The sequence below is a fragment of the Gopherus evgoodei genome, chromosome 1, assembly GCF_007399415.2.
Source record: "Gopherus evgoodei ecotype Sinaloan lineage chromosome 1, rGopEvg1_v1.p, whole genome shotgun sequence".
Classification (NCBI taxonomy): Eukaryota; Metazoa; Chordata; order Testudines; family Testudinidae; genus Gopherus; species Gopherus evgoodei.
This window is the reverse complement of record NC_044322.1, coordinates 5,751,727-5,823,815: the sequence shown is the minus strand read 5'-3', so window position 1 is coordinate 5,823,815 and position 72,089 is coordinate 5,751,727.

Sequence of the window (72,089 nt, the reverse complement as noted above, 5' to 3'; positions counted from 1 at the left end):
GAGCCCTCTCAGGGCATGGCCCTATCCTTGCTTGTTACAGGGGAACATCTTCCCAAGAGCACATTAGGGCTTCTGGATCTGTTGAGCACTGGAGAGAACTGCGTGTGCAGGGATTGCTCTATGAAGCCCTAAATGGCCTGGTATCTACTTATCTAACAGCCTAATAGATAGCCACTGTCCCCTGCTACCCTGCCCAATCAGGAGAGGTGCTGGGTAGGAGCCCTGCAATAGGAGAATAAACGCATTAAAGGGCAAGAGGCGCTCGGTGGATTGGACCCATTGGAGTACCAGGGACAGTGAGTTCAGAGCCTGTCTGGGTGCCATTCTGTAACGCATAATGCATACAAACTGTGGCTGCACTGGAGGGGTTTGGGGACAACACCCCCAAGCTCCTACCAGTTCTATTGTCAACAACAACAGCCAGAGCCTGGATGCAGCTCAAACATGTCCACCTGCCAGCACTTTTAACCAGCCCTGTGCCGAGCAGGGTTTGAGAACACGGTGTGAATGTCCCAGATGGGGAAACTGAGGCACGGAGCAGGCAAGTGACTCACTCACTGTCAGTGGCAGAGCCGGCACTAGAGCCACTAAGTGTGGTAGCTCAGCTCCCTCCCTTAGCCACAAGATGACATTCTCCCCCGCCCTTTCAAAGCCATCTGGCTGCCGGCCGTCACTGCTGGGAACTTGTCGAGAACTTGGGGAAGCAGCAGCTGGAGCATGGCTGCTGCTCAGGCAGCATCCAAATCTTCCCCCACCTGCGCTCAGAGTGGTCTCAGGGTGGCCGTCTCTCTCTCTCTCTCCCTCTCTCTCTTTCTCTTCTTTGGACTCAACAACACCGGTTGCTCCCAGGCGCCTCACTGTCCTTCAAGCCAAACATCCGGTACGTTTCTCTCCCCTCTATTCCGTGGTGCAGTAAGACCCTTGGAGGAGCCCCAGAGCCACGAGTAGCAGAGATTAACCACATCACATCAATATGATCAGTTTAGATGATGCAGGGGATGAGATCCACACCCTGCTCCATCACAGACTTCCTGTGTGACCCTGGGGAAACCACTCAGCCCCAACCTTCCAAGGTAATTCAGTACCTAACTCCCATTCATTTCACCTAATACTTTTCTCACAGGCACTTAAAAGGGCTAATTACATCCGTGAAGGGCTCTGATCTTTTGCTAGACTATCCTGTAGCAGTGCAAGGTGCTCTCTCGGACGTACAATCACCCAAACATATGGCATCATTTCCCAGCGTAAACCTAGCACAAATGAAGCAGCCGTTTGAGATCTGACCTCCACTCCGCCTCGTTCAGGAGAGAATTCTTGAGCTGTTCCCAAGAGCCCATTTTATAAACAATAGTGGCTCCAGAGGGAATTGTAGGTGGGGCATTGTTCGGGGGTATTGGGATCTGGAGCTGAAGTTTGGGGTCATGGCCAATGTGCCCATCGCAGCCTCCATCTCCAGAGAAAACTCTTGAATGTAGGCCTGGCTCATGTCCAAGTCGGACAGGGTGTCAGCAAGGATCATGCTGAGGCTACTCCAGCGGCTCTGCCTGGGCTCAGGCACAGGGAGAAGGCGCAGATGACAGGTGTGTTCCCTGCTATGGCTGACTGGACGCGGAGTTCATCTTTGGGCTTGTCTATGCAGCAAGTCAGGGTGTGACTCTGCAGCCGTGACGTAACATTCAGCATGGTGACTGCTACAGGCCGTGAAAGCCCGGAGTGCGGCTTGGCTGACTGTCACGTTCTGGGGTGCAGTGCAGACCAGTGAGAGGCTGCGTCACTGCTTGTCCTGTAACTCTGAGTGCCTTAAAATGGTCTGCTTTGCTAGCTGTCCGTGTGGACGCTCCAGCCAGCAGACAAGCATTGCACTGAAGGTCCGTGATATGCCGACATGGTTCAGCAGCTCTGACTCCAGCCCCCTGCGTGTTACACCACAGCGATGCTCTGGTCTCCACCAACCTTGGTTACTACTAGCCAAGTGATCCCAATGAACCAATGGTTCCAAATCTCCCGCGACTGTGCCCTGAAATGGCTGCCTGCCCCTGGACCATTCAGAGGAGTACTAAGGTCTGTCGCTCCTTTCAAGAGACAAAAGCACAGCAGCTGGTTCCTTCAAGTGCAGTTACCAACCCCTTCAGGTGAAACCCTGCACTGGGCTGACTTAATTAAAACCAGTTTATTTAATCAGAAAGAGAGAGGCAGGTTTTCAGTGTGTTCACGTGGAAGGGATGAAGTCAGAAATGGTTACAAGCCAATCAATGTGGAAAACGCTTCCTAGTGACTAAGTCTTAACACAGCTACAGTCTTGTCTCCAGGTAAGATTCTCACCACTGCCTTCCAGCAAGATGGCTGACCACCCCCTGGTGGGAGCTCCCACAAACCCCAAAGTGCTCGATTCCTTTGTCTTCTTAGACAAAATAGCTCCCTGCTCCCCCTTATATCTCTCTGAGTTCATTGCCCCTGTGTAAAGGGGCAGGATGACCTAATGTTGGTCTTTCCTTCCTGTGGTCTTCCCATCCCTCTGCTGATTTGTATACCACTGGGGCTTCCAGTGTTTTGTTTCCACCATGCTGCCTTCCCTCCTGTCTGGGGAAAACCTGTTTCTCCCTTTGTTTGGTGGCAGACTTTAAAGCATAATATTAGTAAGTATCCATCATCCCTCAGATAGTGTAATAGGTACATTTTACAATGATATTGATCACCAGTGTGCCATTAGCTTTCACAAAAGACCGTACATGATACACATTTATAATATGGTAATATTGTATACAGTCAGTTGATTCAATTACTTATTTGAGGTTCACACTCTGTCTTTGTATCAGAGGGGTAGCCGGGTTAGTCTAGATCTGTAAAAGCAGCAAAGATTCCTGTGGCACCTTTTAGACTAACGGACATATTGGAGCATGAGCTTTCGTGGGTGAATACCCACTTTGTTGGATGCATGTAGTGGAAATTTCCCGGGGCAGGTATATATATGCAAGCAAGAAGCAGGTTAGAGCTAATGAGGTTAGTTCAGTCAGGGAGGATGAGGTCTTCTTCTAGCAGTTGAGGTGTGAAAACAAGGGATATCTGTTTGTACTTGTGCCTGCTTCTTGCATCTGACGAATTGGGTATTCACCCATGAAAGCTCATGCTCCAATACGTCCATTAGTCTATAAGGTGCCACAGGACTCTTTGCTACCCTGTCTTTATAATCCATTGAAATGAATTTGTAAAGTTCCTTTTCTCCTGCTGGGAAGAGATGAGAAGTGGCCTGGTGAAGTTGAGGTGGTTGTAGTTGATTCGTTACCTTCTCCCTTGTCAGCTTGAGGGCTTTGTTTACCTTTTATGTAAATGTACCTTTGTTGTCCCTCCCTGACAGCCAGGCTGGTCAACCAAGCAAATACATATTCCTTTGTCTAGGGCAGACTAGGCTTATGCACCACTTGCCAAACACATTGAAAGAACATAACTCTTTGTATATACCTTGTACATACATCACACAAGAATATTAATGATCAGTGAGTTATTAGTTTTCCAGTGATCTATTACATGCCACCTTTTGGATCTATATCAGAACAGCAGTGTCTTAGGTGTAATGCAGTGGTGGGCAACCTGCAGCCTGCGTCAGGGTAATCCTCTGGCGGGCCACGAGACAGTGTTTACATCGACTGTTTGCAGGCATGGCTGTCCGCGGCTCCCAGTGGCCGAGAATGGTGAACTGCAGCCACTGGGAGCTGTGGGCCACTGTGCCTGTGAATGGTCAATGTAAACACTAGCTTGCAGCCCGCGAGTGGATTACCCTGACAGGCGGAGTGTGGCCCACAGGCTGCAGTTGCCCACCATTGGTGTAGTGAGTCTGTCAGGCCTGAGGAGTTGCTGATGCAGAGTAGTGAACCACCAGTGGGCCTGTTTGTCACACTGACTACTGCTTCTAACTGCACTCTGGGACTTTTCCACACTGTAGCTGTGTCCACGTAGGCTGTCAATGCATGGCAGGCTGGTGTGCTGTAGATTCACACCTTGGCTTGCCCCTCAGCAACTTGCCTCATAGAAAAGCCCTTTTGCTCGGGACTGGCTGTAAGCTTCTGCGAATTGTGATGCTGAAAAGGTTGCTGGACAAGGTCCAGGAGGCAGGGGATGGGAGTCAAGGGCAGGAGACCTGTGTATTCATCCGCTGATTTAGCGTGAGGCCTGGCAAGGTCCCATGGAGATGTTTTTCCAGAAATGGCTGCTGATTTTGTGCCTTGGTCTCTGAGCATCCAACTCAAGGCACTTGGGCCTGATTTTCAAGGATGCTGAGGACCCCCAGAGATCCCTTCGCAACCAACTGGGAAAATCAGGCACAAGGGCCCAGATCCACCAAGGTATTTAGATACCTTTGAGGATCTCAGCCAAGGAGCCTCAAGTTGGATGTCCAAAGATTGAGGCCCTGCAAGTTAGCAGACACCTCTACAAATGGGATCGCCTCTGTGCTTCAGTTTCTCCTGCAGGGGATAACCTGGGGGCCAGGGGCTGCTAATCAGCTGATGTCTCATGGGCAAGCGGGGCTGCCCTCAGGAGAGCCAGCGCAGTGGGGAATGTTCCCTTTGGAGTGAGCGATTAACCCTCCGCAGACTGAGGTGGGCGGCAGGGCCATCCTCTCAGTTTTGTTTGGATCCAGCTCTCTGTTTTCTGAACCCGCGGGGTTGGCAGCAGTGGACGAAAAGGCTCAAAAAAAAAAGAGAAAACTCAGCAGCCCAGAAGCAAAGGGAGAAGGAGCGAGTCCAAGCGTCAGGGAGACAAGCCTGCGTTTGTGTTCGTTCGAGGAGGGTAGCTGTCTGGGTCGGAGTGGGCAGCATCCTTGGCTCCATGCGTCGCTGGGCTGTGAAGCAGAGGGAGCAGGAAGCCAAACCCCACCAGTCTGTGTGGGTCTCATTAAACATGACAGCAGCCATTCGATCACCCCTAGCAGTTTCAGGTCAAGGCTGAGCTGCCCGGGCAGACAGGTGGGGGAGCCTAGGACAGGCTCCAATCAGAGATACATTGACACAGCTGTGTGTGGGCTCCAAGGATTCACCGGGGGCTTCCCCTGAGGGTGCCCTAGCAGATCAGTCTGGGAGCCCAAGACTGCAGTAGCGCGGGGCTAAGAACAGGTCATAAGTGAGGTGCATTAGCAGGTGTGTGTGTCTGTGCGTGTGTGTATGTGTGTGTGCGCTCAGCACTGGAATGGGGGGGGGCTACAGGTCACTAGCACAGCAGGCTGAGCGTCCAACGCACGAATCTAGTGGCTCGGGGCCTCAGGACTGACAGGCTTTAGGGGCTCAGGACCAGAGCAGCAGGGATTAGTACAGGTCACATCTGAGGGACATTAGCTGTGTGCATGGGAATGGAGCTCTGTGGGGGCACACTCAGGACCGGCATAGCAGAGCCATTGTAAACCAGGGCGAGGGGTTCACCAGCAGAGCTGTAGGGGAGCCCCACAGTCGCTCAGCAGGGGGTGCTGTAGCTCAGGAGCGAGATGCATTAGCAGAGCTGTGGGGGAGCCCCGCACCCTCCCAGCAAGGGGCGCTGTAGCTCAGAAGCGAGGCGCATTAGCGGAGCTATGGGGGATAGACTAGATGACCCTTGCAGTCCCTTCTAACCCTACGGTTCTATCCTTTCCCCCTCCCCTCCCCAAGATCCACATACTGGGGGGAGGGAACTGTGGCCACAATTACCTTGGGGGTGCTAATTACCTTTCCTTAGGCCTATGATCTTGTCAGCAGAACTGTTTGTTTGGGGGGAGTCGATTGGTTTGGAGCCAGGCGTCTGGGGAGGGACCCACGCTCTCCCGTCCCTCCAGGGATCTCTGTCTGTTTTACAGGCCCAGGCAGCTCAGCTGCAAGGGGCAGTAACTCACCCAAGGTCTCCTGTGAGTTAGCGGCAGGAGTAGATGCCACTCTCCTACAGGGCCATACTTGCCCTTCTGAGTGGCCCCAGCCCCCCAGGAGTCCAGCCCCTCGTTCTCCTAGTAACCTGCCTGGGGAGCCTGGAGCAGCTCCCCACATGCCCCTCATGATGGTGCTGAGAATAGCTGGGGCAGAGCTCCCAGCCCCAGCGATGGACACGGAGAGGAAGGGGCCCTCACCAGGCTGGGAGGTTTGGTTGGAGGGATGAGGTTAGGGGTGGGATCTGGGTTTTGAAGGGGGGATGGGAAGAGGCTCAGGTTGCCTCATAGCTCATGCCAATCGGTTCTCCTCCATCCTTCAGCTGGGCGATGTGCCTGTTTCAGACTGTCCCTAAATGTGAGTGTCTCGGAATGTGCTAGACAGCAGGTTGGGGCAGCATGCTCTGTGGGCGCGCAGTCATGGACAATCCAGGAAGGAAGCAGAGGCTCTCAGCATGGCTGTGATGTTACCCACCAAGAGAGACGCTTGACAGAGCTGAAGGCACCATCGATTCATGGGTCACTTGCCAGTAGACCAGACAGCCTGGCCATGCTGCCCTTCCATCAGCTGGTACCGGGGTGGTCCTCCCCATGCGTAGCATTGCCATGGCTTGGGGGCGTGAGGAGCTCGGCTCAATGAGACTTGATTGGCATGGCAGCAGAAGAACACAGGTGCTTCCAGACCGGATCAGAGCCAGGGTCCAGCTGTGGGGGTCAGCACTTGCAGAAGAAGATGTCCAACTTCTACAAGAGGCTGATGTGCCACACAAACTATTCTAGTGTTGCCTTCCTCCAAGGCATCTGTTGACTGCAGCCAGAGGCAGGCTAGCTGGTTTGATGGCCCACTGGTCAGATCCTGCGTGGTGAATCCTACATTCCACCAGCCAGAGCCTCCTTCTACCCAAAGCACCACTGCCCAGGTGGAATAAACACTGCCCTCCCTGGTACCCTACAAAGCCAACAGCACAGGGCCGGCCCATAGGCTACAGCTATTTTTCATCCTGGCTGCCCTGTATGGGAACGCCAGGAAATCCAATAAAATTAAAACTTATTAAGCGCTTAGAAGGGGTTTGTATTTAAGGGGTTGGGGGACAGGGGCAATGGAGGAAAGGGGTGGGGTGGGGTGGGGGCAGGGAAGTAGCCTAGTTCAATACTGTGCTATTTAGAAGAGCAGAATTCAATAACAGGGGGTTTGATTTTTATGGCAATAGATTTATTCCACCTGGGCTAAGAAATACATTCCACATCTGCTGAGCCGTGTAACCAGACGCTAATTAAAATCGCATGCCGAGTGAGCTCCCCGTTGTAAAATACAAAGCTGGCTTTTAGAGAGGGCTGGGAACAGCGGCCCGAGCTGAGCCGTGGCTCTGGGCCAAGCTGCGGAGGAGGGGGGTAACCAGATCTCAGGAGATGATGACAGGGATAAATGAGAGATTAGGGGGAAACAGGAAGGGTTTGTTGGGTGTAGTTATTTGTTTCTTTATTCAGAGGAGAGGCGCTCATAAAAGAAGGATGGCGGCGGGGGGGAGACAGGCACTGCTGCCCATCCCAGGTGCTTTCCTGAAACAACGTCTCCCTCCTCAGCCCATTGTTGCCCCTCCACGGGCTGGGAATGGGGCACATCTGCTGAGTGATTGCAGCACCAAACAAGGGAGCTGCCCGTGAGCTGCAGGGCAGTTCCCTTGGGAGCTGGGAGCCCTGTGGCAATATGGAGGGGAGCTATTCTGATCCAGTGGGGCACTGGTCCTGTTCCTACTGCACCACTGCAACTTCGGGCTGCTGCAGAAGTCAAGACAGTGTGGTCTGTCTGGGCAGGGAGTCAGCCGACTTGGGATCTGACCTGGTTCTGCTGTGGGCTCTGTGGCCTAATCTACACTTAAAAGTTAGGTCAACATAGTTACAGTGCTCGAGAGGGTGGGGTGAAGAAGTCAAGCCCCTGAGCTCCATAGTTAAGCCAATCTATCGTAGACAAGGGAGGTGGATTAACCACATTAATGGAAAAATCCCTTCTGTCAATCCAGGGAGCATCTACTCTATAGCATGTTAGCGGCACAGCTGCAGCGCCGTAGCTGTGCTGATGTAGGGCCTGTAGCATTGATGTGGCCTTAAATGCCTCTGTGTCCCCCGCCATCTTTTGTATGTTTTGTCTGTAAGCGCTTTGAGATAGGGATCATCTCTTCTTATGTATCTATGTAGCACCAAGTGCAATAAGGCCGTGATCTCAGTGGGAACCTTCCTTCGCTACTGGAACCTACATCATAATTACGCTGCAGGGTTGGAAGCCAAGCAGGTGCATCTCAGTGACCTATGAAGGCAGACCAAAGACTGGGTCCATGCTTCCAGCCTGCTGGGCAGGTACTAAGTGGACAGTGAGAATAATCAACCCTTTGCACAATTTACCAAGGGTAGCAGTGGATTCTCCATCACTGGCCATTTTAAAATCAAGATTGGAGGTTTTTCTAAAAGATCTGTGCTAGGAATTATACAGGGGATCAGACTAGATATCACAGTGGTCTCTTCTGGCCTTGGGATCTATGAATGGAGAGATGAAGGGAGGGAGAGAATTCTAGGAGGTATAGCCTAGATGGAGCTACTATAAGGTGGGTGCAAAACTAGTTGGAAAACCATTCCCAGAGAGTAGTTATCAGTGGTTCACAGTCAAGCTGGAAGGGCTAATTGAGTGGGGTCCTGCAGGGATCTGTCCTAGGTTCAGTTCAGTTCAATATCTTCATCAATAATTTAGATAATGGCAGAGAGAACACCCTTATAAAGTTTGCAGATGATACCAAGTTGGGAGAGTTTGCAAGTGCTTTGGAGGATAGGATTATAATTCAAAATGATCTGGACAAACTGGAGAAATGGACTGAAGTAAATAGGATGAAATTCAATAAGGACAAATGCAAAGTACTCTACTTAGGAAGGATCAGTCAGTTGCACACATACAAAATGGGAAATGACTGCCTAGGAAGGAGTACTGCAGAAAGGGATCTGGGAGTTATAGTGGATCACAAGCTAAATATGAGTCAACAGTGTAATGCTGTGACAAAAAAGCAAACCTCATTCTGGGATGCATTAGCAGGAGTATTGTAAGCAAGACATGAGAAGGAATTCTTCTGCTCTACTCCACACTGATAAGGCCTCAGCTGGAGTATTGTGTCCAGTTCTGGATGCCACATTTCAGGAAAGATGGGGACAAACTGGAGAAAGTCCAGAGAAGAGAGACGTCTAGAAAACGTGACCTATGAGTAAAGATTGAAAAAGGTGGGTTTGTTTAGTCTGGAGAAGAGAAGACTGTGAGGGAACATGCTAACAATTTTCAAGTACATAAAAAGTTGTTACATGGAGGAGAGTGAAAAATAGTTCTCGTTAACCTCTGCGGATGGGAGAAGCAATGGGTTTAAATTGCAACAAGATTGGTTTAGGTTGGACATTAAGAAAAACTTAAGTTAAACACTGGAATAAATTGCCGAGTGAGGTGGTGGAATCTCCATCATTGGAGGTTTTCAAGAACAGGTTAGACAAATGCCTGTCAGGAATGATCTAGATAATACATAGTCCTGTCATAAGTGCAGGGGACTGGACTAGGTGACCTACCGAGGTTCCTTCCAGTCCTACACTGCTATGATTCACCTGTAAGGGCAGAGGGTAGGTGACCAAAGCCCACAGGTAAGTCAAGACCATGGAGACCTGGGAGATGGTTTGGAATTTGAGGGGAGCATGGGCTGTTACAGCAGGGATAAAGGAGAGACAAGACAGAACTGGGGGAGGGGGTTCAAATCAGTATCTTAGATGTCTGTATACTAATGCAAGAAGTATGGGGAATAAGCAGGAAGAACTCAAAATGCTAGTAAATAAACACAACTATGACATAGTTGGCATCACGGAGACTTGGTGGGATAATACGCATGACTGGAATATTGGTATAGAAGGGTACAGCTTGCTCAGGAAGGACAGGCAGGGAAAAAAGGGAGGAGGTGTTGCCTTAAATATTAAAAATGTATATACTTGGACCAAGGTTGAGATGGAAATAGGAGACAGACATGTTGAAAGTCTTCGGGTAAGGATAAAAGGGGAAAAAAACAAGGGTGATGTTATGGTAGGGGTCTACTACAGACCACTTAACCAGGAAGAAGAGGTGGATGAGGCTTTCTTTAAACAGCTAACAGCTGTTAAACAGCTAACAGAATCATCCAAAAGCACAGGGCATGGCGGTGATGGGGGACTTCAACTACCCAGACATCAGTTGGGAAAATAACACAGCAGGGCACAGATTATCCAACAAGTTCTTGGAATGTATTGGAGACAATTTTTTATTTCAGAAGGCGGAGACAGCTACTGGGGAGAGGCTGCTCTAGATTTGATTTTGACAAATAGGGAGGAACTGGCTGAGAATGAGAAAGTGGAAGGCAGCTTGGGTGAAATGATCATGAAATGATAGAGTTCATGATTCTAAGAAATGGTAAGAGGGAGAACAGCAAAATAAAGACAATGGATTTCAAGAAGGCAAAATTTAGCAACCACAGGGAATTGGTAGATAAGATCCCATGGGAAGCAAGTCTAAGGGGAAAAACAATAGAAGACAGTTGGCAGTTTTTCAGAGAGACATTATTAAGGGCACAAGAGCAAAGTTATCCCACTGCATAGGAAAGATAGGAAATATGGCAAGACACCACCCTGGCTTATCCAGGAGATCTTCAATGATCTGAAAATCAAAGAAGAGTCCTACAAAAAGTGGAAACTAGGTCAAATTATAAAGGATGAATATAAACAAATAACACAAGTATGTAGGAACAAAATTTGAAAGGCCGAGGCACAAAATGAGATTAAACTAGCTAGCGACATAAAAGGTAACAAGAAAACATTCCACAAATACTTAGAAGCAAGAAAAAGACCAAGGACAGGGTAGGCCCATTACTCAATGAGGGGGGAAACAATAACAGAAAATGTGGAAATGGCAGAGGTGCTTAATGACTTATTTGTTTCAGTTTTTCATCAAGAAGGTTTGTGGTGATTAAACATCTAACAGTGAATGCCAGTGAAAATGAGGTAGGATCAGAGACTAAAATAGGAAAAGAACAAGTTAAAAGTTACGTAGACAAGTTAGATGTCTTCAAATCACCAGGGCCTGATGAAATGCACCCTAGAATACTCAAGGAGCTGACTGAGGAAATATCTGAGCCATTAGCAATTATCTTTGAGAAGTCATGGAAGACAGGAGAGATTCCAGAAGACTAGAAAAGGGCAAATATAATGCAAATCTATAAAAAGGGAATAATGACAACCCAGGGAATTACAGACCAGTTGGCTTAACTTCTGTACCCGGAAAGATAATGGAGCAAATAATGAAGCAATCAATTTGCAAACATCTAGAAGATAATATGGTGATACGTAACAGTCAGCATGGATCTGTCAAGAACAAATCTTGTCAAACCAACCTGATAGCTTTCTTTGACAGGGTAACAAGCCTTGTGAATGGGGGGAAGTGGTAGATGTGGTAATCTTGACTTTAGTAAAGCCTTTGATACTGTCTCATATAAATTCCTCATGAACAAACTAGGGCAGTGGGTCTCAAACTTTTTGTATTGGTGACCCCTTTTGAACACCAAGCTCTGGTTGTGACCCCCACTTAGAAATCAAAAACACATTTTTGATATTTAACATTATGTTAAATACTGAATTTAAACCCTGTTGCTTAAAATGAATTTACCTTTTCTCATTGCTTTTAAATTAAGACTAAAGCACATTTTTATCGAAATAAATATGAGTGAAAAAGTTATTTTTAAGTAGAATTTTATTTTAATACTTGACAGCAATTAATGACCTGAAGCAGCCAAAAATCAGTGAGTTGGACGATGCTATTTGACACAAGAAGTTTTATTCTTGGTGTTTTAGAAAGGGCACATCAAGGGTCCTTCACATCAAGCCGGTTTTGAGATTTCGTCTTTATTGTGAGAAGGCTGGAGAATCCATACTCGCATTCGTAGGTAGTGGAAAATGACAGAAGGACTCTCAGGGCCATTTCAGATTCCAGTGGGAATTCACTTGCAACTGAGAACCAGAACTGGTTTGGAATCAGCTGTGTGAATTTTTCTTTCACTTCATCATCATGGATCATGTCGACAAACTGTTCCTGTGTGTGAATATTGTCAGTAGGTAACTGCTCAGCTGTCACACTGAGAAGGTTCTTCACCAGGGAATGAAGTGCTTCTGGTAGCACCGGGAAGTAGTGTGAGAACTCTTCATGAAGGGCTCTCAAATATTCACTGATCACTGATTTGAGAGCACTATCAATGTTAACTTCCTCTTCCTCACTGAACGAGGAAAGTGTCGGAAACATGTCCTATCTTTCTGTGTCCGGCTTCCTGCACCACAGATCTAACTTCATCTGGAAGGCTTTGATTTTATTAGTCAGGTCTATTAATGTTGAACGTTTTCCCTGAAGTGACAGATTGAGATCATTAAGGCTACCAAAGATATCAAGTAGGTATGCCAAGCAGAGAAGACATTTCTTGACACTGAACGGTTTGTTCAACTCTTGTTTCTGTTTTTGCAGGAAAAACTCTGCCATTGCTTCATGAAGCATAAAAACATGCTTTAATGCATGTTGCCTAGAAAGCCATTGGACTTGAGAGTGGAAAAGCAGAACTTCATATTCACCACCCATTTCATTGCAGAGCTCTCGAAAGAGAAGACTATTCAGAGCATGAGCTTTAATGTAGTTCACTGCTCATATAACAACATCCACCACAGCATTAAGACATATTGGCAATGTCTTTGCAGCTAGGACTTGACGATGGATTCCACAATGAGTGACACTCACATTAGGTGAGACACACTTTACCTTCTGCTGAAAGCCAGACCGTGCACCCATCATTGCTGGAGCACCATCGGTACAGATACCACAAAGATTTTTCCATTCAATACCATTGCTTTCGAAAAAGGCATTCACCTTATTGAAAATGTCCTGTGCTGTTGTGGTTGTTTCAAGTTGTTCACAGAATAAGAACTTATCCTTAACATCCCCAGCATTAACGTACCGTACGAACGCTATCAGTTGTGTGTAGTGAGTAACATCAGTAGTTTCATCAAGTTGCAAGCTGAACATACTGAAAGCAGAATGTTTAATTTCATTTACAACTTGTTTTTTGATCTCTTCAAACATCGCACATATTCTGCATTTCACAGTATCATTAGACATGGAAAGCATATTCCGTTTTTTGGCAGTATCATTGCCACCATAAGTGCCACAATATCTTTGCATGCTGGCAGAAGAAGCTCCTCACCTACTGTATGTGGTGTTTGGTGTTGGCAATTCGTAGTAACACAACATAAGAGGCCTCCACAACTGAGGACGTTTGCTGTCAGAAACTTCCATCAGCATCAAGCCTGGCCTTCTTTGCTGCTTCTTCTCAGCGTTTGAAAAAATCCATGCTTCGATTTTTATGCTCAGGGAATTTAGTTTCAAGATATCACTGCAGTTTGCATGGTTTCATTGATTCAGCACACAAAACTTCACAGCAAATGACACATTGAGATTTTTCAATACCAGAGGTGACGATACCGGTAAAACCAAGTTAAATGTAAGACTCGAGATACTTTCGGTTTTTAGCGGTTTTAGCAGTACAGGTGGCCATTATTTTGAGGAGAAAGTTTGCACTTGTGTGTCTGACTGTTAATTAATAAAATATTTGTTCATCTGCGAATCAAGCCCTCTAATGTCATCTCAGTACCAGGGCCAGTCAGAAGAAAAATGGTGCCCTCGGCAAACTTCTATTTGGTGTCCTTTCCTTGGAGGTGGAGCAGTGCTGGAGGTAGAGTGGAGTTGGGGGCTTGCAACCGCGCACTGGGGTTGGGGCTTACAGCCCAGTGCAGAGGTCGGGATCGGGTCGGGGCTCGCAGCCCACGCAGAGGTTGGGGTTGGGGTCGGGGCTTGCAGGCTGGTGCAGAGGTCGGAGTCAGGTCAGGTCTCACAGCCCATGCAGGGGTCGGGTTGGGGCTCGCAGCCCACGCAGAGGTTGGGGTTGGGGTTGGGGTCGGGGCTCACAGCCCGGCACAGAGGTTGGGGTCAGATCGGGGCTTACAGCCCAGCGCAGAGGTTGGGGTTGGGGTCGGGGCTCACAGCCCGATGCAGAGGTCAAGCTTGGGTCGGGGGTCGCAGCCACATGCCGGGTCGGGGCTTGCAGCCGTGCATTACTGTCACAGCCCAGCGCTGGAGTCGAGGTTGGGACTCGCAGCCACACACTGGGGTCAGGGCTCACAATCACACATCCCTGTCGGAGTCAGGGCTCACAGCCCGGCGCAGGGGTCGAGGTTGGGACTTGCAGCCACGCACTGGGGTCAGGGCTTGCAGACACACATCCCTGTTGGGGTTGGGGCTTGCAGCTCGCACATGGGTTGAGGTTGTGACTCGCAGCCACGCACTGGGATCAGGGCTTGCAGCCACACATCCCTGTCGGGGTTGGGGCTCGCAGCTCGCGCAGGGGTCGAGGCTCACAGCCCAGAGCAGAGGTCAGACTCGGCTTGGGGGTCGCAGTCGCATGCTGGGTCGGGGCTCACAGCAGCGCATCCCTGTTGGAATCGGGGCTCACAGCTCACAGCTGCATGCCTGGGTCAGGGCTCGTAGCCCCACAGCTCCACACAGGGGTCAGGGCTCACAGCCCAGCGCAGGGGTCGGGGCTCACAACTTGCAGCCGCACACTGGGGTCAGGGCTCGTGACCCCCCCGCACAACTGGGTTGCAATCCCCCCAGTTTGAGAACCAATGAAATAGGGAAATGCAACCCAGATGGAGCTACTATAAGGTGGGTGCAAAACTGGTTGGAAAACCGTTCCCAGAGAGTAGTTATCAGTGGTTCACAGTCATGCTGGAAGGGCATATTGCGTGGGGTCTTGCAGGGATCAGTGCTGGGTCTGGTTCTGTTCAATATCTTCATCAATGATTTAGCATCTAAACCGCAGCCAATTGGACCAGCTGGGGTGGTGCCTGCAGATGGGGCACCATGCAGAGCCGCCTGGATGTGCCTCCGTGTAGGAGCTGGAAAAAGGAAATGCCGTTGTTCCAGGAGCTGCTTGAGGTAAGTGCCATCTGGAACCTGCATCCCCTTGACTCCCTCCCAAACCCCAACCTCCTGCCCCAGCCCTGATCCCCCTCTTGCCCTCCAAACCACCTTGGTCCCAGCCTGGAGCACCCTCCTCCACCCACAACCCCTCATCCCTAGCCCCACCCCAGAGCCCACACCCCAGCCAGAGCGGTGACCCCTCCCGCACCCCAACCCACAATTTCATGAGCATTCGTGGCCCACCATACAATTTCCATACTCAGATGTGGCCCTCAGACCAAAAGGTTTGCCCACCCCTGATTTAGATGATGACATAGAGAGAACACTTATTAAGTTTGCAGAGAATACCAAGCTGGGAGGGGTTGCAAACACTTTGGAGGATTAAAATTCAAAATAATCTGGACAAACTGGAGAAATGGTCTGAAGTAAATAGGATGAAATTCAATAAGGACAAATGCAAAGTATTCCATTTAGGAAGGAACAATCAGTTGTACACATACAAAATGGGAAATGACTGCCTAGGAAAGAGTACTACAGAAAGGGATCTGGATGTCATAGTGGATCACAAGCTAAATATTAGTCAACAGTGTAACACTGTGGCAAAATAAGTGAACATCTTTCTGGGATGTATAAGCAGGAGTGTTGTCAGCACGACACGAGAAGTAATTCTTCCCCTCTACTCCATGCTGATGAGGCCTCAGCTGGAGTATTGTGTCCAGTTCTGGGCACCACATTTCAGGAAGGATGTGAACAAATTGGAGAAAGTCCAGAGAAGAGCAACAAAAATGATTAAAGGTCTAGAAAACATGACCCTATGTGGGAAGATTGAAAAAATTGGGTGCAAGGGACGGGACTAGATGACCTCTTGAGGTCATAAGAACATAGGAATGGCCCTACTGGGTCAGACCAAGGGTCCATCTAGCCCGGTATCCTGTCTGCCGACAGTGGCCAGTGTCAGGTACCCCAGAGGGAATGAAAAAAACAGGTAATCATCAAGTGATCCATCCCGTCACTCATTCCCAGCTTCTGTCAAACAGAGGCTAGGGACACCATCCCTGCCCATCCCAGCTAATGGTCATTGAAGGACCTATCCTCCATGAATTTATCTAATTATTTTTTGAACACTGTTAAGATCTTGGCCTTCACAACATCCTCTGGCAAGGAGTTCCACAGGTTGACTGTGCGTTGTATGAAGAAATACTTCCTTTTATTTGTTTTAAACTGTCTACCTATTAATTTCATTTAGTGGCCCCTAATTCTTGTGTTATGAGAAGTAGTAAACAACACTTCTTTTTCTACTTTCTCTACACCAGTCATGATTTTATAGACCTCAATCATATCTCCCCTTAGCCGTCTCTTTTCCAAGCTGAAAAGTCCCAGTCGTGTTAATCTCTACCAGTCCCTACCAGTTCGATGGTTCTATGTAAGCTCTTGGGGGCAAGGACCAGCTCTGTTTGCATGGACAGAGCCTGGTGCATTGTGGGCACACTATAAATAACAGTAATTCAGATAGGGCTGTTCTTTTGGATGTTACTCCCTGATATATCTAGAGCCCAGACCTTAGCCTGGGGTGGGAGATGGGGCGGCGGATGTACCTGGGAGCTTCCCTATTGCAAGAGCCAACCTGCTCCCACTGAAGTCCATAGGGGTTATTCTCCTGGTGTGAGTGTTTCAGGTGGCAGAGGGAAGCAGCCCCATGAGCTGCTGTTTTCCAGTATTGTCCTTTATAATTAAATTATCTTCCTCCTTTCCGAACCGCATGGGGCCCATTCTTCTTCTTTATGTTCCCCACACAACTGGTCAGAGTGACCCTCTCCCCCGAATCAGCTGAGGCTCCAGCCTCTGTCCTCTCCTTTCATCTGTGTCTAGGCCCTTCCTCCTGCCAAGAAGCCCCATTAACTCTGAGGTCGAGTTGCAAGTGTGTTGTCAGCAGCCGGAGCTGGGGGCTGCTACAAGGCTTTTGCTTGTCATGATTATTAGGGCCAGATCCTCAGCTGGTGCAAATCACCATAGCTCCAGTGACTTCCAAGCCTCAGTGAGCTGCCAACCCATCTCCTCCCCTCTCCTCTGTCCCCTTACTACCATCCTATCCCCTCCCCCACTCGCTCCTGTGCATGCCCCTCTCCAGCTGCTGGTTCCAGTTTCATACTGGAGCTCAGACAGCTTGGGAGAGATCTCCTATATCCAAGGCTCTGGTCACGGTGGGGGCAAACTATCAAAGCCTTAGAAGCTAGGCTAACGAGAGGTGCAATTGATCCCAAATCAGTCAGCCGATCCCCATCCCGACTGCTGTGTCCCAAGCCGAGAAAGGGGGTGAATAATGTAAGTGGAATGTGTTTATACCGACTCTGGTGATGGCTTAGTGTCGGATAGAGTATAGCACAGTGTACAGTACAGTAGGAGCCTTTGTTAGAAGCCATTCATGGAAACCGGGCTTCTAAATTCCCCACGCAGCTTTGTAAATTTCAGCCATAACCTTTGTCTGAAACATGAACTGAGATTCCGCCACTCTCCAGCCCCCAGCAACGTCAGTAATAGTCTTGTGGTGCCTTTTTCAGGAGTTTGGTGTACAGCCCTGGGATCCTGTCCTGATTCCTGATGGGAAATTACTTGCTAATACCCACCCCCACGGTTTCCACTGGACATAGTGCTCTTCCTTACACTCTGATCTGTGCAGTGTTACTGTATGCTGTAAGCTGCTCCACTGTTCCCCAGAGGTCGCTGCATTTCAGAGGTGGTCCTTGAGCATTTCAGGATCCTGCCAGGCAAAAGATCTTGGCTGCTAGGGCTTGGACCCTCGTCATTCACTGGTAAGTGGGAAACTGAAAAGAGAGGCCACTCCCTCACTAAAAACATAAGAACAGCTATAGTGGGTCTGACCAAAGGCCCATCTAGCCCAGTCTCCTGTCTTCTGACAGTGGCCAGTATCAGGTGCTTCAAAGGGAATGAACAGAACAGGGTGATCTTCACGTGATCCACCCCCCATTGTCCAGTCCCAGCATCTGGCAGTCAAACGTTTAGGGATACCCAGAGGATGGGGTTGCAGCCCTGCCCATCTTGGCTAATAGCCACCGATGGACCAATTCTCCAGGGCAGTGCTTCTCACTGGTAAATCACTCCTATGCCCATCAGCCCATCTGTGTGCACTACAGATCAAAGCAGGGTCCCGGCCTCAAGCACTTTGTCTCTGTAAGCCAGTGTAGAGAGCTCAATTGTTTTCACACCTCTGTTGCCTAAGGGTATGCCCACACAGCCCAAGGATAAATAACACTTCCCTAGTCACTTTTTCCAGGTCATTCATAATTGTATAGACTGCTATCAGATCCCCTTTTTGTCATCCCTTCACTAAGATGAACAGCCCCAGTGTCTTAAATTTCTCCTCCTACGGAAGCTGTTCCATCCCCCTAATCACTTTTGTTGCCTTTCTCTGCACTTTTTCCAATTCTAATATATCTATTTTGAGATGGGACGACCAGAACTGCACACAGTATTCAAGGTGTGAGCATACCATGGATTTCTATAGCAGCATTATGATATTTTCTGTTTTATTGTCTATCATTTTCCCAATGGTTCCCAACATCCTGTTCGCTTTTTTCACTGCTGCTGCACATTGAGTGGATGTTTTCAGAGAACTATCCACAATGACTCCAAGATCTCTCTCTTGAGTGGTAGCAGCTAATTTAGACCCCAGCATTTTGTGTGTATAGTTGGGATTATGTTTTCCAATGTGCAACACTTTGTATTTCTGAACTCTGAATTTCATCTGTCATTTTTTTGGCCAGTCACCTAGTTTTGTGAGATTCCTTTGTAACTCTTCACAGTTTGCTTTGGACTTAACTATCTTGAGTAATTGTGTATTGTGTGAAACCTTTGCAACATCACTGTCTGCCCCTTTTTACAGTTCATTTATGAATATGGTGAACAGTACTGGTCCCAGGACAGATCCTTGAGGAACCTGCTATTTACCTTTCTCCATTGTGAAAACTGACTGTTTCTTCCTACCCTTTGTTTCCTATCTTTTAACCAGATACTGATCCATGAGAGCACCTTTCCTTTTATCCTATGATTCCGTACTTTGATTAAGAGTATTTGGTGAGGGAACTTGCCACAGGCTTTCTGAAAATCTAAGTGTAACCCTTCTGCACCTCTGAGTTGGCAGCAACAAGGGCTGGGTTCAGTATCCAGGGGTTCCGTTTCAGTAACACAATGCATAACCGGCTCGAGCTCCCATGCAGTGACCTGGGACACTCACATACCACACCCCCCTGGGCGCCTCTAGGAGGCAATACTTCCCCTCTCGCAAGCATGGAGTCCGAGTGTAGCAAAATCTTTTTAATAAAGGAAGGAATCAATGCGGCATCCCATTGGAGAAACACCACAAACAGGGTTATAACACAAACCATAAACAAAAACCCACCTCCAAGTACGTTTGGCACTGTCCTTTTTCCCCTTAGGGTTTTAAGTCCAATCACCCCAAAGTCCAACAACCCAAAAGTCTCTGGTCAATGCCACCCCAGAGTTCGAGAGTTTATCTGTAGAGGTCCCTCCCCACAGCCTGGGTAGAAAGGGGCACCTTACGTGGTCCGGGGCCAACTGCCCTGCCTCTCCGTGGGTTCTGCTTCCGCCTTCTCCACGAACTGCTCCGCTTTACCAGCCGCTCCACTCTGCTCCTCCAGCCGTCCTCAGAAACTGCTCTGTTCCACCAGCTGCTCTGCTCCATGAGCTGCTCCAGTTCTCTCTGCAAACTGCTCGGCTCCGCTCGCTCTGTGGGCCACTCCACCCGTCCCACAGCTGCTCCGCTCTGCCAGCCACTCTGCTGCCACCAACTGTCCCGTGATCCGCTCCAGCTGTTCCCACAACTGCTCCACTCCGCCAGCTGCTCTGTTCCACAGTATATCTTCAGGATCCCCCACTAGTTAGCACAGTACTCAGTGCTCTCAGCTCAGTAATTTCAGCTCTTTAGTGATTTCAACTCTTAGTGATCTCAGCTCTTAGTAAGGGAGCCCCAGTGCTAGTGCACCATTAGCCCAAAGTTCAGCTCAATAACCTGTATTTAGATTCTTGAGGGAATAAAAAAAACAACTCTGACATTCCACAGTGGAGAGAGGAGGGGGTGGAACTGGTGCTTCTGGCTCCACACAGAGACTGCACCACCAGGCACAGATACCTGTCCCCAGCCTCTCTTCATTCACTGGGTTTTGGAACCCATGTCCCTTGTCTAGCAAGTACCACCCAACTGAGGGTGAGTCATTTGTCACCAAGCAGTCCCACAGCTCAGCAGTCTGGGATAGGGTAGGCGTGCCTATGCAAATACACTCTCTGAAATTCTTTCCACCAGATGTCAGGGTAGAGCTTATCCTGACTCTGCTTACATAAGTATACTATATCCACTGGATCATCTTTGTCCACATGTTTGTTGACCCCCTCAAAGAATTCTAGTAAATTGGTGAGGCACAATTTCCCTTTACAAAAGCCATGTTGACTTTTCCCCAATGTGCGGTGTTCACCTGTGTGTCTGATAATTCTGTTCTTTACTATAGTTTCAGTCAATTTGCCTGGTACTGAAGTTAGGCTTACCAGCCTGTAACTGTCGGGATTGCCTTTGGAGCCTTTTTGAAAAAAACTGGCATCATGTTAGCTATCCTCCAGTCGTCTGCTACAGAGGCTGATTTAAGTGATAGGTTACATACCATGGTTAGTAGTTCTGCAATTTCACATTTGAGTTCCTTCTGAACTCTTGGGTGAATTCCATCTGGTCCTGGTGACTGATTACTGTTTAGTTTATCAATTTGTTCCCAAACTTCCTCCAGTGACACCTCAACCTGGGACAGTTCCTCAGTTTGGTCACCTAAAAAGAATGGCTCAGGCATGGGAATCTCCTTCCCTCTGCAGTGAAGACCAATGCAATGAATTCATTTAGCTTCTCCGCAATGGTCTTGTCTTCCTTAAATGCTCCCTTAGCACCCTGGCCATCCAGTAGCCTCACTGGTTGTTTGGCAGGCATCTGGCTTCTGATGTACTTAAAATAAATTGCGGTAATGTTTTGTGGTCCTTTGTTAGTTTATCTTCAAACTCTTTTTTGGCCTCTCTAATTATACATTTACACTTGACTTGCCAGTGTTTATGTTCCTTTTCATTTTCCCCAGAAGGATTTGACTTCCAATTTTAAAAGATGTTTTTTGTCTCTAACCACCTCTTTTACTCTGTTGTTTAGCCATGGTGGCATTTTTTGGTCCTCTTACTGTTTTTTTATTTATTTGGGGTATACATATAGTTTGAGCCTCTATTACGGTGTTTTTAAAAAGTTTCCATGCAACTTGCAGGCATTTCATTCTTGTTGACTGTTCCTTTGAATTTCCTTTTAACTAGCTTCCTTGTTTTTGTGTAGTTTCCCTTTTTTTGAAGTTAAATGCTACTGTGGTGGGTTTCTTTGGTATTTTCTCCCCTACGAGGATGTTAAATGTAATTACATTATGGTTGCTATTCCTGAGAAGTTTAGCTATATTCATATCTTGGACCAGATCCTGTGCACCCCTTAGGACTAAATCAAGAACTGCCTCTCTCCTTGTGGGTTCCATGACTAGCTGCTCCAAGAAGCAGGCATTAATGGTTCCAGTGGTTAATTACCCTCATCCTTAACAATTATGCCTTGTCTAGCTTCACCTTCCAGCCCAAACACAGAACAGAAATATTTATTGAACACTTCTGCCTTTTCTGCATTATTGTTAATAATTCTACAATTTCCATCTAGTAATAGACCAATACCATTGTCAGGATTCTTTTTGTTCCTAATATATTTTAAAAAACCCTCCCTTTTATGTCTTTATCTTTGTTGGCCAATGATTTTTCATTGTGTCTCTTTGCTTCCTTTATCAATTTTCTACAATTCCTAACTTCTGCTTTATATTCTATCAACTGCTTTTTTTCCCATTTGTTATATAATTTTTTTTATATAGCCACATTCATTTCCCCTCTCAAAGAGGTTGTTTTTTCCACCAACACAGTCTTCTTCCTCTGTTGTGGGATTGTGGATTTTTGGGCATCTAGTATGGTATTCTTAAATTATTTCCAATTATCATTCACTAATAGGACACAGCATGGTGGCAGCCATCTCCATTCTACTGTGAATCAGGTTTTTTCCACTCTCTGTACAGATGCTGCACCCAGTCAGCAATGGTGTTTTCATGAAATGCACACAGTAGCTCTTTCCCATCTGGTGAGACGTGCTGCCGTGTAGATTGATCAAATTTTTTGCATCTTAAAAAAAGTCCCTTTCTAAATTCTAAAAGGTTATCTCAGGTTTCATTGCCTGCTTTTGCCAAAAAAATGTCCTATGTTCCACAGCCTAAAGTTACTGTTCTTCATCTGGATTCCATAATAATCCCCTCTAAGAAAAGCACTTGCTATATTAAGACATGAGAGAAAAGCAATTGCAAAGTACAGTGCCAAAGGTGCACTTTAAACAAAAACTCCAGGACCTAAAATATACCAAATTGACTACTGCCACCTAGTCAAACTACTTGCCTAAAGATTTCAGAGTGGTAGACGTGTTAGTCTGTATCAGCAAAAACAATGCGTCCTTGTGGCACCTTAGAGACTAACACATTTATTTGGGCATAAGCTTTCGTGGGCTAGAGCCCACTTTATTAGATGCATGGAGTGGAAAATACAGGAGCAGGTATAAACACATGAATAGATGGGAGTTGCCTTACCAAGTGTAAGGACTGTCTAACAATAAATGGACACAAATCTGACATCAGGAATCATAACATCCAAAAACCAGTAGAAGAACACTTCAGTCTCCCTGGTCACTCAGTAACAGACCTAAAAGTGGCAATTCTTCAACAAAAAAGCTTCAAAAATAGACTCCAACTTGAAACTGCAGAACTGGAATTAATTTGCAAACTGGATACCATCAGATTAGGCCTCAATAAAAACTGGGAGTGGCTGGGTCATTAATTTCCCCCATACTAATTTCCCCCTACTGTTACTCAGCTTATGCCCAAATAAATTTGCTAGTCTCTAAAGTGCCACAAGGACTCTCTTTATTGTTTTATCTGGCTAAACTAAGCCAGTCTGTGAAATGGACTCCACCCCACAGATCATCAGCAGGACTGCAACTCAGGACCCCATAGCACAGATCTCTACTGCTTGAGGAAAAGTAGCATTATTTGCTAGTAGCAATAGTAGGTTGTTATCCTCTAAGCAGACCAGCCATCAGAAAGAGATGTGATACATCCTGCCAATGTATTACACTGGTAGCCCATTGTTTTAGGTCACCAGGTTCTGAGAGCCTTTCCATTGTCTTCAAAGGATTTTGGAACAGACCCCCAACCGGGGATCTGTTGGAGGAGGGGCAAAAGTTGTAGGAGATTCTACCCTCTTCCTTATGACAAGTTGTGGCCTTTTGTTGCCTGGGGACCTTCCTCCTTCCCATCAGCTCAGAAATGGTCAAGAATATTTACTCAGGCCTACACACTAAAAAAAACATCCCTGATCCCCTATGATGTTCCTCTGCCCAAAGTGATTAACCATGTGGTTGCACAGCTGGAACCCCTGTCCTCCCCGGCTGAGTGTTCGTCAGCCCAAGACCCATGGGTTATGTTTACGCTGAGAGCAAGTCTTTGAGCCTGGACTGACTCACGCTAGTGTGTCTTGAGCTAGCATGCTAATATAGCAGTGTGGATGTTGCAGCTCAGGTGAGAGCTCGAGTTTGACGCCCCAGGCATGACAACCCAAGCCAAAATGTCCACACTGCTATGTTTAGTATGGTAGCACCAGGGCTGGGAGACTCACTCCCAGCTGCAGTGTCAACATATCCACTGCATTTCATCTCCAATGTAGATGGATGGTTTGGGGGCATGGATTGGTGTTACCCAAGAACCCCTTGATGCCACCTGGCAAAGGAGTTGGAGAAATGATATGTACATTCACCAAAGCATGTCACGTGAGGTCTTAAATTAAAGCTGGGGCCACCTGCATCATTACCGTCATTTTGAAATGTATGTACAGATACGGCGCAAGGAATTATATATATACACTGAACATATGTTCTTCCTTTCTTTAGCAAGGTGTGAGTCACCACCGGTGGTGGAGAAACAGGTTTTCCATCAGACAAGGGATATTTCTTCACTGGACTCTCTGTTGGGATGTTAATTACGTATTGTAGCTAACACAATGAGTGTACATTTACATGCAAAGTCAACAGAAAGCTGGGAAGTCAACAGGGAAGCAGAGCACAGGAAAATAATTCTGGCTAGTTATCCTGGCTCCGAGAACAGACAATGAAAATTTCGGGGTATAAGCAGATGACAAAGAAGACACTTCCTTCTCCTGCCCCTAGGAAGTAAATGGGCAGGATGATAAAAAAAGAGGCTTTAGCCAACTGCGGTCGAAAACGCTGCAGAGGACTTTGGGAGTGAGATAAATATCTTTAGACAGGAAGTTAGCCTGCTTGTTAGATTTAGTCTCTAGAAAGCGTGTTATGATTTTGTTTTATATGTAATCGACTTTGGAAGTAGATTCAGCTAAACCAGAAAAAGGCATTCCTAATCTGGAATAAGAGCATCCCCCTATGAAGTTATTCAGGTATAACTATTCCCTTTCAAATTCACACCCTACCTTAATCCGAATTAACTTTTAAATATAGACAAACTCTAACTGCAGTCAGGGGAGGACTTCAGATTTACTCTGGAAGAGTATTTTTAAGTTATCCTGCCTCAGTCTCTCTTGAAAATGAAATTTGTGGTAATAAACTTATCCTTGTTTTCACTATAAATATATCTCAGCGCTGTTACTGCCTTGAAACCTGTCAGGGAGGATCTAGATAATACTTAGCCCTGCCATGAGTGCAGGGGACCAGACTAGATGACCTCTCGAGGTCCCTTCCGGTCCTACAGTGCTATGATTCTATGATATTAAGCGAGGTGTTGATCCTGAGCCATAGCATACAAGCTGTTGTGTACACTGTTCCCTGGGGTGCACTCATTTCTGGGCGTGGTCAGTGGGTAAGGGGCTGAACACTACAGGGGACCGCGTCACAAAGGACTGGGGTGCACTTACTGTTAATGTGCAAGGCAAAGTAAGGGCTGGCGGCATAGCCCAGAGGAGAGTGCTTGGGTGGCTAACAGGCTGATGGTGTCACGGAGGCGTCACCCAGTTAAGCAGAAGCAAGCCTCCCTCATGCTGGAGGCAATGAAGTGACAAGATGACTCACAGCCCTGAGAACCACAAGAACCACAGTGGGGGAAATGCCTAGTGCACCCCCACGTGCTGGAAAATAATTAATAACGGTGCTAAATGGAATCTTCTTCCTGCCCCTGATGGGGAGAACATTATACACAATGCCCTGGGAACACGGCCACAAACACGCACCAATGGCAGCTTTCTGCCAAGCAGCTTGCATGTTAACAAATCCAGCCTCACACATTGGGTGTGTTTGTATCCCATCTTAGGGCACAAAGGCACAGCAAGGTGATGGGTTACAGGTGGATGTGGAAGCCAGCATCCTAACACTGAGCTCTCTGCTCTAACCATAGAATAATCAGGGTTGGAAGGAACCTCAGAAGGTCATCTAGTTCCCAGACAGATTTTTGCCCCAGATCCCTAAATGGCCCCCTCAAGGACTGAACTCACAACCCTGGGTTTAGCTGGCCAATGATTGGGGGGAGACCAATGCACGGCCTCCCCTCAATCACAGCACACAATCCCCCTAAACTGGGAAGAGCACCCAAGAGGCCTGGCTCTCAGTTGCGTCTGCTGTAGCCACCAGAATGCACCAATACTCTGCTCAAACCACCTCCCTCCATTCTGCTGCATAAGAGAATTCCCAAGCAGCACAATTCCCAGCCCTGCAGCACTGAAAGGAGTTTGGTTTGCTGCTTGCACTTATTTATTTACAACACACACACACACACACAGAGTTTTCCCCTGGGGTTTCAGTGTTTCCAAAGCCCCTCTTGAGAACTAGTGATCTCACATCTTATTTCCCCAGGAAATCAGCATGCGAGGCCATGAAATTGCAGAGTGGGAGGGAGAAAAAGAGAGAGTCCTGTGAGCTCATCACCGGAGCACGTGCCAAGCCGGAGCACTCAGATTCCAGAGACCTGATTAATCTCGCAGTCCAGGGATTGTTAAACAGTCGTGTTAGTCTGTCAGTGCACTCTGGCCCCACCCCACGCTGCCAGTTTCCAAAGGAAACCTGAGCTCTGGCAAGGAAGGGTGTTGTACAAATGCAGAGTAATATGGAGGGCTAGGAGATGAAGGATCTCCAGCCCCTGCAATCCAGAATGATAGGACCCAAATATGGTGGGTGTCCCCCTTAGATTTGCAGCTTTATTTACGTGGGTCCTTAATGTAAATCTCCAGCAAAGTCCACTACCCCATTTTGCTCTCAGGTCCCTGGCAGGGCTGGCTCTGGCTTTTTTGCCGCCCCAAGTAAAGAAAAAAAATGGGGGGAGGGGGGGTGGAGCAGCAAAGCAGGGGGAAAAAACAAATAGGGTGCAGTTGGAGGGGTAAAGGGGGGGAACACGGTGTGGCCGGAGTGGCAAAGCGGGGCGGTGGGGGGACACGGCACAGTTGGAGGGGCAAAGGGGGGGGAACATGGTGTGGCCGGAGCGGCAAAGCGGGGGGGGGGACACGGCACAGTTGGAGGGGCAAAGGGGGGGGGAACATGGCATGGCCAGAGCGGCAAAGCGGGGGGTGCGGGGGGACATGGAGCGGCAAAGCGCGGGGGGTGACACGGCGTGGCTGGAGTGGCAGAGTGGGGGGCGGACGGACACGGAGCAGCAAAGCAGGGGGTGGGGGGACACGGCGCAGTTGGAGGGGCAAAGCTGAGGGGGGGGGGAACAAAACAAAAACGGCGTGGCCAGCAAAGTAGGGGAAAAAACAAAACAAAAAACCCTATAGGGCAGCCAGAGCCAGGGTGCAGGGGGACTCCCTGCGCTGCAAAGTGTGTGCCCGGCCGAGGGGAGGGGCGGAGAGAGAGAAGGGGGGCGGCCAGTGCTTCAACGGGGCGCTCACCCCACGGCCCCTCCTGCCACTCCGCCTGCAGGGAGGGCTCTGCGCCACTCCGGTCGGCGGGGAGGGAAGGACGCGGGCCGCCCTGCCAAGTTTGCTGCAGAACGCTCCCCTCCTCCTCACCGCCACCTCCTACAGGGTGGCCAGAGCGGTGAACAACAACAACAAAAAAAGCGGCCGTGTGGAAGCCGCCCCGTAGATCTGCCGCCCCAAGCACGAGCTTGCTCAGCTGGTGCCTGGAGCCAGCCCTGGTCCCTGGACTTTGCACTGATATAGTGCTTCCTATCTGAGCACCACAAGCCTCTTTGCAAACATGAACAAGTCCCCTGAGAGGCAGCAATGTAGCATGAGCCCCACTCTCCAGGAGGGGAAACTGAGGCACAGATAGGCCAAGGCCAACATTTTCAAAAGTGGACTTTGGTTTGGGTGCCTCTGTTTCTGGGTCTTCTATCTGAGATGCTGGGAGCCTGATTTTCCAACCAGTGGGTTTTTCAGCTCCTCTAATGGTTGGGCCCAAATTCATCCCTGATCCAGTGATCCCAGCACAGGGACCAACCGATGGGAGAGGCAATGAGCCCCACCTACCCTGGGGAGAATTTGACCCCAGGCGAAGGTGATGGCAGCCCTGAGGGCCACTCACACCCACCTCCAGAATTACGTCCACACCAGGAAGTGTGGGAAAGAGGGAATCAGCATGTTATTAATAATGTTGCTCCTCTGCCCAGCTGTAGCAGATGTCAGAGCCTTGCGGGTCAGTTTCCCATTGGAGAACAAATCAGTGACTTTGGCTTTGTACATTCTTAGGATATGTCTATACTTCATGCTGGAGTGATTCCCAGATCACGGAGACCTACTCACACTAGCTTGGATTGAACTAGCACACTAAAAATAGTGTGGCTGTGGCAGCATGAACTGTCGGACAGGCTAGCATCGTGGATGGGCATGTTTTTGGGGTGGTTCACCCCTCCTGCCACTCATGCTGCAGCAGCTATCCTGCTGTTTTTGGCATGCTAGCTTGACCAAAGCTAACACAGGTATGTGTCCTGAAGCTGGGAATCAATCACACTGCCAGCTTGAAGAGTAGACATGCCCTTAATGTAACTTGCTTATTTACACTATATGCAGCAGTCCTGGAACAGTGGTGGTCACAAACAGCATGCAGGCAATCCCCTCTTTCAGGAACCTTGGCTCAGACACCAGTGCCCGGTTCCCAGGGAGAAAGCATTGACTCTAATTAGTGAGATTAAGGCAGACTGCAAACTCCCTTGCTGCTCACCCAGGTTGCCCCCTCTCCACAAAAAGAAATGGCATCACAAACTAACCCCTCAACATTTCTTCACAGCCTGCACACTCTCCCAAAGCAACAACTATAGCACCTGGGAATTTCCACCATGACAATAGTCTCAAACAACAACCTTTGTAGCATCACCGTATACTGGGCTGCAGGTGGCACCTGCCAAAGCACCCAAACAACCTGTGAATTTCATCCATTTCCCCTTGAATAAAGTTTCTGTGCCACATACCCCAGCTCACCCACAGTGCAGTTCCACAGAATAGGGATCACTTCCCTGTTAGTACAATAGGGCCAGAAGAGATGCTTTAGTCAAAGAAGTCACTGGGCTCAGTACAGGGATAACTGGGTGAAATTTAATGGCCTGTGGTAGATTCGAGGTCAGACTAGATGATCTAATGGCTGCTTCTGGTCTTAAACTCTATGAAATCCCTGATCCAGTAAGAGTTACAGCAGGACTTGTGGCCAGACAGTATAATCACCCAGTCTGGAATCAGGCACGGTAGCTATTCTTGTAAAAAGTGCCATGAGAAGTTTAAGGACCCAAAGTGGCTAGGACCTGGGATTTACATCTCATTGGAAAGATGGTGCCCTTGGGCCTGGGCTTCATCGTGACTGAGTGAGAAGAGGCCACCTTGTGAATTACTAACTAACTAATTACTAACATCTACTGTAGAGAACCAGTAGATGAGTTTTCCTTGGCTCCTTCCCATCCAAGCCCTGACCCAGTTTAGCTTGTGAGACTTGACACGTTCACAGCCCCGGGTGGGTATTACGGCCACAGCCAGGGATATCCTGGGGGTGAATCACGTGGATTAGAAATTCAGATTCCCAGCTAGGGGTTGGTTTCCTCAGCTCTCCAAACACATAACGTGCCTGGCTGTAGCTGATTTTGTTGCAGAGTGTGGAAACTTCTAACACTGAGGGTATGTTTGGAAGGCCGGCTCCCAACCTGGACCCGTGTGCCTTAACGATGCTGAAGAGTTCTTGCCCTAGGTACACCATGCAGGGCTGGTGCTGCCCGGTATCCCTGGGGACACCATGGTAGTAGCAGGGGCAGGGCTGGCTCTGAGCAGTGGTTCTATCTCAGGTACTTCTATTGCCTGTAGCATCTGAGTACTTCACCCTCGCTAATGCATTTATCCTCATAACACCCCTGTGAGGCAGGGCAGGGCTGTTATCCCCATTGTACAGACGGGGAACTGAGGCACAGAGAGACTGACAGAGCGCATTGGTGGAGGAGGGAATTAAACCCAGGCCTCAAAGCCCTGCCCTATGCACTGGCACATCTCTCCTCACAGCAATGCAGTAGAACAGGGCTCCTTGGGCAATCGGGAACTCAGGGTTAGTTCTGCCCACAGGCCACAAAACCAGCAGGGCAAGGGAGATTGCCAGGCTGGTGCAGTGCCTGGGTGCATGTTCTAAGCCCGTCCCTGGGCCCCCATGGTCCTGGCCTGTTGCATGTAGGCCAGGCTCCTGACGGCGTCCGTGCAATGAGTGCAACATGCACGAGGCGGGGAGAGTTACTGGAGCAGTTGCTGCAACCTTCAGCGCGAAAGACTCAAATGTGCAACCAGACCTGGGGGTGGAACCTCTGCAGCAGACATGCTGGGCACAGAGGGATATAATGTCATGTGCGGTAAGTAAGAGCCCTGGCCACCGATCAGGGTCCTCCAGAGGAACTAGGCCTCAATTCCTGCTTTAAAAAGTGACTTTGGTGTTGGCATTTACCCACATTTTACAGAGCAGCTGGTTTCTACCCTTCAGTAGATCACTGCGCCTTATTTTCTATCCCCCAAACAGCCACATGGCCTGCTCCTCAAAGCCGTTTGCCCCCATGCCAAAGCCCTGGTGTGTTTGATTCTTAGTTATTCCACAGCAGCAGCCTGAGGCCCCATATGAGATCAAGGTCCATTGTGCCCATTTCTGCACAGACACATCATGAGAGCCAGTGCCTACCCCAAAGAGCTCACAGTCTGAACAGCCAAGGAAACTGAGAGGGGAAGTGACTTGCCCAAAGTCGCACATCCAGTCAGTGGCAGATGTGGGGTTAGAACCAGGGCTGCCCACAGAAGTGAGGGGGCACTTTGTCCCCCCATTTGAGAGGGCCTCCAAACTTGAGTGGCATCAAGTCCCCATGTGCTGGGTCGCATTGCCACACACTGAAATTTGGGCTGCCCGCCTCTCTGTCATAACGGAGGGGTGGCCGGGCCAAACCCTGAGCTCTGCTGCAATCCCACATACCAGGTAATAATGCCCTGGAGCTGCCTCTCAGGTTACGCTGCACGTACAGGAGTGAAGTTTTGTTTGCACAGGAGATGAGGGTGTTTATTTAACAGGTCGCGTGGCGGGTCGGATTAAAGAAAAGCGAGCAAAAAAATGAAGCCAGCGCTTGGAGGAGTTTAAACACCTACCAAAAGAAAAAATGCTGTTGGCAGATGGGCTCTTTGGCGCTGACAGTATTATAGGTTAATCTTATTGTTGATTACAGCGTGGCTGAAGGCCAAAAATCCAAAGCTTAAAATGTGTACATTAGCAGCCAGTAAAAAGAAAGGGGGGAAAAGCGAGCAAGAGAGAGAGACACACACACACACAATGCTGCACAACTGGGAATAGCTGAGTCTTTGTGGCATTAGCACACATAGCAAAGAAATGGTTTCACCCCTACCCACCATCTGGGGGCAGACCCACACCGCTGAGCTCTCTGTCTCAGAGCTGGCTACCATCAGATCTTAAAGAGACATGGTCTATCTCTTAGCTCCTCCCCTGCCCACTGGCTAGCACCCGCTCCCCAATCCTCCTCTGTGCACAGAGCACCTCACAGGCTATTGGCCTTGGGGCCACTCCAGGGCCACCCAGAAGATTCAGGGGGCCTGGGGTCTTCGGCGGTGGGGGGCCCCGCTTTGGGGGTAATTCGGTGGCAGGAGGTCCTTCTGCTCCGGGACCCGCCGCTGAAGTGCCCCGAAGACCCGCAGCGGGGGCCTCCCGCTGCCGAATTACTGCAGAAGACCCGGCTCTTGGGCGGCGGGTCCTGGGGTGGAATGACCCGCCCGCCGCTGAATTACCGCCGAAGCGGGGGCCCCCCGCCGCCAAAGCACTGGGTCTTCGGCGGTAATTCAGCCGCGGGAGGCGGAAAGACCCCCCATCATGGAAGACCCGGAGCAGAAGAAGCTCCAGGGGCCCGGGCCCCGCGAGAGTTTTCCGAGGCCCCCAGAGTGAGTGAAGGACCCCGCTCCAGAGGCCTTGAAAAACTCTCGTGGGGGAGGCCCGGGGCCTGGGGCAAATTGCCCCACTTGCCCCCCCCGGGTGGCCCTGGGCCACTCAGTCGAACTGGGAATCAGGCGATGTGGGGGTGCGTTCCTGGCTAGTTGCAGCTTTCTCATGTGGCCTTGGGCAAGTCAATTCATCTCTCTTTGCCTCAGTTCCTCAGCTATAAGATAGCGGAAATGATCCTTCCTTTGGCTGCCTGGTCTATTTAGACTGTAAGATCTTTGGGGCAAGGACTGTCTCTTACTATATGTCTGTATGGCACCCAGCGCACTGGGGCCCTGATCTTGGTTAGGGCTTCCAAGCTCTGTTGTAATACAGATAATAATTAAGTACGACAAGCAAGTTCATTTTTCACGTGCGCAGCAAGGCAAGGAGTTATGTCCTATGGCCTGCGAGATCTTTGGGGCAGGGACTCTCTCTTATGATCCACAAATTCAGTGCCTGCTGTTAGAGGAGTTATATATGGAAGAGATTTAGCAGTACGTATGTGAGTACAGGGAGATAGTTAATATATAGAGTGCCATCTAGTGGCACATACGAATGTGTTACATTGTTCATAACGTTATAGGGCCAATAAAGCTGTTATCATGCATTGCAAATGGCTTCTGGATTACACAGCACTGAACACCTATGACACTGGGGCTGTGATCCTGATGGAGCTGTAGGCACTACTGGAATTCAAATGATCATAACGATCAGTCCACAGCTAGGATTTCACCATTATTGCTAGGCCCATCAGAGTAATTGGTAAACCATCTTAGGGGTCCTGTTTTAATCTCTTGTTACCTGCGTTTCATCTGGTGTTCATCTGAAAGTGTATCCCCTCTGTAGCAACCTGCATGGAACTTGGAGGGAGGAGCACAAGTTGTAGAGGGAAGAGCTTGGAGGAGGCACCAGGAAGTTAGTCTGTATGCACATGGCTGGAATGCTAGCTGCAGTTGCTGCAGCTCTGTAAATAGTTCTCTTAACGAAGAATTAGTTTAGTTTTACAAGCATGGAGCCCTCTCATGTTATCACCCAGCACGTGGTACAAGAAACACTCACCACAGTTACCTTTTCAGCCCATATAGGCAACATCTTACACTCTTGAGTGACACTTGCTAGACCTTTTAAATGTGTACGGTCCACTGGCCAAAGGTATTAACCTTCAAACCAGCTCACCCACGGCCTCTTGAAGAGACCAGGGCCCAGGCCCTCAGCTGGTGTGAATCAGCTCTACTGAAGTCAATGGAACTATGCAGATTTGCACTAGCTGACAATCTGGCCCGGATTGTCTGTATATATTTTTATAATTCCCTTTTATTGCTTATTTCTACTCTGCCTGAAATGTGAACTACTGACAGATTAACACCTACCTGAACTTGCATTTTAATCTGTTAAAAGTGTATTTAATAAAGCAAATATGATTAAATTTCCATGTAGAACCACATCAGAAACAGAATGTCACTGGTCTAATGGGGGTTAAGAAGCAGCTTTCCTATGAGCAGCTTATTCCAGAGCTACCAAATAAAGGGTCTATGACCAGGAGTATTAGGCCCAGAGGCTCCCTGCTGGAGGCCTCAGGTCCTATCACACCCATCAGAGAAAAGGAGCAGTAGAGAAGCCCTCCTGCGTCTTGGGATTTCCTGGCTTCCCTTCGATGCCAGGTGTCCTCCTTACTGGACTCTGAAAAGCAAGAGAAGTCTGAGATCCGGGGCTCTCTGTTGGCTTGCACTCCCTTCTGCACCCCTGTCTGTCTCTGGTGCTTCCCTGGCTGCCAAGTGGACAGATCACGGCAGTTCTTAGAGTGAGAGCAAACAAGCCCAGTTCCAGCTCGTTCTGGTGACAAGCTGCCTCCTGAGCCTTCCTGACAGGTCCCAACATTAATACTTTTTTTTTAGGGGGAGGGAGGGATAGATTAGTGGTTTGAGCACTGGCCTGCTAACCTCAGGGTTGTGAGTTCAATCCTTGAGGGGGCCATTTAGGGAACTGGGGTAAAAATCTGTCTGGGGATTGGTCCTGCTTTGAGCAGGGGGCTGGACTAGATGACCTCCTGAGGTCCCTTCCAACCCTGATAGTCCATGATTCTATGAAATGGCCTAGAGTGGCTGCAGGGGAAGCAGCCAATCAGGGCTCAGGAGGGTCACATAAAAGGAAGTGCAGGGCCAGAGTTACTCAGTTGCTGCATGGAGCTGGAGGAGTGTGCCCTGTATTCCTGGCAGGCTGAGGGAGTGGCAGGACCATGGACAGATCAGTAGCTGGCAGGGACTTGGGGACCAAGAAGGAGCTGCTGGGACTGAAGAAAGAAGAATAGCTGAGGCCAGAAAGGCCCATAAAGAGTGAAAAATCTCCAGGGAGGAAGTCCTGGGGGCATGGCTCCATACCAGGGTCAAGGGATTATTTGAAAGCTAGCCCATAAAGCGCTGTGGGATTGAATCAGGACTGAGCCCAGGGAGGACTGTAGGAAGACAGTGTCTCCAAGGAGGAAGCCCTGGGAGTACAGCCTTATAACAGGGACAGGACTATTTAAAGACTGAGCCCGAGGAGGGCTACAGAGATATCACTGGAGGGATTCTGAGCTAGCCCCTGGTGGGCTGTATACCCCAAAGGAGGTCTGGTTTGTTTCCAAGACAGACAGTGTGTGTGACTTGGTCAGTGGGCTGAGTCACTGAAAACCACCTGAGAAACCACAGACAGAGGTCACCACAAACAGAGAGTGCAGGCACCCGCACTTGGCTAGGGGTTTCTCAGGAGAAGTGGGTGCCATGCTGTTACAGGTTTGCAGACCTGCCTCTGGAACAGCTGGTACTGATCACTGTCAGGTGCCAGATACTGGTCTAGCTGGACCTTTGGTCTGATCCAATCTGGCAATTCCTAAATCTCCCTGCCCAAGGTTTGTTCTGTTTTTACAGTGTTTAGCACAAGGAGGTCCCAGGCTATGACTGGGGCCCCTAGATGCTACAGTGATACAATCACTGCTAAAGCAAATCTGCACCATCATCTGAAAATGCCTCAACGGCTCCTTACACGCAGCAACAGACGAAAGAGAACCACTTACTCATACACCACAAAGGGCTTATTGATGTGTTTATATTTGGTCACTCACTTTCCCAGGAAAGCTGAGCTCAGAGGCTGCCTATGGTTCTTAATGAAGCCCCGCTGGTTTCGTACCCAAGAGAACCCAGAGAGCCGCTGGCTGAGTCAATTGCTTTTTGTATCCCTCAAAGTCCCTCTACAAGTTAAGCTCCAGAAAGGGGTGATGCCGCTTCTGCCAGGGCTTGAGAAGGACACAACAATTTCTAGCCTGACAGAATGTCTCTCTGACCTTACATGAGCCCGCGCAGCTTACGAAGAAAAACTCAGCCTCACGTCCCAAACTGGACGGACTTCAAAAGGTGCTGACACATGGAGCCTGCTGCCCCCCTAGAGAGACAATAATGCCTCTTGAGGAGGAGACGGATTCGTCCTGACTGGACTCAATTTGGTTGACCCATAGCAGCGCCTGACAGGCCCCATGGAGACACGGCAGCGCCAGCAGGAAAGGAACTGAGACTGGAACTGACCGCTTGGAGCACAAACAGATATGTGAAAGGGCCCTGCTCCAGCAGGGGCATCGTGGTGCATGGAGGGACCCCCGTCTCACCACCTTTTCGGCTGGCGCTGCTGTTTCTTCCCAACTCCTGAGGCTCCTAATTATCACATTATCAGCACTGTTCCCCCGCTTCCTGCTGGCTGGACAAGAAGCTATGGCCGCAATTGAGCGCAGGATAGCTGGGCCCTAATCCCTTCCCCAAGCTAGGCTACCCTCCGGGCCAGGGCTGACCCCGCCCTTGGCCTCCTCCCTGCCCTGTCCTCCAGGCTGGGACTCGCTTGCTAAGCCCCCACAAGAAGCTGCAGCCTTAGCGGGGAGGCGGAAGAAGGGATGTCTGCTTCTGCCTCCCCACCGTAGGGGAAAACGTCGCCAAAGTTTGGGGGAGGGGACTGGGCAGCTGTGTATATTCCTTGAAATTCAAACATTTCCCTGGACGCTGCCCTGAACTCAGCCAATCAAACCAAATCCTTGATCTCCTCTGGGCCTTAGTTATAAAATAGACTGTTACCCATTCAGCAGTGTTGCTAAGTCTGCCCCTAGTGGCAGCTGCCATTTGCTGCTTGCAATTTGTTGAGGAGCGAGATGTCAGAGAATTTGTGGGGGAGGCTGCATGTGTGTGGCGTGTGTGCGTGTACTGTGTCTCCAGTCCTATCCTATCCTATCCCTCTGCCAAAATCACATAGGTGCTTCTCACGTGGGTGATAGCTGGCTTATCCGTGACGTCATAGTACCCTGGAGCAGGTCCAATTCCATCCAGTGGAGGGCTCAGGTGCCAAACACATGCACTGTCCCTCATGTTACTGCTCCTGGCTGCTGCTGCTCCCGTGCTTGTGAACTGTGGTCCAAAGCAGAGTATGGACAATAAAACCACAGTAAGACCGGCCCATCCTCCTTCACACTGATTTTTGGGGAAAGAGATGATGTAGTGCCTCGTCTGCAAGCCAATGCTTATAAAACTAGCCCCCCACTGCTCCTTGGGTGGGACACGTTGCTGTCTGCAGCCGTGGTGCCGTAACAGCCAGGGGAGTAGGACCCTCCAATTTGATCATACATGTCTTGGCTTGTACGTTAATGCAGATGGCAAGTTATCTTTTTTCTGGCAAGGATGGGATTCAGGCCACACTCCATTACAGCTGGGAGAGCTGTTGTTGCCCAATCCACTGCAGACCATGAGTTTATAGAGCGATTGGCCTTTTTGAACCCAATTATACTTTTGGCCTTCACAACATCCCCTGGCAAGGAGTTCCACAGGTTGACTGTGCGTTGTGTGAAGTAATACTTACTTTTGTTTATTTTACACCTGCTGCCTATTAATTTCATTGGCTGGCCCCTGGTTCTTGTGTTATTTGAAGGGGTAAATAATACTTCCTTATTTACTTTTTCCACGCCAGTCATGATTTTATAGACCGAAATCATATCCCCCTTAGTCATCTCTTTTCTAATCTTAATAGTACCAGCCTATTAAGTCTCCCCTCATATGGAAGCTGTTCCATACCCCTAATAATTTTTGTTACCCTTCTCTGCATCTTTTCCAATTCTAATACATCTTTTCTGAGATGGGGTGACCAGAACAGCACGCAGTATTCAAAGTCTGGGCTTACACTAATATCATAAGAAAGTTTGTGTGGAAGGTTAGTTTTTTCATTAGAGAATCCAGTTTTGAGAGCTCAGTCTTAATCTTCCCCTGTTTGCTGTATAGGATGTTGATCAAGTGGTTTCACAGTTTCTTTGAGAGTGTGTGGCACAATTTCTCAGCATAGTCTGTGTGATATGTAGATTGTAATGGTGAAACTAATATCATAGTGACATTATTATATTTTGTCTTATTATCTATCCCTTTCCTAATGGTCCCTAACAGTCTGTTAGATCTTTTGAATGCCACTGAACACTGAGCAGTTTTACAGAGAACTATCCAGGATGACTCCAAGATCTCTTTCTTGAGCGGTAAGAGCTAATTTAGGGCCAGGGTCACTGCTCCAAGAGGGGCCGGGCCCTCCCTCTGCCAGCTGGAATCATTTATTAACCATTGCTTGTCTCTGTACACAGCGTAAGACCTCTGGGACAGTGAGTCATGATACTGCCCACGCAGTGTGTAACGCACAGCCCTGTTCTCATTTCTAATGCTGCCGCTAAAATAAAACCACACGTCTGTTTTCATTGAAATAAAAAACTTCTTGAAAACTTTTCTACACATATTAGGTAGGGTTGGTGTCATGGTTACAAGACTCCCTGCACCCCGTCCCCTCTCTGGTCTCTGAAGGCATCCCCTCAGGTGTCAGCCTTGTGCTTTTACCGACCTCAGAGCCACATTATGCACTTATCCCACTCTTAGACTAAGAGCACTAGGTGTATCCAGCACACTTACCCAGCAGTATCAGAGAGGTAGCCATGTTAGTCTGCAACAGAGTCCTGTGGCACCTTATAGATTAACAGATGTATTGGAGCATGAGCTTTTGTGGGTGAATACTTATGCTCCAATACATCTGAGTCTATAAGGTGCCACAGGACTCTTTGTTGCTTATCCAGCAGGTTCACCTGAGTTCAGGCACCAGTGGTTCTACCCTTCAGGAGTCTGTGCCCAGTGGAGAACCAATATATTGTTCATATTAACAATAGTAACAAAGCATTTAGAGAAAAAGGATTATAAAACAACAGGCTACACTCACAACTATCCTACCTACAGGCTTACCAGCCCCTGATGGTCACCTAGGCAGACCTAGCATCTTCAGACACTCCAACATTGCCTGTGACACAGTGGGTTCCCCCAAGACAACTACCTTCCCCTCTCTTGAGAGAGCCCTTTTAAGATGGCTGGAGTCCTTTTGATCTTCTGTGTTCATTGGCCTCTTCCTGTTCTGGTCAAAACCAATCTTGTAAATTGGCTGAAGATAGAGGCAAAACTATCAATGCTAGTAGCTCTGGCATTGTTCCTTAACCACTCCTGAGCGTTTGCCAAAAGGGGGCTTATCTTAAGCCACTCTTCACTTCCCTGCCTGTTTTTTCCAGGCCAATTCCAGTTGAGTTAGACCAACGTTATTGGATGAAGTCAATTCTGCTGTAGTTAAGAACAGTTTTCATAGAGAATACACCCCCAAAAACCAGGCAGGTGTACAGTAGCCATACATTACAGAGCCACTCCAAACTCAAATATTTGTCGTCAAAACTGTTTTTGATAGAAAATGAGATTTTCACCTAAATGAGATTAAGTGTTGCTTTTCCATCAAAAAACCCACTGTCCAAAAACTGAAATGTTTCAGCCAAAATTTGTCACCATTTGAATTTCTGCCACATATTGACGTTTTCTACAGAAAAGTAAGACAAAACCACTTTTCATTTTTGTTTGTCTTTTCCACTCCCCCCGCTTCCCCCAATCAGTCATTTGACCCATGCTCGTATTAGAATTTAGCAAAATCCCTTTAAAAAATAAATAAATCATAAATGTAGGGCCATCTGCTCCCCAGCACACCCTGAAAACTGTCCTCTGACAACAGCTACAGAGACGGTACTTGTCGTATCCACCTGTTATGACTTGTCTTTTGAATTGTAAAATTTTTGGAGCAGGGATTATCTTTAAATCTATGTCTGTACAGAGCCTTGCATAAAGCGACCCCTCCCGGTTGGTTAATAGATGCTACCGTTATCTAAATGTTAAATAAAAAATAAAATAATTCATTTAACAATTCCTCTTTAATATTTATGTTACATGGGTTGACGGAGAAGCCACGTGATGCCCCTGGATTTCTGTGAAAATGAAATATGAGCCTAACCCAAACCCCTCAATCTGAAATCTGTCAACTCCCTGGGAAGATCTAGCTACAAACTTCACAGCCAGTCTCCACTTTTAAATGAATCCCTGTGCTACTGACAACATTATTAGGTAAATCATATAACATGGGGACCTGGGACCAGAACCCTTGACCTTTCAATTCTAAAACACAGGCCCCATCATAGTAAAAACTCTATGAGCAATAGCAGAAGCTGGTTCTATAGCCCCTCCTTGATCCTAGACTCTAGCAGGCAGCATCCCATGCTCTCTCATCAGCTCCCCCGGCTCTGTGCTCCTGCACAATCTATACGGTGGGCCAACCCCTGGTTCCCACAGAAGGGTGAGGAAGCGATAAAGTACCACCAAAATCTTTCAGTCGAGATTTCACCAGGGCCGAAGGTCAGACTGGTAAGGGGTAAAGGGAAGCTGGCGGCTGGACATTCGCCGTAGCCTGAGACAATGCTCTTATCCCAGTTCATTTGAAAAACATAGCTCAAAAGAGGGTTCTTAGCATCATTACTTAAAAACACAGCTCCAGGAGTTGCATTGTTTTGGGGTGGGTGAAAGAGATTGCCTGAAAGAGGCAGCATAATCTAATGGGCAGAGCACTAGATTTGCACTCGGGAAAGCTGAGTTTTCCCCTCTGCCCTGCCACTTGCCTTGCCCAAATCACTGCCCCTCTCTGTGGCCCCTTCCCACTCTTTGTCTGTCTTCTCTGTTTGGGCTGTGAACTCTTCAGGGCAGAGAGGCTCTCTTATGGGCCGGGGAGGGTGTACAGCAGCTGCTCCAGTGGCCCTGATCTCAGCTGGAATTTCCAGGTCGTACAGTGTGATTTCAAGGGGCAATGGGTTGGGCCCAGAGATTAAAAGAGTTACCCAAGATCCTACAGCTAATCTGTGGCAGATTCAAACATTAAACATAAATCTTCCAAGTCCCAGTCCAGCACCTATGCCACAAGCCCATTTTACCTGTTTTCCAGCCTCCCTGTCCTGTTGTATTGATCATTGTGAGGCTGGGTGAATACAAACACTATGAAAAGCCAGCCCAACTACTACATAACATGAGATGTTTTAAAAGTCACAAACATTATTGTTCAGGTCTGGCCTCTCTGTATTTGGCTAATAGAATAATCTTGTTTTCTTAGGAAAAAAAAAAGTAATTTTCCTTTGGCATAGATGAGCCAATAGGTAATAAACTGAATCTTTGAACGATATTTGAGTAGCACTTTAGCAAGGCTTCCAGACGGCCCTGCTGTCTGAATGGGTCCCCTGTGCTTTGTATATCAGGACACCCACTATATAATTTTACAGTCCTGTGAAGTCAGGCTAATATTTGCTGAACAAATAAGGTTTCTGTCTCCAGTTTAATAGACTGGTCCTCCAGACAGAAGCAAAAAGTGCCAATTCTGATGAAGAAACTCTAATGAGCCCTTCGAAATAGTTTGTATGGGAGTAGAAGAAAAAAAAAGCACCAGGTGCCAGCACAAAAACCGCAATCGGTGCCAAGCAAAATACACCTCACCTATTAAAGTATGACTAATCAAGTGGCACTTTTTGCAGTTCAAAGACATAACTTTTCATGAAAACACCAAATAAGGCTGTGTGTGAAAGGTGGACAGCGATTTCCCCCCCTCCCCCGCAAGACGAGCGTGTGTTTTTGACGAGGATTTATTTCACTATTTAGTCTATTTATTACTGATAGGCTGTTCTGTCATTTGCATCAGAAGCTAGGGAGAGAGAAACATACCGGTTGTGCCATAATATGAAATGAAAAGGGAATGGAAAATATAACCCGATGTTATTCAAGATTGTTGTTATTTTTAAAAAGGTAAAATACCTTCAGAAAGCTGGTCAAAATTTTGGGTTAAAATTCACCAGTGAGACAAGTGGAGAACGGACGTCCAAAGGAGAACTTAACCCCGCAGAAAACCACAAAAATGTTCAAAATATATAATGCTATGTGGCATTTGTATCAGAGATTAATCTAACCTGCCCTCAGTTACCATGAGGATGAATGAGTCGGGTTGATTGACTCACCCCATATATTATCAGGTATTTGCACTGCAGGAGCACATACAGGTCAGGGCCCCATTGTGCGAGGTGCTATACAGACACATAGTAGGAGACAGTCCCGGCCTTGAGGAGCATGGGAGGGGAAACACGAGCAGGGAGTGGGGTAGTCACTTGCCCAAGTGCCCACAGAAAGTCAATGGCAGAGCCTAGAATCCGGGTCTCCTGGTTCCCAATCTAGTACCCTATCCACTGGGCTCTGCTCCCTAGTTTTATTCCTGTCTGTGGAGTGCCTTTCATTCCAAAATATCTTTCACACACCACACTACACACACTACACCCCCACTCATGCCCGACCGACTGTACTTCACCCACCATTGCCAGGCAGTGGAACATGGCTGCCGTCTGGCCATGGACAGCCATAGTGCATGACAGAGGCAGAAGATGGCTGGAACTACCCTTCACTATACCACAGAGCAGCCTGGCGATTTGCATCCCTCACATCAGACCCGTCATTAACCACTTCATGGCTGGCCTGCTGCTTCTGGAGCTGAGACACCATTGCCGCCCATCGATAAGCTACTGACAGCCCAACGGTGCCTCAGGCCTTGGCTGGCCCAAGCGGCAGCACTGGAGACGTGCCTGGCGTGTGAGGTAGTGGGAAGAATAAAAAAAAAAATCACTGTCTGCAAACAGACTTCACAGTCCGGAGGGAACAGAATCTGAGACCTTCTGTTCCCGAACTAGCTAACCGACATTTACCAAAGTGGCCTCAGGTTTTGGGCGCCCAATGTGGGACAGCGTTGCTCTGATTTACAAACGTGCTGAGCACCCTCCCAATGGCTTTAAGCTTGGTTCACAGAGTGCCTCTATGTGTCTCAGATGCAAGATGTTCTGCACTGTGACACACACGCTCTAATTTTCTAGAGGCAACATTTTTTATCACAACTCTTCTATCTCAGGCTGTTTATTAACACACAGCGACATGTCAATACACATAAAAGTCAGCTAAGATATCATGGTCATGATACTGCATTACAGCCACTAAGACTTAATTTCAGCAAAGGAATAAAACAGGATGTACTTGCTTCCACACACCAGCCCTACCACTTGATCTAAAGAAGAATTGCCATTAGCTGTTAGCATTATAGGACATATGACACAGCTGAGAAGTTTTGATTGCATCCAGCAGACGGCAGTGGTGCATGCGGACACCCCCCCACTAAAGGATGGGCTAGATGTCATAACAGACCTTTGCAGCTCCAATTTCTCTGATCTAACACTGCATTAGCTAACCATCATATTGCACAATGCATGCCCTTCTTGGGAGATTAGGGGGTTGGGAGCTGCACAATGAATTGGTTGGTGTGGGTACCAATTTTATATTTCTTCCTATACCCTGATATAGACCAACCACTATTACTAGAAGCACAAGCAAGGCTAGAAACACAAATAGAAGAAGAATGGCATCACCCATCAGAAAAATGGCTCTGATGTTATTCTCAAGGTTTTTATTTAGAACAAGATTAAGGGGAAGGCATTGGTGGTTACATGAAATTAAGGGGAGAAAGAAAAGAGTATTTGGCCTTAAATAAATCAGCAATTATATCAAATACCATGATTCATCCTCTTTCTCCACATATCAGATGCAGGTCCTAATCAGCAAAGGCGAATACAAAGCCACAAAAAAGATAATCCGAACTAAACATATATAATGATGGGGTCTAAATTAGCTGTTTACCGCTCACAAAAGAGATCTTGGAGTCATCACTGATAGTTAACTTCTCCTCAATGTGCAGCAGGAGCCAAAAAGGCTAACAGAATGTTAGGAACTATTAGGAAAGGGACAGAAAATATCAAAATGCCAATATATAAGAACATAAATACGGTCATACTGGGTCAGACCAAAGGTCCATCTAGCCCAGGATCCTGTCTTCCAACAGTAGCCAGTGCCAGGTGCCCTAGAGGGAATGAACAGAACAGGTAATCATCAAGTGATCCATCCTGTCAACTATTCCCAGCTTCTGGCAAAAAGAGACAAGGGACACCATGTCATAACATTTCTTCCCAGATCTGGACCTTAGCGTCCAAAATATGGGTGTTAGCACGAAAACCTCCAAGCTTAGTTACCAGCTTGGACCTGGTATTGCTGCCACCAGCCAGGAATTATACAGTGCCTAGCTCACTGTGGTCTCCCCAAAACCTTCCCTGGGGGACCCCCAGACTCAGATTTCTTGAGTCTCACAACAAAGGGGAATAAACCATTTCCCTTCCCCCTCCTCCCCTCCAGGTGTTCCCTCCCTGGGTTCCTGGAGAGATATACAGATTCAAGCTCCGTGAATCTAAACAAAGGGATTCCACCCTCTTTACCTCCTCCCAGATTTCCCCGCCCTGGGGACCCTAGGATACTCCCTGCTTCAAACACAAGTACCGAGAGATCTAAACTCTCTCCCCCCTCACCCACAGGGTATGCAAAGTCAGGCTTAGTAAATCTAACACAAAGAGATTTTTCCCCCTGACTTCTTCCTCCCACCAATCCCCTGGTGAGCTGCAGACTCAATTTCCTGGAGTCCCCACTAAAGAAAAACTCCAACAAGTCTTAAAATGAAAGCTTTATATAAAAAGAATGAAAAAGGACATAAAATGGTCTCTGTATTAAGGTGACAATATACAGGGTCAATTGCTTAGAGGAAAAAAATGAATAAACAGCCTTATCCAAAAAGAATACAATTTAACACATTCCAGCAACTACACACATGTAAATACAAAAAAACCCCAATATAAACCTATTGTTTTACTATCCTTGTACTTACAACTTGGAAACAGAAGATTAGAAAACCAGGAGATAGAAAGATCACTCTCAGAGCCGAGAGGGTCAGACCCAAGACAAAGAACAAAGAACTTACACCCAAAACTTCCCTCCACCCAGATTTGAAAAAGTCTTGTTTCCTGATTGGTCCTCTGGTTAGGTGTTTGGTTCCCTGTGTTAACCCTTTACAGGTAAAAGAACATTAACCCTTAGCTATCTGTTTATGACACACCATCCCTGCTCATCCTGGCCAATAGCCATTGATGGACCTACCTCCATGAACTTATCTAGTTCTTTTCTGAACCCTGTTATAGTCTTCGCCTTCACAACATCCTCTGGCAAAGAGTTCCACAGGTTGACTGTGTATTGTGTGAAGAAATAGTTCCTTCTGTTTGTTTTAAACCAGCTGCCTATTAATTTCACTTGGTGACCTCTAGTTCTTGTGTTATGAGAAGTAATAAATAATACTTCCAGGTTCACCTCTCCACACCTGTCATGACTTTATAGACCTCAATCATGTCCCCCCTTAGTCATCTCTTTTCCAAGCTGAAAAGTCCCAGCCTTTTTAATCTCTCCTCATATGGCAGCCATTCCATAACCCTAATCATTTTTGTTGCCCTGTTCTGAACTTTTTCCAATTCCAATACAAACCCATGGTTTACCCACACCTTGAATTTTGTGTCCAGTACTGGTTGAAAAAGGTTCAGAAAAGGGTAAAAAAAATGATCAAGGGTATGGAACCAATTCCATACAAGGAGAGACTAAAAATATTAGGGCTGTTCAGCTTAGAGAAGAGATGATTAAGGGGGCTACGGTAGTAGTCTATAAAATCATGGATAGTGAGGAAAAAGTGAATGGAGAAGTGTTATTTACTTTCCCACAATACAGAAACCAAGGGTCACCCAATGGAATTAATGGGTCGCAGGTTTGATACAAACAAGAGGAAGTACTTTTCCAACACAATGAACAATTAACCTTGGGATGGCCAATTGCCATGGGATGTTGCAAAGGCCAAAAGTATAACAACTGGATCAGTTCATGGGGGATAGGTCCAACAACGTCTATTGGCCAAGATGGTCAGGGATGCAAACCCATCTTTGGGGCAGTCCTAAACCTCGGATTGCCGGAAGCTGGGATGGGAAGACATGAGTGGATCTCTCCAAAACTGCCCTGTTTTGTACAGTCTCCTGGAAGCTCTGGTACTAGCCACTGTCAGAGACAGGTATGGCCCAGGGAGCTCCCCCCCCAGTTCCAACCAGTGCACCATACCATAATTCTCTTCAGGCATGACATAGTCCTTACTCCAATTCACGGTTGTCATAATCTGTATATAAAAGGTGTCATGTAAAGTGTCATATGCAAACCAGTATCACGCTGGTCATTAATATTAGTGCATGACATATGTATGGGGGATGTATAAAGAACTCTAGGTGTGTGCTGGAAATATGTTGCTAAAAATACGTGGCCAAGTCCAGCCGGTCCTAGAAAAAGGAACATTGTTTCACCAGCTTGACTGGGTCTCCAATGTAAATTAAGCAAGGTGAAACCAAAGCCTATGAAAAGCACATTTACATGTGAGGCAAACAAACCTGTCAGGTGAGCAAGTAGGAGGAAGACGACCATTTAATGATTTCAACGGGTATGGAGACTGCATCCCCAGGAAGCCTTCCTGCCTCTTGAAACAGGGTCATGATAGAAGCAGAGGCAAAAGGTCATTTTCTTACCTATCAGTAGCCGGGCACAAGGGGCCAGGGTGCTTGTAATCCAAGGCAGTTGGATCCTTCAACCATGGGGGCTGAAGTCTCTGGGAACCAGAGTGATCATATGTCCTGATTTTATAGGGACAGTCCCAATTTTTGGGTCTTTTTCTTACATAGGCTCCTATTACCCCTCACCCCGTCCTGATTTTTCACATTTGCTGTCTGGTCATCCTACTGGGAACTGATTACAGATGAGAAACCTGCTTAGACAAAGGCTGTAACATGCTGAAGGTAAGTTCTAGTCACTAGAAAACATGCTTAGTTTTACTTGTAACCATATCTATATCTGCTGTTCTGACTGCTTATCACTTACATCCCTGTCCTTTGTTAATAAACACCTAGTTTTATTACAAAACCATTTCAGCGATGTGCACTAAAGCAAAGGGTAAAATCCTCAGCCAAACTCACAGGCTGGTGTGTGCCCTGTCTCTTTGGAGGCAGCGTAACTTCTGTGAGTGTCCAGTGGGAGGGACTGGACACTGCAGGGTGATGTCTCTGGGGAACGCAAGGATTGGGGTTCACTGCTTGGTACCTGCGAGGCAAGGTTTGGACTGGCAGAGTCCTGAGGAGTTTGCTAGCAAGGCAGACAAGCTGGTGCATCAGGGAGCCGACTCATAGCTTAGAAGGAGCAAAGTTCACTCCTGATGCAGCAGAGCAAGAACAGTGGTTCACAGTTCTGGCGGAGTGGAACAAGGTGTCCCAACAGGATACTGGGCTAGATGAGCCATTGGTTTGACCCAGTACATCTGTTCTTATGTATGAAAACATGCTATGAAATCTTAAGCATTAGCCTGGTTTCCAAAGTCTCCGTTGGAGCTTGGGTAAAAAAAGATGAGCCATTATTGCAATAGTTTCTTCTCTTTTCCCTCTTGATTTCTTTCGTTCTGGTACTCCTGTCAACAGGACCCTCAGTAGCTGATGTCCAAAATTTGGTGAGAATTTACTTTGGTGAAAGAAAAGAACTTTAAAAAAAATATTTTTGACTGAGAGGAACAGTGTTCTGGTGGGCGAGGCTGTAACTTAGGGGCGCCAGGTTCAAATCCCCATTCTGCCAGTGCTCCTTTGTGGTCCTAGATGTGTCACTGAACACTACATCTCAGTCCCTCATTCATAAAATACAGATTCTTTCTCTTACCCTGTTTTGTCTACCTAGTTCAATATGTGTTCATACAGCACCTCACTCAACGGCCCCCCAATCAAAATGGGCACCTCTTGGTGGTGTTATCATCAAATAATAATAAAAATGCTTTTATGATTTTTTAAAACATCCAGTAATACATTTTTGCCTCTATTCCTTTTTCGTGTTCTTAAGCCATACTGCCATGGTATTGAGTATTTGGATTTAAACATTCTCCTGCAGAGCGTGCAACCCAAACACTGCAAGATCAGGTTAGTGAACAAGAACTAGGAAGCGAAAATGACTAGACGGTAGTTTCTCCTTTCTGTGGTCTAAAAGAAGGAGAATGCACAGAAACAACATAAACAGTAAAAAAAAAAAAAAGCTTTTTATATACTTTTAGTTTTGAATCATGCGGGTTGTCATTACTCACACAGGTAAGGCCAAAGTTTTTATTATATGATTTTTAGAATGACATTAAACTGGCAACTTTCAGATCTAGCTCCAGCTGCAAACATTCCTGAGGTTTGGAATGATCTGGATCTGGGCAGGTTTGGCTCAATCCTTTTAGAGATGTCGCCAGCAGAAATTGAAAAACACGACTCATGTTAGAAAGGCCGTGAAGGAGCCTGATTTTCAAACAGTGCTGAGCACCTGCTGTGACAGATAGGGCAGTTTCCTTCAAGAGCCTTGCAAAACGTCATTGCAGGGAGCTTAATCTTTAGAGTCCATTGTATTAAATGCAAAGTATGTGTGTTATTATAGGACTGTATGTAACTTCTCTGGAGGCAGAGATGTGGCCAGTGTAAACCTTGGGAAGTGACATGAGCTTCAAAGGATTATTTTCAACAATGTGCCAGACAACAGGGAACTTTTGGGACAAAGTTAAGTGGGATTCCTAGGAAATACCCAGGGAGAGGTGAATGCAAACTCCCATCTCTGGATCCAGCCCTTCAAAGGCGGGAGGGATAGCTCAGTGGTTTGAGCATGGGCCTGTTAAACCCAGGGTTGTAAATTCAATCCCTGAGGGGGCCGTTTGGGGATCTGGGGCAAAAATCTGCCTGGGAATTGGTCCTGCTTTGAGCAGGGGGTTGGACTAGATGACTTCCTGAGGTCCTTTCCAACCCTGATATTCTATAAAGCTACACCCTGAGAACCGTTGCTTACCGATTACCTGCTCCTGGAATTAGAAGATCAGAGGCCCAAATGGAGAAACTGAGTTATTCATAGTTGCTCTTGTTCTGAGCAATGTCTGTTAGGACTTTATACCCACTGAATAATCCTGGGGAGGGGTTTGAAAGACTGATTACCCCCAACAGTCCTTGCTTGAGCTGGGGTGATCTCAGGTAAGATTAGCATGTGTGTCAATTCTTTAATTGTTTAGATATGTTTTCTCTTTCTTGCTTTCACCTTAAGAATATCTGGGCTTGCTTAGCAAGGGCAGTGTAGTCACTTATAACTGGGAGCAGTTACACTGCATACCACTCTGGAGAGAAAGCAGAGTGCAGCTGCCAGCCAGAGAGGCTGTGTGGCTGGCTGGGGTTAGTGTAGGCAGGAGATTGTGCAGCCTGGAGGTACTCCAGGCAGGAGGGAGAGAGATGCATGTCTCCACCCAAGAAAAGCAGTGACTGGGGGGCCAGAAGCAAAGAGTGAGTGCCTTTGCTGGACCACTAGAGGGAAATATAATTGCCTGAGCCATGACATCTGCCTGCTGAAAATAAAGGCCCTTTAAGGCGTCTCAAGTGGGGGACTGGAAAACTGAGCCCCCCTAAAATCACTAGTGACTTTTGCAAATCTTGGCCAGTGAGTTTGATTCTGAGCTCAGCTACCCTGGTGTAAATCTGGAGTCACTCCATTGACCTCATTTACACCAGGGAAATGGAGATCAGAATCTAGTGAAAAGATGTGAGAGAGATGCACTGAAAGGGAAAGTTCTAATGTCATCCAGAAACGAGTTGTGGAAATTGTAGCTTTATTGTAATTGTCAGATGCATCACTCACATGCCGTCAGGGAGGGGCCTTGCATTCAGAGTTTCTGCCTGTTCTTTGTTGCTTTCATGAATGACTCATGGGGTGATAATAAGCGAGGGATCATGCAGAGAGGGGCTGTGAAGGTTTCCTATGCAGCTCTGACAATGCACTTCAGCCCTGACGTGCCGTGTTCCTGCTGTCCCAGTTCTGGGCCTCGCACGACCTTCACAACTCTACCAAAGCACCTGAGGCCATGTTGACACTTAAAAATTAGATCGACCTAGCGATGTTGCTCAGGCTGTGAAAAGTTTGCATCCTGCGAGACATAACTAGGTCGACCTAACTGCCTGTGTGGATGCAGCGAATGTTGATGGAAAAATTCTTACGTCAACCTAGCTGACATCTCTGAGGGAGGTGAATTAACCTCATCAGCAGAAAAACCCCTTCTGTCAGAGCCAGAAGCATCTACGCTACAGTGACACAGCCACAGCGCCCTAGCTGCTGTGGTCTAGACATACACTTTATCTTAACCTGCAGCTTTTCTTGGAATTCCAGTTCTGGGCCTCATTTCATCTCCGATGTGACTGTCAGAATTCCCTGCCACTCCAATTCCGGCGCTCGCACCACTCTGCTAATGCTCCTTCATTTCGCCAAGCAGCATCCACCACTATTCCCGTTTCGGACCCCATATAAACCCCGCTAAGGCATCTCAATCTAAACTTCAGTGCCGTTGGCTCCTCCAGGGCTGGGTTCCCCACGCCTCTGCCAATGCATCCCCATCCTGCTCTGCAAACTTCCTGCTTTTCCTGGCCTGGGCCCCACAGAGCTCTGCCAACTTACGTCAGTGTTGACCTGTAACAGCCCCCTGCCATTCCTGTCCTGAGCTCCACACAGCTCTGCCATTACACCTGATTCCTGACCTGTAGCCACCCCCTGCTGATCTAGTGCAGGATCCCACACTGCTCTGGCAATGCACCTCCATCCTGACCTGCAACAATCCCTGCTAGCCCGGTTGCAGGCCCCACGCAGCTTTTGTCAATGTACGTCAGTGCTGACCTGCACCAGCCCCCTGCTAGCTCTGTTCCGGGGTTTAGCAGTTGCAGACCTGTAATTCTTTTGTAACGTTGTGTTTATTGTTGTTATCCACGTTGCTATTGTACACCGAGGGTAATCTGGGGAGAATCTGGAGCAATTCCCAGATGGCTAAAAAGCAAAAGACCTTCATGCTGCATTAATGAGAAAGTTGCCTTTTTTGAGGGGGATGAGATAGTTTCATGATATCCCAGACAAGATCCATATGGCTCCAGATTTCCTCACGCTGTCTTACACACTCAGTTAGGAGCAGTTTTTACCAGGACTGTTCTCCCAGCAATCTCTGATTTGCCCATCTGTGATTCCAGCAGCCCAGTAAATCCAGGAAGGAACCTTCTGTGCAAAGCCACAGAGGTTGATCTAGAAGCAGCAAGTGACCTCACTGCCCTGCACTAATAGTCCTTCTGGAGCCATCCCCGGAGATGTGCATGAGAATTGTTTGTATCATCGCAAGCCGCTCACTCACCGAGCACTTGCAACACTGTCTGCAAGTCTTCTTGTACCTTCTTCTGTACCAGGTGGTGCTGGCCACGGTCGGAGAGAGGATACGGGACTAGATGGATAGTGGATCTGATCAGGTACAGTAATTCCTATGGAGGAGAGATGGAGCTTCGCACACATGCCCAGCACGATCTGGTAGTGCAGGTGGCAATCTCAGGATGTTGAGAGACCCCATGTGATGAGCAGAGCCTGTGTCCAGCATCAGTCAGACCAGGAGCTAGGGAGACCTGCAGAGTCTCTGTGTCCAGCAGCCTCGATACAGAATCTACTTTCAATCTGTTAGAGCCAAGTTGTGTCTCTTCTCTGCTGCACCCCAAAACCACTGGAGGAAGGTGGAGGGGAGAGCTGTGCTTCTCTCACAGGGGTAGGGCTACCCCCTGCCCAAGTTTTCCAGGATTGTCCCTTGTTTCTGAGGTAGCTGTCCTGGGAAGTCTGTCAGGATGCTCCATACACACTGCCAGCTGTCCAGTTTGATGGACTCAGATTCCTCCCTGCTGGCCAATCTCTTTGTACTCCAGAGATGGCAGCCCCGCCCAGGGGTCAATGAAAAGTAAACTCAAAATGGGCCATGCCTGTTAAAAAGAAGCAGGCGAGAGATCTTCTCTTCACAAGCGCACACAGCCTAACCACGCAAGCCCACTGACGTCTAATGCATCTTCTACACCACATAATGGGCCAAAGCCAAAACCCAGGGCAAGCCGGCAGGATGAGGAAGCCCGCTCTTGTGTTTGGTGCACTGGACTCGGACTCTGGAGATCAGAGCTCAGTTCCTGGCTGTGCAACAGATTCACCGTGTAGCCTTGGACAAATCACTTAATCTCTTTGGCCCAGATCCTCAGCGCCACTGACTTCAGTGGACCTTAGGAGCCTAGATACTTTCTGGATCTGGGCCTGAGTTTGCCATCTGCAAAATTGGGATAATGCTACTGTATTTCTCCTACTCTTTGTTTCACTGGGCTACTTAAGTTGCCAGCACTTTTGGGGCAGGGGCTGTCTCTTGCTTTGCATTGACACTGGTCCCAGTCCATCACCCCTTTATGGCCACTCACAAGACTATCGTGAAGGAGCCCAACCAGTGGCTCCCCAGGTGTTTTAAGCCTCCAGAGCCCGATCGGAGTGCAACCACTGCCCCAGTCTTTGGGATCTCTAGGCACGCTCATAAGGTGAAGACGTTTTCTCTGGCATCCTCTCCTGAACACTGGAACTCACCATCGAGCTGGCTAGTCCTAGGCTCAGTTCTAGACCTTCACACTCTACCATTTGTCTGAGGACTCTAAACGCTACTGCTCTTATGCTTAACAGATAAAACAGAGAGCACATCTCATGGCAGAAAACAAGTTACCTTAACGGCAATGCCTCTAGCTCACCCTGCCCAGGGATCCATCTGGGATCAGGCAGGCACATCCTCACCCAGGGCCAGCTTCTTGAAGGGTGGGGCCTGATTTGAATACCCGGCAGCAGTCCAGGGCTTCGGCGGCACTTTGGCGGCGGGGGGGTCCACTTTGGGTCTTCTGCAGCACAGAAGGACCCCCTGCTGCTGAAATGCTGCCAAAGACCCCAGGAGTGGACCCCACCGCCGCCAAAATGCCGCTGGACCCCCCGCCGCCGAAATACTGCTGAAGCCCCGGACCACCACTGGGGAAGTAAAAAAAATAATTAAAAAGGCACCTAAGGTGCAGGGCCCTCTTAGGCACAGGGCCCGATTCTGGGGAGTCGGGGGAATTGGTCTAAAGCCGGCCCTGTCCTCACCCCTGCTTCATCCGGCTCCTCTAACAGCTCTCATCAGTAGACGCTGCTGAAAATGGCCAAAGACCAAGAGCAAATACAAACAGTTTCTGTCTTTTTAGTACTTTTCAGTCCCTGAGTCAGGTGACTCCTTGGTCAGGCTCAACAGATGACCACAGAGTGCTACCATGTGACTTCATTGCCAAGGCAACCTCTGCCCTGATGAACTAGTTCTGGTTGGGAGCTGTTCTGTTGTTGAGAGTGATTCCATTTCAACAGGAGAGCACTTAAAGTCAACAACCCACTTGTTGTTCTTTTGCCACCAGCCCTTGGAATTTCAGTGTAACATGGAGGCAACAGATGGCAGAGAAGGCTCAGGGGACGCACATTCAAAATGGAGTTTGAAACTTGGTAAAGATACAGGCAGAGAATTTGGCTCACACAGACTGCATAAATTGTACTGCTTGATCCCCCAAAGGGTCATGCACCTGGGTGGTATTGTGGCCTAATGGACAGAGTATTGCCCTGGGAATTGAGATATCTGTGTTCTAATCACAGCTGTGCCACTGATCTGCTGTGTGACCTTAGTCAACTCATTTGGCCTCTGTTGCCCTTTCCTCCCTATGTCTGCTTAGGCTGGAAATGCTCCGCAGAAGGGACTGTCTCCTGTTGTGTCTATGTACAGCACCTGGCACACTGGAGGCTTGACCTCAGTCAGGGCCATGAGGCATACAAATAAATATAAGATTCTGGTGGTTTAGTGAATATGAGTGTGCTTAAAGAGCTTTGGATTTGACTCATTGGTCTTATAAGACTGGGGACTGGCAACTAGATTGCCAAACATGTCTTAGAGGTGAGTCATAATAAACCATGATTAATTATATTTTAGTAAAATTTTCAAAAGCATCTAAGTGTCTTAGGAGCTGAAGTCCCCTTTTCAAAAGGGCCTTTGGCAGACGCACTGGAGTCCATGGAACTTAGGCTCTTTACTGCCTAGGTCACTTTTCACAACATTACTCTCTGTGTTTTGAGACTTCATCTTCAATGATGGAGATTCCACAACCTCTCTACTCAATGTATTCCAGTGCTTAACCACACTGACAGTTACGAATTTTTTCTTAACGTCCAATTTAAACCCCCTTGCTGCAATTTAAGCCCATTGCTTCTTGTCCTGTCCTCAGAGGTCAATGAGAACAATTTTCCTCCCTCCTCCTTGTAACCTTTTATGTATTTGAAAACTTTTATCAAGTCCCTTCTCAGTCTTCTCCTCTTCAGACTAAACAACCCCAATTTTTTCAGTCTTTCATTGTAGGTCATGTTTTCTAGACCTTTAAACATTTTTGTTGCTCTTCTCTGGACCTTCTCCAACTTGTCCACATCTTTCCTGAAATGTGGCACTCAAAACTAGACACAGTAATCCAGCTGAGGCCTAATCAGCATGGAGTAGAGCGGAAGAATTGCTTCTTATGTCGTGCTGACAACACTCCCGCTAATAAATCCCAGAATGATGTTTGCTTTTTCTGCAATAGTGTTACACTGTTGGCTCATATCCCCCAGATCCTTTCTGCAGTACTCTTTCCTAGACAGTCATTTCCCATCTTGTATGTGTGCAATTGATTGTTCCTTTCTAAGGGGAGTACTTTGCATTTGTCCTTATTGAATTTCATTCTATTTACTTCAGACCATTTCCCCAGTTTGTCCAGATCATTCTGAAATTTAATCCTATCCTCCAAAGCACTTGCAATGCCTCCCAGTTTGGTATTGTCCACCAATTTTATGTGTACTCTCTATGCCATTATCTAAATCATTTATGAAGATATTGAACAGAACTGGACCCAGCACTGATATCTGCGGGACCGCACTCAGTATGCCCTTCCAGCTTGACTGTGAACCATTGATAACTACTCTCTGGGAATGGTTTTCCAACCAGTTATGCATTCACCTTATAGTAGCTCCACCTAGGTTGTATTTCCTTAGTTTGTTTATGAGGAGGTCATGCGAGATAGTATAAAAGCCTTACTAAAGTCAAGATATATCACATCTACCACTTCCTCCCATCCACCACACTTGTTACCCTGTCAAAGAAAGCTATTAGGTTGGTTTGACAAGATTTATTTTTGACAAATCCATGCCTACTGTTACTCATCACCTTATTATCTTCTAGGTGTTTGCAAATTGATTACTTAATTATTTGCTCCATTATCTTTCCAGGTACAGAAAATAAGTGGACTGGTCTGTAATTCCCTGGGTTGTCCTTATTTCCCTTTTTATAGATGGGCACTATATTTGCCCTTTTCTAGTCTTCTGAAATCTCTCTCCTCCTCCATGACTTCTCAAAGATAATCGCTAATGGCTTAGACATCTCCTCAGTCAGCTCCTTGAGTATTCTAGGGTGCATTTCATCAGGCCCTGGTGATTTGAAGACATCTACCTTGCCTACGTAATTTTTAACTTGTTCTTTCCCTATTTTAGTCTCTGATCCTACCTTATTTTCACTTGCATTCACTATGTTAGATGTCCAATTGCTACTAACCTTTCTGGTGAAAACTGAAACAAAAAGGTAATTTAGCATTTCTGCCATTTCCACATTTTCTGTTATTATTTTTCCCTCTCATTGAGTAATGGGCCTGTCATAACCTGGTCCCAGATTTGGACCTTAGCGTCCAAAATATGGGGGTTAGCATGAAAACCTCCAAGCTTAATTACTAGCTTGGACCTGGTATTGCTGCCACCACCCAAAAAATTAGAGTGTTCTGGGGCACTCTGGTCCTCACAAAAACCTTCCCTGGGGACCCCAAGACCCAAATCCCTTGAGTCTCACAACAAAGGGAAATAAATCTTTTCCCTTCCCCCCCTCCAGGTGCTCCTGGAGAGATACACAGACACAAGCTCTGCGAATCTAAACAGAGGGACTCCACCCTCCCCGTTCCCAGTCCTGGGAAACAGAATTACCTCCCTCTTCACCCAGAGGGAATGCAAAATCAAGCTAGTAAATCTAACACACACAGATCTCCCCCCCCGACTTCTTCCTCCCACCAATTCCCTGGTGAGCTGCAGACTCAATTCCCTGAAGTTCCCACTAAAGAAAAACTCCAACAGGTCTTAAAAAGAAAGCTTTATATAAAAAGAAAGAAAAATACATACAAATGGTCTCTCTGTATTAAGGTGACAAATACAGGGTCAATTGCTTAAAAGAAATATGAATAAACAGCCTTATTCAAAAAGAATACAATTCAAAGCACTCCAGCAACTATATTCATGTAAATACAAAAGAAAACCAATAGAAACCTTACTGCCTTACTATATTTTGTACTTACAACTTGGAAACAGAAGATTAGAAAGCAGGAAACAGAAATCCTCCCATAGCCGAGAGAGATAGAGTCAAGACAAAAGACTCACACACAAACTTCCCTCCACCCAGATTTGAAAAAGTCTTGTTTCCTGATTGGTCCTCTGGTCAGGTGGTTCAGATTACTTCTTTCCAGGTGAAAGAGACGTTAACCCTTAGCTATCTGTTTATGACAGGGCCCACCCTGTCCTTGGTCTTCCTCTTGCTTGTAATGTATTTTTAGAATGTTTTATTGTCACCCTTTATGTCTCTAGCTAGTTTAATCTCGTTTGTGCCTCGGCCTTTCTAATTTTGTCCCTACATACTTGTGTTATTTGGTTATATTCATCCTTTATAATTAGACCTAGTTTCCACTTCCACTTTCTCTTTTTTGAGTTTCAGATGTTTGAAGAGCGCCTGGTTAAGCCAGGGTAGTCCTTGCCATACTGCCTATCTTTCCTACGCAGTTGGCTCCTGAAAAACAGCGAACTCTCTTGAACTGTTTTTCCCTTTAGACTTTCTTCCGATGAGATCTTACATACCAACTCCCTGAGTTTGCTAAAGTCTACCTTCTTGGAATCCATTATCTTGATTGTGCTGTTTTTCTTCCTACCATTTCTTAGAATATGAGCTCTACCGTTTCATGATCACTTTCGCACAGGCTGCTTTCTGCTTTCAAATTCTCAACCAGTTCCTTCCTATTTGTCAAAATCAAATCTAGAACAGCCTCTCCCCTGATAGCTATCTCCACTTTTGGAAAAAAAGTATTGTCTCCAATACATTTCAATAACTTCTTGGCTATTCTGTGCCCTGTTGTGTTATTTTCCCAGCAGATGTCTAGGTAGTTGAAGTCGCCCATCACCACCAAGTCCTGAGCTTTGGATGATTTTGTTAGTTGTTTAAAAAAATATCTTCCACCTCTTCTTCCTGGTTAGGTGGTCTGTAGTAGACCCCTACTATTACATCACCCTTGTTATTTACCCCACTTATCCTTACCCAGAGACTTTCAATACATCTGTCTCCTGTTTCCATCTATACCTGCTCAGTCCAAGTGTACACATTTTTGATATAAAGCAACACCTCCTCTCTTTTTTCCCTGCCTCTCCTTCCTGGGCAATCTGTACCCTTCTGTACCCATATTCCAGTCATGCACATTATCCCACCACGTGATGCCAACTGTATCATAGTTGTGTTTATTAACTAGCATTTTAAGTTCTTCCTGCTAGTATACAAACACCTAAGATACTGATTTGATTCCCCCCTGATGTTCTTTCTTGTCTCTCCCTTAGACCTGCTATCACAGCCCATGTTCCCCCCAGACTCCAACCCATCTCCCAGGTCTCTATGTTTTTGACGTACCTGTAGGCTTTTGTCACTTGCCCTGTTGAACCTAGTTTAAATCTCTCCTTGCTTGGTTAGCCAGTCTGTATCCAAATATGCTCTTTCCCTTCCTCAATAGGTGGACCCCATCTCTGCTTAGCAGTCCTTCTTCCTGGAACAGCATCATGGTCAAGGAAAACAAAGCCCTCCTGGTGACACTATCTTCGCAGCCAGACATTCACTTCCAGGATCCATCTGTCTCTGCCTCGGCCTCTACCCTTGACCTCTCGGAAACAGAAGGCCTCTAAATGGATGGAGCAGTCTCATCTCAGTGTCATTTTGCTCTTTAGCACAATCTAGGCTTTATCTAATGGGAAATCTTGGCGCTTTCGACATGTTTTTTCTTATTGGGCTGTCCCAACCCCTGCCCGGGAGCATTGCTGAAACAAGCCATGCCTGCATAATCGTCCTTACCATGCACTGAAAAACCACTCACTCGCTAGGACATTGTGCCGCTGGTCCCGCTGCGGCAATGCCCCAGGGTGGTGCTAAAGGGCACTAGAGGTGCTGTCTTTGGGAGCAGAGTGTAACTCCTCTGCACTTCATTGACCCCAAATATCTCATGGTGTTTTTCAGAAGAGCAGGAGTGGTAGAACCTGCTGAGCTGGCCAGGTTCCAGATCAAGAATTAACTTCTTATTAACAGAAATTATTTGTTTAACCCGTCATGGTGCTCAGCACAGCCCAAAGCACAGGCCTCAACAGCCCCTGCTCCAAACAGCTTACAGTGTAAGGGACACAATATAAGATCATTCTATCTACCTAAAATCCCCTTGCAGTTTAAACTAGACAGGGCATCCTTTGTCATTTCCTGTCCTCGGCTGTTCCATAGAATTGCTGTGCGCTGGCAACAGCTGCTAAATTCTATCCTACTGCAGGCTGCATGTCAGGGGACAGTTCTGAATAATCACATAGTGTATGGAGAAGCCTGGAAGCTGTTGAAATGGCACATGCTGTATAAATGCAGGATGGTTTCAGGCTTGTCTACACATGGAGTTGTTCCTGATTAACGTCATGTATGGATACATTTATTCTGGCATTAATTCTGAGTTAAGCTAAACAGGAACTCAAGGAGTTAACCAGATGCAACTCATTGTGTACACAAGTCCTTGCTATTGGGTTCATGTCCTCACTGAATACAATCTGCAAACCAGTAGTATTAACATTTCTTGTTATCAACAGATTTCCTCTGAAAAGAAAGCTTGCCTTTCTACCCTGCACACACACACCCCAGTAACAATGCTTCTACATAGTATTAATACAGTCATTGTCAGTTACAGCATCACATGAACTTCAACTGGCACGGATTTGGATCAGCTACACACTCAAAAACTCTAAGTCCTTCCTTATCAGGGTCTTTAGACCTTATCTAGTCTTATTTTTTAACCATCTTAGATGGACCCTTTGTGGAAGAAGGGAAAGAATTGACAAGGATTTGTAGAGGATCTTAATGTATGTCAGTCTGTTAGCAAGAGTTAGGTCAGCTGTAACCCTAATGACGTGAGATTTGTAGAAGAGAGGACATTGTGATGCGAGTAGGAAAGAACTGCGTGAGAAGTTATCACAACCTTGCACTGATAATCAAATACGTAGACTAGTGCCCTAGACGTGAGAAAAATAAAATAGCAGGGTAGCCTATGTATAAACAAAATGCAGTGGTTGCTCATTATTGTCTGTATTATTGCTTGTCATTGTCTGTAACAAAGGTATAAATGCTTGCTGTAATTGTTTACCTGTTGAGAGACCTGTCCAGGACTGGGGCATCCCTGTGTCCTAGGGCACTCCCTCCCTCAATTGCAATTGCTTGAGAAATAATAAAGTATTTGATTTTGCTACACCCAAAGAAAAAGCGAGAACTGCGTTTTTCTCCGACACCTTATAACACAGTTTTAATGCTGCTGACTCAGTGTGAATGGGGCCTGCGTTTAGCAACCAGCATATAACTGTTAGGACCTTATTTTCTGTATCCTTAAATGCCCAAGGAGTCTGCCTGTCCAATTTGTGTGGTACCACAGTTTGTGGCACGCAAGGGAAAATTCCTTCCTGACCATGCAGGTGAAGATCTGACACCCTGAAGCATTTGGGAGACTCATAACACATGCCTGCCAACAGGTTATATATCCACCACCAATCCTCATCACTTGCACTTTACAGAGCCCCCTCATCCCATCTTGACACACACACTCAAAGTTCTCATTCAGGGAGACTTTGCATTTGTCCTTATTATTTAATCAAAATTAAACCCCATTCACAGAGAGCTCAGGGTTTCTCTTTGTGGGTGGAGAGCAGCACAGCTAAGCACACTACTAGCAATATTTAGCATGGAGATTTAGAGTAGAAAGGACTCTGCTGATCCACAGGGGAAGGAGCCACAGCCCTCAGTGAGAGTGAGAAAGTAAAGATGTGCCAGGTGTATTAACATGAAATGCTAAATAACGTTCTGCTAAAAATAACTCTTCACAATAGTGCCAGGCCTGGATTTGGCCACACCACTGAATCACTGCCCAGCCACAGAGCCTTGATTATTTGAGATTTTCCAAGGTGTGTGAGGAATGGGCTCCCATTTCAACCTCTTCCTACCAGTACAAATGGACCATAGAAATGTTCTCAAGCTGGTCCTGGAGCAATGGCAGCATGTCAAGGCTTCATTCTGCTAATGGGTAAGAGGAGCTTTCAGGACATTTTTGATGCTTTTGGTTATCCACATGGATTCCAGCACAGCCAATCCAAACACACCTGAAAGTGAGCTGCAGATTGTTTTCCGAACTGGAATCAGAATACAAATTTTGGGCTTGGGCTCTCTCATAGGCCGAACTGGACTTTGGATTCAAATGCCTCCTGCAGCCCTGGAGAGTTTGAAATCTGGATCCCAGGCCTGAATTTTGCAGCTCAAACGCCTTTTAATTACACACTTATTGATCTTGTTGCTTATAAATGGAGATTTCTTCAGCCTCTCTCCCACTCTTTGAAATACCAATCAGCCAGCATCATGCACTTGTAAAGTGTGTGTTGCTTCTAGCAGCTATTCCATACAGATAACAGCCAACTACTGCTTCCAGCTAATAGAGTGACTCCTTCAGTTCAAGTGAAAGAGGTCTATGTTTTGGGGCTGAAGGTAATGAATTCAAACCTTACTGGTGAAGGATTTACACTAGCAAATAATAGGGTGAAACATGAGTTGGTAGCATTTGCAGGCTATGTGCCAGATGTTTCTGCTCATATTGTTCAATCTGCACATTTTCAAGATGGATATGGACTTGAGGTGACTTTTCAAACCAAGCAGGACATTGTGCAGATTGCGTGGGGATCCAGACATGCCAGCCACAGCAACCATCCAGTACCCAGCTTGCGAGAGACTGAGCTATCATGAAGAGAAGGAAGGGCCTATTGGAAGAGAAGTCCATGCTCTTTAAGAAGCTGGACTTATTCTCCCTAATCATTATTATTAAAGCCCTGCAGTTAGACCCCTGGGAGAAGGCGGTCAGGACTCCTTTTCCTTAGTTTTACCTTTCAGGAGAAACCAGGAAATAGATCCTGAAGTTTGTCATCAGTTCAGCAGTAGACTCAGAGCATGATATAAAGCAGGCTACTGTCACTGAAACATGGGGAAAGGAAAAGTCTGCCTACTAAGTTCCTTTTAGCAAGGAATGCTGGGAATGGGAGAAGCCAAGGGCCCTATATAAGGGCTTGGCCACACTTGCAAATTAGAGCGCATTAAAGCAGCCCCAGGAGCCTTAAATCCCAATGTGTCCACACTGGCAAGGCATGTAGAGCGCCTGGACTGTGCAGCTGGAGCGTTCCTGGTAATCCACCTCCATGAGAAGCATAAAGCTTGCTGCACCCTGGCTGAAACACCCGGGCATCAGTGTGAATGCAGTGTTGCATTACTGTGCTGTGATTGGCCTCCAGAAACGTCCCATAATCCCCTGAAGTCAAGTGGCCACTCTTCTCATTGTTTGAAATTGGCTACAGGAATGCGGATATGCCCTTTCAAAGCTCTGTTTCTGACAGCTGGCATGCTTCTCTGCTCCAGGACAAAGCAAGCCATTAGTGTGGAATGCTGCTGTTGTGAGTGTGCGGGGGAGGGGATCTGCTGCTGTCTGAACTTACAAGACAGCATGCTGACACGCTCTCAGCCCCCCCAAAAACCCACTCTCTCTCTACCTCCACATACACACAACACACTTCCTGTCACACTCCACCCCCCCATTTGAAAAGCATGCTTCAGACACTTGCACACTGGGATAGCTACCACAATGCACTGCTTTTTGTGGCATTGCAAGAGCTGCTAATGTGGCCATGTCAGTGTGCTTGCAGCTGATGGTGTAAACAAACGGCAGCGTTTTCCCTGCTGGGGTCTCCAAAGGCTGGTTTATCTCCCAGCGCTCTACATCGGCAAGTGTAGCCATGCCCTAATACAGACTTTTCTACCTGCTGGGCAGTACTAGCACAAGCAGCAGAGATAGTGTGGGGATATGCCTGGGGATGGTGGAACCTGCTGAAGGCCAATACACAGGGGCTTTCTTATCTGGAAAAAATACTTCCTGGCTTTTTTAGGGGAACTAATAATATTTTGATTCATAGATTCCAAGGCTGCAAGGGACCATTGTGACAAACTAATCTGACCTCCTGTATAAAATGGGCCAGAGAACTTTCTCAAAACTATTCCTGGAGCAGATCTTTTAGAAAAACATTCAATCTTGATTTAAAAGTTATTAATGATGGAAAATCCACCATGACCCTTGGTAAACTGTTCCAATAGTTAGTTACCCTCACTGTCAAAAATATATACCTTATTTCCAGTCTCAACTTGTCTAACCTCAACTTCCAGCCATTGGATTGCATTATACCTTTCTCTGCTAGATTGGAGAGCCCATTATTAAATATTTGTTCCCCATGTAGATACTTATAGACTGTAACCAAGTCACCCCTTAATCTTCTCTTTTGATAAACTAAATGGATTGAGATCCTGAAGTGTATCAATAAAGACCTGTTTTCTAATCCTTTTAATCATTCTGGTAGCTCTTCTCTGAATTCTTTTCAATTTATCAACATTCTTCTTGAATTGTGGGCAACAGAACTAGACAGTATTTCAATAGGGGTTGCACCAGTGTCAAATACAGAAGTAAAATAATCTCTCTGCTCCTACGTGATATTCCCCTGTTTATGCATCATAGGATCATATTAGCTCTTTTGGCCACAGCGACACATTGGGAGCTCATGTTCAGCTGATTATCCATCATGACTCCCAAATCTTTTTCAGGGTCACTGCTTCTCTGGATAGAGTCTCCCATACAGTAAGTATAGCCTGCATTCTTTGTTCCTAGATATATAGGTTTACATTTAGCTACATTAAAAATACATATTGTTTGCTTTACCCAGTTTATCAAGAAATTCAGATTACTCTGTATTAGTGACCTGTCCCCTTCATTATTTACCACTCTACCAATTTTTGGTTTATCTGCAAACTTTATGAGTAATGATTTTATCTTTCCTTTTTCATGTCACTGATAACATTGTTATATAGTATAGGGCCAAGACCGATCCCTGTGGGACCCCACTGGAAACACACCTGCTTGACAAGTCCCCATTTACAGTTACATTTTGAGATCTATCAGTTGGCCAGTTTTTAATCCATTTTATGGGTGCCAGGTTAATTTTATATCATTCTGATTTTTTAATCAAAAAGTCATTAAGCACCTTTGTGGGACTGGATTCTATGTAGCTTTGTGTTTCTGCTGGAGTAATAAACATCTGTGATTAAAGAATGGCTCCATCTCTGCCCTCCTTTTTCCCATATTCTCTGTGGTAGAAAAGGCACCCTCGCCTTGACTCACTATGCTGACAAAAGCAGCAAAGAGTCCTGTGGCACCTTATAAACTAACAGTTTCAGCTCAGGGATTAGACAGAGTGGAATCAGTTTTCATTTGTTAATAGTTCCTTCATTCAGTAGGCTAGCACAGGTGTAGATATTATTGTCAGCATTGGTAGCACACTGAGCTCTTACATATGTAACCCGTTCAGAAGGCAATGCTCACAGAACAGCTACATGCGGTATAAGAAAAACCCATGCGTTCGCTAGCCAATACATTGCCTGATACACCAAAGGGTTATTGAGCAGCTGGGGAAGCATAATGGACAGCCCCACCACCAGTAAAAATGCAGGAATGAGTCCTTAATACAACACAATGAGGAAAAAGGAAGGGCCCACAATGAGGCAGAGTCTTGTACAAACGTGTCAGATGATGAGCGGAACTGGAGGAATGAGGGTTAGGTTTCGGGAGGGATGTAGTTTGGTGTGGCACCAGGGGTTCACCAATGTAATACAGGGTCAGACTGATCAAATGCTAGAGCCTGAGTATATCATGTGATAATGTTCTGTTCCGGGCAGTGTGGCATCCTACATGTCACCTCTTGGCATGTCCTTCACCAGCAAAGGCTGTTAACCAAGACAGCCTTGCCCTGGCCTGCTGCCTGCTAATACTAGGAACTGAGAATCAGTGTCCTGGCTGCCCCTAAATGGGTTCTGAGAGCCGAGGTTGAAAACTAGAGTGTATGTACCATAAGAAACCTATTGATTATTCTACATTAAGCACCAACAGAATGCTCCGTGCTGTGCAAACCAGAGGAATCCAAGTCCACTACCTCAAGTAGCTTATTGTCTAAAGACCTTGCCCAGCTTTTGCTGAAGATGAACCACATTGCCAACAGTCTTGCGATATTTAGTGGTTTCCTTAAAGCCCCAGCTCGAGGAGTCCCATGGTTACATGAGGATTTTCACTTTCATTGTTTTAGAAACACGCAACGTGTCTTGTTCTCAAGGCTGCGGTTGGAAATTGTGCGAACATAACTCGAGTGGAACCTAAAGGCTCAGAAACCAGAAAGCAAAGAAAAAACTCCAGACATACTAAAAAGAGGGGAAAAAACGCCTGGTTCTTAAGCCAGTCTCATGAGTTTTTGAGGCCTGACTCATGACATTTGAACATGTGGGGTTGGCAGTGATGGATAAATATGATGCCCCACAGCACTCCAAGCCGCCACCCACTTGGGGATCTGAAGTCTGGTCTCGGGCATAAACATGTTGCAGCTGGGCCTGCCAGACAGATAGAGATGTAGATAGAACAGCAATCCCTCTGCCAAGCATGGAGCTGTAATTAAGTCATAGACAGAAGCTGTTTGGTTAGACTCTGTCAGCCTGCGAGATGCTGAACTGAAAACCTCCTGCTGCAGCCTGACAGACTTCTTGTCCCCAGTGTGACAGGCCAAGTTGGGGAGAAGCCATTTCTTACCCGTGGGTGGTAGATTCTGGCAGCAGCCCAAGGACTCAAGGGAACACATCAATATGGGAGTTCATCGTCTGCCGGTCCCAGCTTGTATTTCCTGATGGGAAATGTAATTAACTAGCGCAAAGGAACAAGGCTGATTGTACAAAGAGGTGCTGCTGCACTTTCTAGCCTGCTTATTCCAGAGGCTGCAGTGCTCGTCAGCATGCCTTCCAGGGCAGTGTTTGGGGATGGGACAGTAGGGTTCCAGTCTACTCTCAGCTTTACTGCAGGAAGGCTCTGTCCATGTCTCCCCTGTGCTTCTCTTTTCCTTGTTGCGCCTTTCATGGAAACCCAGCATCCCTTAACGAAAAGCGTGGTCTTTTATCCTGACATTTCACATATGTTATTTCAAGGGTCCCTAGGACCCATGCTAGGCATATAGAAGACACCTGGGTTCTGCAGAGTGGTTATAGTTACCAGAAAGGACCAGGGTGTGTTGCAGCAGGATGATTAATAAACAGAGGGACTTCCCCCTCCTGTTTAAGGCATGGCTCTTTGGGCTCCTGTCCTCATGCTAGCTAGTGTCAGCGGTGAGTGAATCGCTCTCTCTAAAGGAAGAGGAAAGAAAAGAGACCCTAGACTGCCAGAGGAGGAAAGTGGCAAATCAGGGAGGAGAACTGTGGAAGCCACAATAGGAAGGAGGCAGAGTCCTATCTCAGCACAGAAATGGAGGTCAGAATGAGCTGGCTCTGCTAGAGAAGTTTGATTTTGGCAGTGCAGGCAGCTGGCCTGGCTGGATCCAGAAATTTGAGTGATCGCAGGTAGCTTCTGGTTTAACAGAGAGAGCACCAGTTAAATGCCCTGATATTTGTCATGGTTGATACTGCGCTATACCTCTCTGATGAGGATACACCAAAGTGAAGGAGGCTTTTGATGTTCATTTCAAGGCAGACAGAACGCTGTATATGAAAGAGCCTCAATTTCCCTCTGAAAGATTTCTAGCATTTGCATGGGGCTTTGATTTTGATCATTGTACTAGCAGTCCACATTACCCCAGAGCAATGGGGTGATGGAGAGAGCAGGGCAGACTTTAAAAAGACTTCTGCCAAATGCAGTATACCCACATAAAGCTCTCCTGGCACATCAGTTAAAACCAGGTACGTCTGAAACTATCTCCAGCAGAACTTTTGCTGGGAGAAAGACTAAGGATAACTTTGCATGTGGCACCAATATTGGTTAAATCTGAGTGGCCCGACCTGAAGACATTTTGAAAATGGGATGGGCTGAAATAAAAATTAGTCATCAACAGAACGTCAGTGTTTGACTGGGACGAACTAGGGGTTCTGCCTGTAGCACTTCTGAATTGTGGATGACTATGAAATTGTATCCTACTGTGTCATGGAAAGCCTCTATGTATGTGGCTCCCCCAGGAGGTAGTGGGGTTGGGTCATGTCTCTGCCAGGCCTGAGACAACAGTGAGTAACCAGCACTCAAGCATCAGCTATTCAAAGTATAACATTTTGGGACGACAGGTTTGCTCGAGCTGGGAGAAGACACTTCCTCGTCTTGTCTGAAAGGAGGGCAGGGGGATTGGGAGATATTGGCATAGAAAGTACGCTTATTGAGTTTGCAGATGATACCAAACTGGGAGGGATTGCAACTGCTTGGGAAGATAGGTTCATAATTCAAAATGATCTGGACAAATTGGAGAAATGGTCTGAGTTAAACAAGATGAAGTTTAATAAAGACAAAGGCAAAGTTCTCCACTTAGGAAGGAACAATCAGTTTCACAAATACAGAATGGGAAGAGACTGTCTACGAAGGAGTATGGCAGAAAGGGATCTAGGGGTTATAGTGGACCACAAGCTAAATATGAGTCAACAGTGTGATGCTGTTGCAAAAAAAGCAAACATGATTCTGGGATGCATTAGCAGGTGTGTTGTAAGCAAGACACAAGAAGTCATTCTTCCGCTCTACCCTGCACTGGTTAGGCCTCAACTGGAGTATTTTGTCCAGTTCTGGGCACTGCATTTCAAGAAAGATGTGGAGAAATTGGAGAGGGTCCAGAGAAGAGCAACAAGAATGATTAAAGGTCCAGAGAACATGACCTATGAAGGAAGGCTGAAAGAATTGGGTTTGTTTAGTTTGGAAAAGAGAAAAGACTGAGAGGGGACATGATAGCAGTTTCCTGGTATCTAAAAGGGTGTCAAAAGGAGGAGGGAGAAAACTTGTTCATCTTAGCCTCTAAGGATAGGACAAGAAGCAATGGGGTTAAACTGCAGCAAGGGAGGTTTAGGCTGGACATTAGGAAAAAGTTCCTAACTGTCAAGGTGGTTAAACACTGGAATAAATTGCCTAGGGAGGTTGTGGAATCTCCATCTCTGGAGATATTTAAGAGTAGGTTAGATAAATGTCTATCAGGGATGGTCTAGACAGTATTTGGTCCTGCCATGAGGACAGGGGACTGGACTCGATGACCTCTGGTGGTCCCTTCCAGTCTTAGAATCTATGAATCTATGAATCAGTGCTAATAACAAAGGCCAGGAGCGGGTACTGATGAGGGTCTGTTACAGTCCACTGACACAAACCAGAGAATAGGATGAATGACTCATTACATTCCTGTCTGTAATGCATGGAAAGAAAACTTGTGTTATGGGGGACTCCAGTTTGGGGGAGACATGCTGGAGGTCTCATGCTGCCAGTAAAAGCAGCAAAGAATCCTGTGGCACCTTATAGACTAACAGACGTTTTGGAGCATGAGCTTTCGTGGGTGAATGCATGCATCTGACGAAGTGGGTATTCACCCACAAAAGCTCATGCTCCAAAACGTCTGTTAGTCTATAAGGTGCCACAGGATTCTTTGCTGCTTTTACAGATCCAGACTAACACGGCTACCCTTCTGACACATGCTGCCAGTAATAAAACATCATTGGAGTGTCTAAAAATTATACATGACAATTTTCTAACACAATGTGTTGCACCCAAAGTATTGCATTCAGCATAAAGAGTAGTGGACCTCTTTATGAGGCATAAAAGGTTGCCTTGGGATCAATGATCATGACCCAATTGCATTCAATATGGGCAAACAGAGAACAGTCCCAACCAATAATACATATATTTGGTGCTTAGAAATGGCTGACTTCCAAAAGCTAAGGAAAACTATGAACAAAATTAACTGGGAGGGAAAATGTAGACAGAAAAATGTCAATGAAAATTGGGAACTCTTTAAGAAGAGTTTACTAGATGGCCAAAAAGCCATCGAGGGATCAAGAAACAAGACAACTTTGGCTAAAACTGCATCCTGATTCAGTGGCAAAGTGAAAGCAGCAATTTGAAATTAAAAAAACTACATAAAAAGAAGAAATTGCAATCAACATAAATTACAAGTTATGAAGTGCGGAAAATTAATAAGGGAAGCTAAAGACCTCAGCGACAACTCTCTTGATTGCAGGGCTAGGGACAATAAGGAGTTTATAAAAGGTATTAGGAACAAATTAAATCCTAGCAATGGTATAGGCCCATTACTCAATGGAGATGGCAAAATTGTTAACATTGATGCAGAAAAGGCAGATGTATTCAGTAAATATTTCTGTTCTATATTTGGAAAGAAGCTGGATGATGTACTCATATCATAGGAGGGTGACAAAAAGCTTTCCAGTTCTTTAAAAGATTTTGTCTAACATCCTTCAAAGGAATAAACATTTTTAAATCAGCAAGCCTAGATAACTTGTACCCAAGAGTCCAAAAAAAAGGATTGATGAGGAGACCTCTGGCCCGATGACGTTAAAGTTTAATAAATCTTGGAATTCTGGGGAAATTCCAGAAGACTGGAAGAGTGCTAATGTGCCAATATTCAAAAAAGACAAGTGGGATGACCCTGGTAACTATAGGCCAGTTAGCCTGACATCAACTTTGGGCAAAATAATGGAAAAGCTGATACAGAATTCAACAGAAAGAATTAAAGGCTAGGACTACAATTAATGCTAGTCCACATAGTTTTATGGAAAATAGGTCTTGTCAGACAAACCTGACTTCATTCTTCGAGATTCCAAGTTTAGTTGAAAAAGGTAACTGCATTGATGTAACATACTTAAGCTTTTGTAAGATGTTTGACACATTATTCTAATTAAAAATTAGTATTATACAGTATCCATAGAGCACACACCAAGTGGATCAAGAACTGGCCATGTGACAGATCTCAAGAAGCAACTGTCAAAGGGGAATCATCACTGAACAAGGGTGTTTCTAGGAGGGTTGTGCAGGGATCGATACTAGACCTGATGCTATTCAACTCTTTCATCAACGATCTGAAAGTAAATGTATAGCCACTGCTAATAAAATGTGCAGATGACACAAAGATGGGCGGAGTGGTAAGTAACGTTGAGGCCAGTGCGGTTAGGATCACTTGGTAAGCTGGGCTCCTTCAAACAACATGCGTTTTCATACAGCCAAGTTACACTTGGAGGAACGAGGAAGGCCGGCTCTACCTACAGAATGGGATCGGTATAATGGAAGCCTGTAACTCTTACTAGGATGTAGGGATCCTAGTGGATGAGCAACGTGAGTAGCGAGTAGGAGCAGGGAGGTGCCGCACCTCAGTAAATGGCATTGGTGAGACCAATACGGGAATGCTACATACTGTTGTGGTGTCCATGTTTTCAAAAGGCTGTTAGAAACTGGAGAAGGGGCAGAAAAGAGCCAGAAAAATGATGGGAACACTGGGAAAAAATGCCTTACAAGGAGAAACTCAAAGAGCTCCAGCTGTTCAACTTATCTAGAAGAAAAGTGAGAGGTGACTTGATTAGTGTATAAGCACCTTCATGGGGAGAAAATATCTGGTAGCAAGTGTGACGATGCGGTTCTGGTGGGACCCAAATGAGAGTGCAAATTCAGGACCAATCGCTTAAACAGGGCAGTTACAGCCCAAGGCTGGGATTTTTCCACCTCTAAGGCAAACCAAACCAGCCAGCCAAAGAGGACTTCAGTTTCACCCCACTGGCTAACCACAAGTCACACAAGCAATTTCCTTAGACACTCCAGTCTCCCAGTATCACCACCAGTGCCACTCGTCCTAGGGATGAATGGCTATGAAAACCAACACCCCAATAAAAGAAAAAGGTTCTCTCGATCCCAAAGAATCAAGCCCCAGACCCAGGTCAATATACAAATCAGATCTTACCCACAAATCATGCTGTTGCCAATCCTTTAGAATCTAAAATCTAAAGGTTTATTCATAAAAGGAAAAAGATAGAGATGAGCCCTAGAATTGGTTAAATGGAATCAATTACATACAGTAATGGCAAAGTTCTTAGTTCAGGCTTGTAGCAGTGATGGAGTAAACTGCAGGTTCAAATCAAGTCTCTGGAACATCCCCCGCTGGGATTGGTCATTCAGTCCTTTGTTCAGAGCTTCAGTTTGTAGCAAAGTCCCTCCAGAGGTAAGAAGCAGGATTGAAGACAAGATGGAGATGAGACATCAGCCTTTTATAGTTTTTTTCCAGGTGTAAGAACCTCTTTGTCCTTACTGTGGAAAATTACAGCAAAATGGAATCTGGAGTCACATGGGCAAGTCCCTGCACTTTGCTGAGTTACAAGGCATATTTGCCTCCTCTCAATGGTTGAGTTGTATAGCTGATGGTCCTTAATGGGCCATCAAGCAGGCTAGGCAGAGCTAACACCAACTTGTCTGGGATGTCTCCCAGAAGCAGAGCACAAGTTTGAAGTACAGACAGTATAGAGCTAATACTCGTAATTTCAACTACAAAAATGACACATGCATACAGACAGCATAATCATAACCAGCAACCCATAGCCTGGTCTTAGACACCTTATATGACCCCCTTTACATAAGATTTGGTGCCACTACAGGACCTTGGTTGCAACCATGTTCCATATGGTCCCAGTTTATATCAATAACGTCACAGCAAGAGCTCTTTAATCTAGCACAGAAAGGCAGAACATAAGAACGGCCATACTGGGTCAGATCAAAGGTCCATCTAGCCCAGTATCCTGTCTTCTGACAGTGGCCAAGAACAAGAACCAACAGCTGGAAGTTGAAGCCAGACAAATTCAAACTGGAAATAAGGCACATGTTTTTTAACCCTGAGGGGGGGTCAAGCATTGGAACAACCTAGCAAAGAAATGGGTGGATTCTCCACTTTGGATTGCTTCAGATCAGGATTGGCTGCCTTTCTGCAGGAGATGCTTTAGTCAAACACAAGTTATTTGGCTTAATTCTGGGGTAACTTAGTGGAATTCAGTGGCCCGTAATATACAGGAAGTCAGGCAAGATGCTCTAATGGTCCCTTCTGGCCTCATTCTCCATGAATCAGAGACAATCTCCACCTTCAGAAGCTTATACTCTATGGTGAGAGAGCAGAGAGAAAGGTGAACTTACTTACCCAAGGAGGGTCACACAGCAGGTCATTGGCAGAGCGGGGAATGGAACCTATGGTGCGAGGACATACACACAAAGAACCTTAAGCAGCAGGTAGTGAACTCCCTGAGTGGGAAGTTTGTACATTTAGAAAGCTCCCCCTGCAACACCTCCTGGTTTTCTCTCGTTCTTTACAATAAAAGATTAAATCTTAAATTATAAGCCAATATGTAAACACACAACCATTCAAAATAAACTAAAAACATCACTACATCCCCTTAGCAACTGCATTTAAATAGCCTCTTTGAGAGGCTCTGATCAGTCCTCCAGACCATGTTCTCATGTCTGGCAAGTTTGTGGGTGGAGTTCCCTGTGGAGGGGGCTCACTTCCTGGCAGAGTACCTGCCGGTCTCAGATCCTCTCTTGGTGGTGGTCAGAAGCACTGAACCTAGTTTCTCCAAAGAAGTCCTTGTGGAGTATCTACTCCTGGGGAGGGATAGCTCAGTGGTTTGAGCATTGGCCTGCTAAACCCAGAGTTGTGACTTCAGTGCTTGAGGGGGCCATTCAGGGATCTGGGGTAAACTGAGTACTTGGTCCTGTTAGTGAAGGCAGAGGGCTGGACTCAATGACCTTTCAGGGTCCTTTCCAGTTCTATGAGACAGGTATATCTCCATAGGTAAGATCTGGATGTTTCTGGTGAGTTCAGAACTGTTCCAACTGTCCGGGAGTTTTTGAGCAAACTTTGTTCCCTGGTCTCAGTTCAGTTGGTGCTTTTGTTCTGTGTCATCGTCACAGATCCTAGTGAGTGTTTCTTCCTGGCCACTCAGTGAGACTGCTGTGACAAGAATCCAAGCTTCTGGTCGGGATCCCAAGGGTGTTCCTGGTTCCTGAACAGAATCAAGCCACCACTTCAGTCTCAGGGTGCCTCACCACACACTCAGGGCATAGACCTTCTGCCTGGCACCCCCACCCTTCCAAGTGTTGGAACCAGCTGTCTAGCCCCCGTGGGCGCAGCGCTGATCTTTCAGTCTCCCCAGAACTTAAATACCCACCTGGCACAGAACTCCACCCAACAGGTGGGAAGCTTCTGGTTACAGTTTACCTCTTTCAGGGGGCACGCAGTGGTTGTGAAGCAGTCAACACACATAGTTTGCACCATCTAACAGCTTTTTATATTTAATCATGTAAAGCACAGGAGAGCTCAGATTGTGCAAATCAGAGAAGCATCCTAACCACCATGTCCTTCACTAGCTCACCCATCCCTTGGGTGTTCCATTGGGCAGGCAGGATCCTCTGCCCCCCTTGCCTATCCTGCCTGTAGTCCGTGGTTCCTCCCCCTCCGGGTCTGTGGACGGCAATCCACTCCACTATGTCTCCAGGGTCAACCGATGTGGGGAATCAGCGGGGTGATGGGAGACATGAGCTCAGGCATGTGCTCAGGGCCGAACAATAAACACAATTATGGAGCCCCAGCCCCTGGTTGGGGCAGGGAGTAGAGAGTCTGAGGGCTCAGGCCTGTACTCAGGCTGGGTAGCAGTCAGGCCTCCTAGATCTGGCAGAGGGCCGACAAGCGCAGGCTTCTTGCCTAAGAGAGGGGGACACTGCCACCCACAGACTGGGGTGGCGGGGGGGATGCAGGCCCACCCACTGCACTGCGTCCCGGCTCAGGGTCTTAGCAGTGGCAGAGTGGTCTGCCACTGGGTCAGCGGGGATCCTGACCGCAACATGCTGACTCACTCACTGTCAATGTAGCAGCCAGACAGGGGTCGGCTACCCTGGACCACTTCCCAATCCCCCCTCAGGGGGTACCTGGCTCTGTAGAGTAGGGGTCCCCAAGGCGGTGCCTGTGGGCGCCATCTTAATGCGCCCGCGTCCTGGCCTCCGGGAGAGCACCTGCTGAAAT